This window comes from Pyxicephalus adspersus, chromosome 1, assembly GCF_032062135.1.
Source record: "Pyxicephalus adspersus chromosome 1, UCB_Pads_2.0, whole genome shotgun sequence".
Lineage (NCBI taxonomy): Eukaryota > Metazoa > Chordata > Amphibia > Anura > Pyxicephalidae > Pyxicephalus > Pyxicephalus adspersus.
Genome location: NC_092858.1, coordinates 93295066 through 93356013, shown reverse-complemented (window position 1 = coordinate 93356013; position 60948 = coordinate 93295066). Strand labels below are relative to the sequence as shown.

Below are 60948 nucleotides of genomic sequence, written 5' to 3'. Positions count from 1 at the left end.
CTATGCATCAATTCTAATTGGTCACTCAACAAAACATAAGGAAGTCTTACAAAAGCTTTGCTATCATGAACACCAATGGTCCATGATTTAAAAATGGTTGACTTCCTACTTGGACAGCAGTAGTACACAAGCAGTAGATACACAAAGTTTCATCTGCTTGTGGCAAAGTAGAGCAAAGCGGGATCACTGGAAAAAAGCGACAAGGGAAAACATGAAAAAAAAGGCAGCGAACACCATTAATGAGCCAATGGTTGACAAAGCAAAAATCTTTCCCCCTCCACTACTCATAAAGTTGGGATTAATGAAGCAATTTTTTAGAGCTCTGAATAAGGACAGTGATTGCTTCAAATACATTTGAAGATTCTTCGCTGGATTGAGTACTGAAAAATTAAAAGCAGGAATCTTTGATGGTCCCAGATTCCGAAAATGATAAATTTCACAAGTCACATGACTGATACTGAAGCTTCTGTCTGACACAGCTATGTCATGGTTGTCAATAACTTCTTGGGTAACAATAAAGCACAAAATTATGAAAAACTGGTACAAAACTTGCTCTTAAACTTTAAAAAATTGGGTGCTACTATGAGCATAAAACACATTATTTCAAAAACTAGAGCCAATCTAGCAAAAGCATTACCATATTTGGAATCTGTGCATCAAACATAACCCAAAATGACTTTAATCTGTTTGGCAAGAAAATGTTTATTGACCAGTGCAATCAAAGGAATTTACTAAACTCTAACCAAATTTACTTGAAAAAAAATAATCAGAGGCTCTAACCATTAGTTAGCAAATTATCAAATAAACTATCTTCTATGTAAAATGTATAAAGACATTAAAAATTGTGACATACACAAGGCACTTTATTGTCCTAAAAAAAAAATTTGCATAAATTCTCTAAAACTATTTCATTCATTTAATTTTCAGACTTTCAAAAAAGCAAAGTACCTTACCTGGTTAAAAATGTTGGAGTGTATACTTAAAAAAATGCTATTTAATGCTAGAAATATTTGTGTTGCTTGGACAAATATACAATACAAGCTTCATTCAGGTTGTAGAGTCCAGGGCCTCACTGTAAACTTTTTTTAGGGTTATGGTATGAAATGTATGTAATGTAACATTAGACTGGCAAACTGGCAGCTAGAATTTTTAACCAGGTAAGGTACTTTGCTTTTTTGAAAGTCTGAAAATTAAATGAATGAAATAGTTTTAGAGAACATAAAAACAGGTTGAACGCGTCTGAATAAGATCCTAATGCATTAGGAAACTTGGTAATGTTAAGCTTTGAGTTCCTCCACTTGCAGCCACAGCCCACCTTCAGCTCGTAAGATCAGTTCAGGCTTCCGGTGCACTGTTTTAGTGGGATCCAAGAACACTTTAAAATGTAAAAGTGTAAGAGCCAGAACCACTTTTATCTCAGCCATGGCAAAGTTTTGTCTTATACAGTTCCTGTAAGAAAAAAACAACAGTATGTATATACTGATTACATCAAAATAGCAAAATATAATTTTTTCATTATTGTTTTTTATTGATACACAATTTATCTCATCCATTACCTAACTGAAGCAGTTTTAAAACATACAACATAAAAATAGCTAAATGGATGTTGATTTAGGAAGTTTCAAATAATAAATATTCAGTTTAATTTTTGATACTTTATTTCTTTTAAACTCATAATGTAACAAATAGGACCAATATATAGTACCTACGTTATAAATGTATAATGACTCGGTGATATTACATTTCAGACTGGTATCCTTGACACATTTATAGTCATTAAAAATACACTGACATAAAACATAGGTACCACATACCTTCAGCAATTCCTAAAGGGGCTCTGGGTCCCCTTATTCTTTTCTCTGGAAAGCTTCACACAGCCTCAAAATGTTAAAGGCTAGCACGCTACATTCCTTTTTATTTGTTCATTGCTTTTATAGTCAATATAGCTTTCTGGTCAGTGGAAACCTGTGGGAGGTGGCAGTCCTCATTACTATTAAGGATATTTTGAAGCTTTACAAATACTGGCCTAGGGCATGCATGTTGTCAGTTTGAAATGTTTATTTTTTTAAGGTGAAACATACAGTAAATTGTCAGGTAATCGAATAGGACTCTTTGCAAATTTACTTGTGTGTTTCCCTGTGGCCCTTGATGTTACTTTTGCCACTTTTGGTATATTTAAAAATAAGCAGTGATGCTTATTTCCCATTTCATTTGTGAGTTCTAAGTTGAGTTGTGAGTTTTAAGATTTTACACAGGGTCATGTCTCCTTTACATAATATCCCACAACATTATATACACTTGTAAACATACAAACTTAGAAAAGTACTAGTAAACAGAATTATAAACCTCTATATTTGATTTCATACACACCATCACAAATATAGCACATCTTTACCTGGGTCCAGCAGAAAAGGGTACAAAGGCATGTGAGGACCTCTCCTGTGATTGTTGTGGATCAAAACGATATGGATCATAGACCTAAGGAAATAAGGATCAGCGCTGTGATTGTATCATGGTTTTGTGTTAGTTTAACATTTAGGACAAAATTTGATTGGTACCTCAGGATTCGGCCAAACAGCCAGATTGTGATGGGTTCCAAATATACTTATGAGACAGATGTTTCCTAAAGAAGCCAAAAATATATTTTAGGTTTCAGTTTAAAATTGAAATCTTAGAAACTATGAGGGTTTGTGTTGACTACAAAATGCAGTACACAATGATGTGTTTTCAGATTGCATCATTTTAAGAAACTTCAGAGAAACTTCATGGGTCCTTCTAACCTCTTTCTAAACTGCATTGAGCAGTTTTTGCATTCACATTGACTTGACGTGTTGAGAAAAGCAGTTTCGTAGCAAACAAATGCATGTGTACAAAGGCTATTACACAGTTGTTTAAGGCTTTATAGTAAATCCAGCATACCATTTGTGTTTGTGTAGGTACTTTATATGATTCATACTGTCCAACAAGAAAGAGAAGGTTACCCCATGTATGTTTGTCTACATTTAAAGAGCTATCAGAATTTACAGTATATAGTTATAGAAAAGTTTAGCCAAGGTACATGTTGAGCTATTCATCTTCTTTTCAAGTCTATGGACCATAGTCAAGTAGAGGAAGCTTATATAAAATGATAAAGTACCTTTAGGAGTGATTTCTCCATCAGGAAGAGTGATGTCCTCAGTACACCTTCTGGACACTACTGTTACAGGTGGATGTAGTCCTAGGCTTTCCTTGATGCACATGGAGGTAGATGGAAGCTGAGACAGGTCATCCCTAGAAAAATAAAGTTTAAAATAAGAGATTGTTTTCTAAATATAAAGTTCTGGCTTTCCTTTTCAGGTAGCAGTTCGTTCTAAAACATATCGACCCCCCCCCTTAATATTTCATGACTTGGAGAAGCTACCTATACTTTTAGCTTCTTCATGAAGCTAAAATAAATCAGGGCTTATGAACTTTAGACTTGGCAGAGATATGTTATAATGCTGAGCTATTACTTTTAGAATTAAAAAGATTACCATCCAGTCTATCTAGGAATATCATAGGGAAAAATTACTTGATTTGCATTTAACAATTATTTACATCATGTCACAATCAGTGGGTTACTACTACTGAATCATTGGCAGTGGGAACATTACAGGTGACCAAAATTCTCAATGCAAGTAATCAAGTAATGCAAAGCAGCAGCTGCCAAATGCTCATCATTATACAAGGAATAAAAACATTAGTTAACATCAGTGCAGAAAGATCACAAGATTCTACTATATTATGTATGATACAATTTTGGTAATTGTATTTTTTGAATCATATTTGTTTTTTATTAGATAATATTAGTGCATCTGGTTAATAATATCTGTATTTTTCCAATAAAATCTCAAAATTGACTATATATTATGCAAGGTGATACTGGGTTGAGTAAATAGATACCTGATATTTGTGTGTATGTGTACATAGGGGTGGTGGACCTTGGTAATGTAACAGGATAGTAAACTTTCACAAAAGGTGAACTAAAGTCTCACTATGACAAATTTATCATCAGACATTTTTACGCAGTGTATATATAAAATATATCTTTTATACCACTAAAGTGTACCACTAAAGCCCAACCTATGGCAAAGAAAATTCTATACTGCAAATACAATTGTTAGAATGTGATACCATAAAAGGACCTACACATTAAACTTAATTTAACCTGTAAAAGGTCATGTGCTCTGGCATGCATCCATCTCTTCTATGGAGCACCACCAGCTACACATTGAGCCTTAATTATGATATTATCTGTTTAGTTATATCCGCCTGGAGGTCAATTACAAAAGTCAGATATGTGAACTCCGAAACAGAAGATATTACAAAAAGAGCTTTTTGCAACTTCTGAATCGAATGGCAAGATTTCCTAAATTTTGTTTCTCACCTTTGACAGTAAGAGGATGTCAATGAAATCTGTGTTCTTGCTTGGACTTAATCCAGTACTCTGCCCCCTTTTCTTGTAGCGCCTTCTTCCTCTGCTGTACCACATCTGCAGTAAAATTGTGCACTATTTTGCAGGCTTTTCTGAATTTTCTTCCATTGGAGGAGAATTGGTAAATAAAGTCAAAATAGTGGGGAGGACAATGTTCATGCTTTACTACTAAGGAGCTAAACTCATAAATTGCAGCAATATAATCACTTGGTTTCCTGGAATGAGACATAAGGAAATGCTTATTACAGATAAAGTATAACTCTGGTACTACATTGAGTGCTTAAATCCAAGAGTGCATCTAAATCTAAGAACAAAAATGTAATACATTTATGACCTGGTGGGCTGCAAAGTGGTGGCTGCATTCGTTTTCATTTTTCAAGCATTTTTCCCTTGGTCAATAACATGCCAATAACATGCCTATCGACATATTGACAACACCCAATCACCATATGATCTATGGAGAAGAAGGTTGGCCCCTAGAACAGAACTCTAGTGAACTTCTTTTACACTTTTTTTGTAATCCACAGGGATTTTATAATTGTAACTGATGAGAATGCTTAACAAGCAGAACGTACAGGAAATTATAAACTCACAAGATTTGGATCAACATATATTTTATATACTTAATATACTAAACAGAATTTAAAAGCTGTCAAATAAGAGAGGTTCTCTATTGTTAGCAATCCCCTGCAAATATTGTTAAAAGTAATAATAATAAAATAAAAGTTAATGTTACTCTTTGCAGTCACTGTCATAGCTGAATGTGCACTTTAGAAGTGAATCCAACTTCATCAAGCTGATGTGTTCAAACATATCCAGGGACAGGGAGCCTCCTTTAAACAGTCTGCGCCATTTAGCCTGTAGAAAAGAGTCAATGCATTGTATGAAACTACAGTTTGGGTATTATAATATTGAATCAGTTTGGATATGGAAATAGAATTACAACAAAACCAAATCAATCTTTAGTTCAGGTGCATTATCAAAGTAAAGAACAAATGTAGCCTCCTTCTTCTACTTTTGTGTTGTAGGCACTTTCAATCCTTATGAAAGGTGCACATTGATAGAAAGCACACCAATGATGCAAGCAGGATTTTTTCATATATATCAAATACATAAGTATAAAACTACACTGGGGTATTATAATATTGAATCAGATGGGTTATGCTTGTCCAGTTCAACACATAAACTCAAATCTTTTCCCAGGTGAGAGTCTATCAGGGACTTGTATCTCCACTCTTCCAAAATGTTTTTCTTTCTATTACTGGTACATTATATATAATAATATAGGCTAAGGTTGGAGAACACAACCCCAATAAACATATACATATACTTAACACTCCAAAGTAACCAGCAACAGATGCCAATAGTATGGTGTTAGAATAAAAAGATAAATTATAAGGTCAGGCAACTGTAAAGATTAGTTTTCCAAAATAAATAAAAGTTTTAGAAGTAGTGTGTATACAGCACAATATTTAAACAAGTTGTGCAATATTAAGAGCCATATGCAGTGGAATGAAGATAACGTGTTTAAACTTCAAAAGTTAAACATTTATACATGCTAATAAAAACATTATGAATAACAAACATACATGTGTGTGCTTTAATAAAAACACTATAAACAACAAACAAACAAAAAAAACAAACAGCAACATCACCAATATGCATTGGCTTCAGCAGCATAAATAACAACATTTGGGACCTGACTCAGTAAAGTTAAACTGTCTAACCTAGAAGAATAAAATTTATTATAATGGGGACAGGTTTGTTTCCTGGCAATCAGGCTTCTAAAACTATAGAATAGAGATAAGGTAATATTTCTAAAGTGGCAATCAGAAGTTCATTTTTTTTCAAGTACCTGTTTACTAATAAAATGGGGAATGCCAATGATACCCATTGTGGCCTTGGATATTCTTCATCTTTGGATCAATGATTAGGTTATCTAGTAGCACCACACAATAAAACAACTTAAGTAAATCAAGACCTTTATATATGCTGTACAATGCTATATCTGTGTAAACATTTCATGCCTATAAAAAAACATATAACACATAAAACTTCACCAGACAAACAAAGTCCAAATATAACATAGGCAGAAAAAGCAGACCACTAGGAAACGTAAAGACATGAGATGGAAGCAGCAAATAAAATAATAAAACTAAATATGAACCAATTCTCACAAGACAACATCTTGTTACACACCCAAGTACAAGGTGTAATTTTGCATTCTGCTGTACATAGTGAAAAAACACCCAGACTTGCTGTCACCATCAAAAGGTGATACGCAATTTCTTCTTAATATACCAGAATTACTGGGATCAAGCATAGAAACTTGTCAAATATACAGTCTGCATGCTTTAGGTATTGATTAGACAATAATAACCAAATCTAAATGACTGTAGTTTTTCTCAAATCTGAAATGATTGATAAAGGTATAGTATTAAAGAGGCTTTATGAGAAGTAATTATTGTGTAAACTTAAAGAAAAAGAAAACATTTGATTTTTATTATTTTTTTCACAGTCATTTTATATATTTAAATGTACAGAGACCTCCCTTCAGTAAATTTTGTGTAAAGTATAAAAAGTTCCTACTCTGCATACTTGTTTTGGGTCAGTGACAGTATTAATGCCAATAGACCACATTTTTTTGAACTACAGTTTTCCTTTTTTTAATTTTTTTTTTAAATTGATCTCTAGCAAAGTTAAATATTACATTATTTATTATAACTAAAGATTGGACGATCTGTTTGTCCTAATGCCAGTCAATTAAAGGACAATGTGGAGGGAGGTATGTAACAAAGTAGGGCATGTCCTAATTTGATCCTAATGTATCTATCCTTGCCTTATTTTTTTTTGGACAGCTGAGGCGAGTGTATAAAAGTAAGAGTGAAGCTAAAACAGCAAGTAGGTGTTGCATGATGCCAGGCAAGCATACCTACAATTTGCACAAATTGCCAGTTAGGACCATAAACATAATTGAATGTCATATTTTTCATACGTCTTGCAATATATCCTACCAGCTTTAGCATTTACCAGGTATGCACACAAGCTGGAGAACATATACTGAAGAAGATGAGAGAATAGTCTACCTGGAACCGGCAAGACTGACTTAATGCTAGTGGGGTGGAAAAGCCTGATAATAGGATAATAAAGACTAAACCAACAGGAACAGCCATAGACGTACTTCTTCACCAGTTCATTTGCCACCAATAATCCTTCTTCTGTATCCTTGATCTAGAGTGGTGGGAATTTACAGTCAGATTGATAGCAGTCATGCATGCACATTTAAAGTATATGTAAACCCATTTATCAAAATCTAATTAGAGCTTTGACTTGGTAAAGTCATTTTCCATTTTTGTTAGATTTGTTGCTTTTGATAAAATAATATACAAGTCCACAGATCCAGAAATCCCAATATAGCCACTAGTTAATATGTTGTTCATTGTAGCCAATACAATTCAATCTGTAATTTTTCTGGAATAGATGTTTCCAGTCAGTGGCTCCTAAATGTCTTTAATGTGGAATCATTAATAAAAATAGTACCCACATCACCTAACAAAACTTTTTTGATTTTTTTAATTCTGGCCATTACTTTTAATGTGTCTGACTCTTTTTCTTCTCTATTTCACTGTAGATTTGTAAGTGGAAAATTCAGAACAACATTTGTTTTTATTCAATTTTCAGCTAAAAACTAACTGAGTTACTTTTAGTTTAAATATCAGTCCTCCTAAGTTTTGGATGAGAATGTATCTAGCCAGGCAAGTTGAAGGTTTTTTTTTAATTTGTTATATTCTTCAGTATTTAGAAACACATTGAAAAAACATTATGTGTAAAAAAAAGTTTACAGAAACAGCTGTAGATGCATTAATAAGCAGTGCAAGGCTAACAGTAAATCTAGGTGAGCCTAGATTATTACCTGGATGTACAACCTGTATTTTCGTTGTAGTCACTTTATGCAACTTGATGGCCACCAATTCCTATTATTTGATAAGGAAAAGCTATTTAACATAATTGTAATACAGAGCTGTGCAACCTGAGGAACAGGACATCATAGGCTTACAAAATCATATGTCAAGGTCCTCATACCTTCTAGTCATGAACCTGCAAGAGTCAATTTACGTATTGAACTTGTGTCATTTGCAAAGTAAATTTTCACTTAGCTTTGTTAATGAGCTGCATCTTGTAACACAACTGACATGTTTTTTTTAATATTTAAGGCTCTGGATGGAAACGTGTGATAAGTAACCAAGTCTATGGTGGACAATCACTTTTTGAAAAATGGCTTGTTTATACTTGGGAATCTCCGATGATGTATGCATTACTCTGTAAGAAAGACAATGCATGCCATTTTATTTCAGAAATATACAAGATTGTTTGTCTCTTCTGAGCAGGTAGTTTCTGAATCACTGACCACTCATTGGTTCTATTGATGAGTCTTCATTTGTAGTGTGGTTGGGTGTCCCTGACCCTGAATAAAATATATAGAGTTGTTCTGTCTTGTCCTTTCTTTAGCGGATAGGTTCTCGTTTTCGGTCCTTAGTTTCAGGAGCTCACTAATGGAAATCACCATATTTGTATCTGAACAAGAATCTTATTATTTGTAACACCCATAGTGCAATGCAAGGAAAAGCTTGTGGATGGGACAACACCCTAAATGCCATAGTGAGAGAAGTTTAGGAACAGCACAGTTACAGACCTTCATGGTACTGAAATAGACACGTGCAAAAAAGCATAAAGGTGCATTAAGGATGGAATAAAATAAAAAGGGTACAGTGGTATAGTAACTCTATATGTACTTACGAATTGGCAACATCATGTTTCTTTAGTCATTCTGTCCTCATCAACCACAAAAACCTATTAGGTTAACCTTGACGTTGGATACAAGTGTGGAGTTTTTTCACCATTCCATGTTTAATGATCTCCAAATCACACTCACAGTCTCATTTAGCAAAGGTTATGTTTGGAAGGTGAAACCAAATGCTGGAGGAGTGGGTTGCTAAGGCTATGTCAAGGCAGCTAAAAGTACCTTCAAAAACATAATGGTGCCAGCCTAAGTACATAAACATGAGTACTGTACACACTTTAATCTGTGAATAAAAGAGAACAATGAGAAATCGCAGTCATGTCTGCAGCTTTGCAATAGATTTTGGAATAGAACCATTCTTCTACTGCATGCTGTTCCCCAACTGGCCATCAAAGTAAAGACTTAGCCATTGCAGTGAATTTGAGGTCAGTGCCTGGTGCTAAGGTAAGTAGTTAGCGGTGTTATAATTGGCTAAAGTTTCTCAGGGCTGTACTACAAATGTTGAGCCCTTCGTATGACCATTATCCAGTGCAAGCAGTATTCCCACCATTCATAAAAAGGTTTTCAGCTGTTATCTTTGCAATTGCTTTGAAGCTTGATACTTGCAACCATCTATGTAAGGATATACTTCTACTAATGCAAAGGGTAAACTAAAGTTTACACTGTCTGTGTTTCTTTTTTGATTATTGATATTCATTTTATGAAAAATATTATTATAGTATTATGAATACTAAATATTTTCTCAGGGTAGTGGTAAAAAATGATCTGCTCTGGGTATTTACTAGTTCTACTTTTCTCATGTGAATTTGGGATATATTTTTAGAAAGGTTACAATGCTGTTACATACTTTTGTTTTTAGAGTGCTTACCTTTCCTAAGTGTCCCAAAAACCAATTTCGCTTTGGAGGCAGTCGCTGAACATTTTTGATATATGTGTTTACAAACAGCACCACTTTGAGAAACGTCTGAAGGACAACAATGACAGAGAGGAGAAGCAAAGCAGTGACCGCATAGATTCTGAATGTTGTGTGCTCCAGGTTAAGTGCATCCAGCAGATGATCTACTATGGGCAACATCCTGAGGGAAAGGGAGATACATTTTAGTAATATTGCAAAGATCCACCACCAATATACTAATCTGCTTTAATTCCCTGTGCAAGTCATAAGGTATTACATTTAAAGCCTAAAATACATTCTCTTAAATATCTTTCCCTTTAGTATGCATTATTCCCAGCTTTCTTTTTGGACTATAGAACCCTGTTATAATTTGAAAAAGAGTAGAGGTGTTTCATAGTCCCAGGTGACAACACTGCTTCTTAGATAGTTAGGTATTTATTACCAGTAAAGACTGGTAACCTGTTCTTAGGTTTTTATATTCATCAGGGGTAAAAATGATCCCAGCAAATGTCAGAACCAGCAATAAGAACCCTTCCCCCCAACAAAGTTGACTGCCTTTTGTTGCACCTCAAGATTGTTTATGAATATGTAAATAGATATGTATATGTATATAGAGGTGTATATATATATATATATATATATATATATATATATGTATGTGTGTGTATATAAAATGTATGTGTATAGGTGCAGCAATGTTGTTGTTGTCAGAATGTCTCTGACAAAAGCACACAGGTCTATTTTCTTGAGTTTGTATCTGAACCATATTCCTTTGTTTGGGATTTACTCAAAGGGGGAGGTGTGTTTACTGGAAGTTACTCAAGGGGGGGAGGATAGGTGTACTTATTATTAATATTTTCCCATGATTTGAGAAGGTCCCCTCACTTTATTCACACCTGATATTGATAATTTTTTTGTTTCATCAAGAGGATTTCCCTTACATTACTCATACCTGTAATCAGAGTTACCCCATAAGAAAATTTTATTATTTACCATTGTCACTGCGTACACTAAGCATGCGCGTACCCAATAATCACATGCTCAGAGACAGGGTTCAGAATGTAGTGCTGTTGTTCTCTCTCCCTCTCCCTCCATAATGGCAACAAAAGTGACCTACATATAAACCTTGGTATATTGCTAAAATTATTTCTGAAGCTTTAGAGTTCTGGGAATATTTAGTGAAATAGGGGTCAGCTGTATATCTGTGCATTACAATGTGTATGTTATATGTGTATCCATTCTACCCTGAGGAATGAGGTTTTTGTGCCTGTTTGCTGCAGCACCTATACCCAGTTGGCTGTTGAAATCCTAGATTGCTCTGTGGAGTGCAATATAATAATTTCCTAGCAACAACCAAAACTGAGTATTTGCAACCTGATGGCCCCCTGCTTTCAAACACAACAAAAGCACCTTGTGTCAATGTTGTCTTGCAGTTACTTCAGGTAGCAATCCATAAACCCCAACTTTAGGAGAGAGGGAACAAGGAATGTAGCTCAAGAGAATACGGCAATAGGCCATCCCGGACGCTTCCCCATTTTTGGTACCAAAAAAATGATTGGTTAAACCGAGAAATGCTGTAGAATAGCTTTTCCACATAAAACATAAAATAGTTTAAAATGTAAAAATAACACTTTTATTAGTTAAATAATACATTTTTTATGTTGTAAGTTATGTTGAGTTGCATATTTCCATTCAAGAAGGGGGGCAACTGAAAAGGAAAGAGGGACAGAGAAACCTGAATCTAAAAGAGTTAAAGTCCCTCCAAATGGACAGTTGGAAGAGATGCCAATTAGCATCTGGCAGTGCCCAGACTTCATTTTAGGAGTAATGCTGGCAGTTACATGACAATAAAGGACTCAAAAGCCAGACCCTTAGGCTGTGTACACATGTGCAATTATTGTCGTTGGAAACAAACGATCCACAAAAGATCATTTGATAATTGTTAACAAAAAAAGTGCACAACGACTGGTCAGCGACGCAGATGAACAAGGAATCTCGCTGGAAACGAACGACTGTTCCGATGGATCTGATTGGGAGACGATCATTCGTAATCTATTGTGTGGATGGTTGTTCAGTGATCATGGCTTGTTCTGTGATACAATTTTTTCTCTACATGTCACTTGCATCGTTCGAACAATAGTTCAAACTAATGTTCCTAGTGTGTATATTATTGGTGGATTATATTTGAACAATCGTTACAGCATGTACAGAATTGTGCAGAATACGATTGTTCAAAATAATCGGGAATAATCATGATTTCTTTGTTTTCAAACGATAATTATTGCACGTGTGTACCTAACCTTGGTATGCAAACGAAAAAAATCTTGTGGAACAATCAAAGATAAGAGAAAGCTAAACCTTTTAATTACTGATAAAAAAGACAGCTTTATTGCAGATCACTGCATAAACAGAAAAAATACAGAGGAAATATACATGTATGCACCCTGAAAAGAGGGGTCACTATTGTATCTTCAAATAACATGTTACAATATGCTGGCTCATTGATTTTTCCTAAATTAGGCGGGGGTGGGCTTTAAATTGACACAAATCAGATTTTAAAGGATTGTTTGCCTAATAGCACTAGTGTACTTTAAAGAAGAATATATCCAGAAACGTACCACCCATCATTTCTGTAAATACTGCGTTTATGTGTATATCTATGAGGCATGGATGGTGGTAGGTTGCATTAATCTTTCTTTACATTTTGTAATGTAGAAAGCAATGGGAGAAGCAAGCATCATACCAGGTCTGGTAACCATTCATTTTGAAATCAAGGCAGTGGTATTCACCCATCTGAATGATGACAGCCCTAGAGGAGCTGTGACATGTATTACAGATACAGAACATGTCACAGCTCCTCTAGGGCTGCTGGAGCAATCAGGGGAGCGGAGCTGTCAGCATAGTAAAGCTCCGCTGACTGCTCTGCTCCCTGATTGGCTGAGGAAAGGAAAATCCTGATGATGCTTGAGCTGTCATCAGGGTTTCCTATTTCTCAGCCAATCACAGAGCACTAGGGATGAATGGGCACAAGTCTCCCCATTCATGTCTAGTGCTGAATGGCTGAGAAACGTAAAACCTCAGCCAATGGCAGAGCACCAGGGGTGAATGGAGAGGCTTGTCCTCATTTACCCCTAGTGCCCTGCGATCCCTCACTGTCAGGAGGATTCCCAGGGCTGTGCTCATTGCAACCCTGGACATCATCCTGTCATTGGGATAACCTGTAACAAAAAAAAAAAGGTTAGGTTACACGAACACCCACACATTTAATAAAATAATTTAACAATAAAGCCTCGTCCAATTTTTTTACCTATATTTTAACCCTTTCAGGGAATGAGTAGGGGGTTTTATGTACTCCTGTACTCATTGCCTGAAAGGGTTAAAAGTAAAACTTTTATAAACGCTTATGTAAAATCGCAACAAATTGCAGCAATTTGCGGTAAAAAGTGTCATAGGCGTTTATAAAAGTTTTTTAGCGTTTTAAGTTAAGCTTTAAAACGCTTGTAATAGTGCATAAAAACGCATATAAATGTGGTAGGAACGTTTATATGCTTTTTAAAACTGTTCATGTAGACCCAGCCAAAAAATCATTTCAGCACAGTAGATTATGTAACTGTATTAAATGATGTATTGTATCATTTATAACATATATACTACCTACTATATACCAAAAACATTACAAAGTATAATACTTCTGATCAGTCGCTTCTAATGCAAAATTACACATATCTGACCTCAGGGAGGGCATAAAGTCTTACCTGTCATGCAAAAACAACCAGGAGATCACATAAACTACTCTATATAAACTCATAAACTAGGATTCTAAGAGAAGTGACCTTACATACAAATAGCAACACTTCCTAGTATACTGCACCTATAGCTGAGCATGCTCCCCTCCAACCAATAACATGCTGCTATGGCTTGGTAGCCACCTAGTGCTGAGTTACTAAAATTACATTCTTCTACAGTGATTTTATGGGAAACAAACACAAATCATTGCAAAGATAACAAGATACTACTACTACTACTAATAATAATAAGGGTATTTTCACCCTCTACCTTCAATAACATTGAGTGCTGCATGTTTTTATGTTTTGTGTGTTTTATTGCATTACTAGGATCGGTGGCACCACTTTTCTTGTCTTGTATGCTAAGTGTAATTCTCATTATCCAACTTTTTCCTGTATATAAGTAACTTTATATTATGAAAACAAACAGAATATAATACAACTTAACACATCACAATATAAAGAATACTCTGTATAGAACAATTCTGAGATAAATTTAAATCAAAGTCCCATCATTCTTCACTGAAATAAAGAAAAATCAAAGCAAAGCCCAAATGCTTTTTTGGAATGCTTTCCTGGAAACAAAATTCAGACATACACATCATTCCACATTTCTGTATTTTTCTGGATTTCCTGATCTCTAATGATTTCATACATCTTAGCTCAGAAATAATAAATCTATCACCTTCACAGGAACAAACAATTCATTGCTCATGGCCAGTCGGGTCCTTTGTGCCAGTACAGTAAAATTACTCTAAAGATTGTGAAGCAGAATCGGAATCTCCATGCCTACTACCGGTTTCCATGTCTGATTCTACCATTTCTGTTATCTTGGTAGGTGGATCATTATCAGGACTCACATTATCTTGCTATTCTTTTTAGTTCTTGATCTAGCTTTAACACAGCCAGCTCAGAGGAATCAGTGTTGGATCTCACCAACGGATTATACCTGTTGGAGGCAATGGCTACCCTTACTTCCTCGGCATCTTTTACTTTCTTCATTGGTTTCTCTACTAACATCCATTTCCCCTCAGGCTTGCGGGTGGATTTATCTTTTGTCTTACCTCTCTTAGTTTGTGTGACTTCACCCTGCCCAGAAGCCGATGGTACAGCAGTGGCACAACTACCATATGGTTATGCCACCTGGGAAGAATGCTCTCCAGGTTGCTGGACCTCACGTTCCAGCTCTGATCAGGTTTCCTGCACCTTTTGCTGAAGATTCACTACTGTCAGGATGGTCCCTGACATTAAAGTCTACTCCTCTAAGACATTTGTAGCACTAAGCAGGGTCATTAATATATTATGATAAGCCTGAGAACATTATCTGTGGAAATGGCCATGCTCACCACACAGGTTACACCTAACATTTACACAGTCTGATCCTGTATGGCCAAATTCACCACACACATTGCACTTTTTACTGTACAAATGTTGGCCAGGTGACCAGACTTGCCACATTTAAAGCACAACCTGGGCTTAATGGAATAGAAACAGTTGCTCCTCTCCTGACCAATAAAGTAGGAATTTGTCAGGTGATGGTCACATTGTTATACTGCCTTAGCTTCACCAGAATTCTCCAACCTCCTGTCTAGGTACCATCTGCATCTTTATTTTTTTTTTACTAAATAACGATGCCATCTGAGCCAGATTATGATGTCATGATGGTGAAGAGACTCATTCTAGAATACAATTCTTAACATTACTGTGTCTGGCTTTGAGATTGGGATAAAGCTAAACTTGTCCCAGGCTTCTGTATCCCTAAACTTGTTGAAATTAGCCCAGAGTTTATCCAAATTTGTCATTAGTTTAAAGCTGGCACCATAACCCTGATTGTCTGGGAGGTTTATGAGAGCCAGAATATCAACAGGTACAAAGTCCGTCTGGTTACACAGCAACTCCTGGACCACATACCTATTGGGTAATTCATCTTTGGGGCCATTATTCCTAAATCTAACCGCATTCCTCCTCTTTAACACTTGCCTCATATAGATATCACATAGGGGGGCCCTGTGACTCCAAGCATTCTGAGGGGGTACCTGGCTAGAACCACTACTGGACTCATGGATGTTTGTGGCTGACTCACTAGAGGGGGAAATCACTTGTAAGAGCTGGCACAATCTACTCACAAAAATACTCATGATTATCTGAGAAATGCAACGTACCCTCTCATCAGACAAATTACCATCAACATTACCCTTCCCTGCATTATTAGCAATAAGATACACCTGACTACCCTGACAATTGATATCTAGATTTTCATGTGAGTCCATTTGCTGGGCTGCACCGCTGTCTATTGCTTCCAGCTGGGCAGACTTGTCACCTATTACCTATAAGCAGGTGTATCTGATGCAGTATGAAAGTTCTCTTTGCTGCCCTCTGCTAGCTGTGGTAATAGAACAGATTCACCCTTCTGCTGATGAATTTTCCCGGTTACTCTTCCATCCTCAGACACGCCTTTTCACTGATAAGAAAATAGTGGCTGCTACAAAACAGACTTTCTTAAAGATGGCAATTTTGAGTTGGTATTTTCTAGGGTCCTCAGTCCCTTCAAAGCAATCTTTCTCTTTTCAAGTCTCTCCTATAGGCCCTCAACTGAGCTGAACTTTCAGATCACAGAAGCAAGTTCCATAGCCAATGAGTTCAGCTTTTGATTTGCAGATTTTGATTTATATATTCCTTCTATCTTTTAGTTTGACTAAAACAGGTTTCGTGCCAGGTTCAGCTCATGCTGGCAGTCTGTTGCTTTATGCCCTGTCACCTTTGCAGGGTGTTTGACTGTTGCTGGATCCTCAGATTGACTGGAAGCCACGTTAGCCCCTTTCTCTGGGCCGCTGCACTGCACTGCTGCCTTCCCATTCACAAATGATGGACGGATCTGACGTGATTTGTGGGCCGTAGTCGCCGACCCCATCTCAGTCTGGAGGTTTGACTTTCTGGGCTGATGGAGTCACAGTTGCCGTTTTTTTGGTATTTTCAGTGCTGCTTTTACTTAATTCTCTCCTTATTTATGTAATTCTATTACCTTATTTTGTATGCATGGTCTCTGCCTCATATCACTTCTCTTGTTCTGTATGCTGGCTGTAATTATCAGTATTTGACCTTATTCTATATATATGGATTCTGCACAGTACAGTGAGCCTCACCTATACAGTGCAAATGTTTCAATCAGAAACGAATTTTGCTGGTCAATGATGGATGATTTTTTCATCTGGTTGGACGAATGATCAAATGTTGCTTTATTTTTACAGTATTGGAATACAAAAGAGCAATCAGTATTAAAAATAAAAAACAGTTGAACAGGTTAAGGAAACCATTTGCTGTCCAGGTTCCCTAACATTAGTAACATTAGTTTTTAGATTTGTTGGTTGGGGTAATGAAATGTTCCCTTATTTTCATGGATGATTGCTAAGGTAGTAAAAATTTCTACAAAATCAAAGTTCAAAGGACTGTTTCAGTTGCTCATCACATATCGCCTGATTTATCATAGGTATCTATCGGCTGATGAAGTTTACTTACTTTACTGCTCTTTGACAAAGTTTGTGATGTTGTTTTGAAGGTATGAAAAATTTCAGATGTTTAGTTGTATCAGAAAAATCATCAACAAATGTTTGATCAGCACAATAAAGTCTACATGTATTAGAATCATATCATCTGGTACCTATGATAGTATCAGGATTAAAATGATTCTGGTAGTTAGAAAATATTTATACACCAGTCTATTTATAAGGACCCTTAAATAATTAAATTAAATAATTAAATAATTAAATTAAATATGTGATAAAAGTACACTTTTAGCAGTTTTATTGTATTAGGTGACAATCACTTTCTATTAGCTGTTACATTCCATACTAACTGTAGCCTTTAGGCCCAACTCAGGCACAGTATAATAGGTTCTGACAGGTCTGTATTACCAGGAACCAGAGCACACAGTGGTGAAGGGCTGTTTTTTGACATTCTATTCAAGCCTTGGCAGTGAATGTTGGCTTCCATTCAGTATTGGGTTTTAAAGAAAGCTTTGGATACACACTGATATAATAGCGTTATATGTCAAAGGATTTTCTACGTAAAGGGGATCCCTGATTAAAGCCTTTGCATTTAGCAAAAAAAAAAAAAGAACACAGCATCACAATTCTTGGAAGATATCTGGAGTTCTGTTGTTTTTAGTCTTCCCTAGTTACTGTAATAACAGTAACTAGGAAAGATTGAACAATAAAATTACCAAAATTGTTAACATAGACATAAGGACAGACTAAACACACATGTGTAGTCTGCATATTAAAAATTCTATTTAGGTGAGAATGGGTGGTAAATAGTTTTGTTTAAACTGTGATATCAAGGTAGAGATCATTGTGCAATTGATACAATTTTGAGTATTAACAAAAAATCTGAGGTTCTAATCATCTTCTATGTAAAATGTATAATCTGGAACTTAGTTTCACTGTTAAATACATTGAAAATGGTGAAATACACAAGGCACGTTATTGTTCTACAAATCATTTTGCATAGATTCTTTAATTCTAAAAGTATCTCATTAATTTAATTTTTAAAAACTTTCAAAGAAAGCAAAGTACATTACATGGTTAAAAAAATTGTAGGGTATATTAAAAAAATGCTATTTAATGCTAGAAATACTTGTGTTACTTTTTCAAATATACAATAGAAGCTTCATATAGATTGCCGAATCCAGGGCCCCACTGTAAACTTTAATAGGGTTATGGTATGAAATATATGTAATGTGACATTAGATTGGCAAACTGGCAGCTAAAAGTCCCTAAACATAAAAACAGGTTGAGCACATCTGAATAATATTCTAATGCATTAGGAAATGTGGTAATGTTAAACTTTGAGTTCCTCCACTTGCAGCCACAGCCCACCTTCAGCTCGTAAGATCAGTTCAGGCTTCCGGCGCACTGTCTTAGTGGGATCCAGGCTCACTTTAAAGTGTAAAAGTGTAAGAGCCAGAACCACTTTCATCTCAGCCATGGCAAAGTTTTGTCCTATACAGTTCCTGTAAGTTAAAAAAAAGTGTTATACTGATTACAGAAAAAAAAAAAATATTTTTTTTGTTTCTTCCACAAACATGATTTATGGCATCTAATAACCGAGCTGAAGGATTTATTATCAGTTTTAAAAATGGTTTCTGTTGATATGGCAAGCTTTCAAATAAAAATATTTACAATTTTTTATACAGTTCATATTTTATATTAACATATAAACATATACTAATGACTACCCTTCACACATTTACAGTCATTAAAAAATATATTGACATGAAAAGTAGGCACAGCATACCTAAAGTAATCATTAAAGGGGCTTTGGGCTCCCTCAAGGCCCTTGTTCCCTTTTTCTAGAAAAAGTCGCAATAGTCAAATCCTTGGCTAGCATGCCCCTCCTGCACCTTTCTATTGGCTCATTGCTATTATGGTCAAGCTTGCTGGTCAGTAGAAACTTGTGGGAGGTGGCAGGCCAGCCTTCAGTACTACAAGAATGTTTTAAAGCTATGCAAATACTGCCTTTGTTGTTTGAAATGTTTACCCTTTAGTTCAAATATCCAGGAAAAAAAATTTATATACATATATATATAGATATGTTTTTAAATGATATCTTACAACATCATAAACACTTGACTTGTAAACACACTCACAATTTTAAACTACTTTATTTGATTTCATACACACATTTGTCACATTATTGCATGCTAAGCTGTGACCACCATCACAAATCTAGCACATCTTTACCTGGGTCCAGCAGAAAAGGGTACAAAGGCATGTGAGGACCTCTCCTGTGATTGTTGAGGATCAAAACGATATGGATCATAAACCTAAGGAAACAAGAGATAGCGCTGTGATTTCATCATGGTTTTGTTTGTTGGATTAAACTATAGGACAAAATTTAAATTGGTACCTCAGGATTCGGCCAAACAGCAGGATTGTGATGAGTTCCATATATACTTATGAGACAAATGTTTCCTAAGGAAGAAAAAAAATTATTTGAAATTTTAGGATCAATGAGGGTTTGTGTTGATTGATAAATGCAGCACACATTCATATGCATCATTTTAGATCTGAGAGACCTTATGAGTTCTCCTAAACTTTTTCTAAACTGCATTGAGTTTCTTTTGCATTCACATTGACTTGGGGAAGTTTTGTAGCAAACAAATGCATGTGTACAAAGGCTATTACACAGTTGTTGTGAAGATATTATAGTAATTAAAACATAACATTTTTGTTTTGTGTTGGTACTTTATATAATTCATACTGTCCAATAAGAAAGGGAAGGTTCCCCCATGTATGTTTGTCCATAATAAACTTGCTTATTAGATTCATAGTATATAGTTATAGAAATGTGTAACCTTTTTTAATATTAAGCTATTCATCTGTAATGTTGAGCGTATGGGTCTGATTTTTTAAAGCTCCCCAAGGCTGGAGTATACGGAAGTGAACCTGGGTGATACAGCAAACCTAGAATGGATTTGGTAGAAAATGTTTTTAATCAAGGAGCAGATCCATTCCAGGTTTGTTTGATCAACCGGCTTCACTGATGAAAGTGTATCCTCCCCAGCCTTGCAGAGCTTTAATAAATCAGGTCCAATGCTCCAAACTTATGTAGAGTAACTCGAAAGTTTAAATAAGATGAGAAAGTACCTTTAGGAATTATTTTCCCGTCTGGAAGAGCAATGTCCTCAGTGCACCGTCTAGACACTGCTGTTACAGGAGGATGTAGTCTAAGGCTTTCCTTGATGCACATGGTGGTAAATGGAAGCTGAGACAGGTCATCCCTGGAAAAATCAGGAAAAAAAGTATATTATTTGTTAAATAGTCCTTGTTTTTGCTTTTTAGACAGCACATCATGTCTTATACATTTCAAAGCACACCCATATATATATATACATATAGGTGTATCTATGGAAATAGAAAATATTTTTTTCATTACTTGGAAAAACTAACAAAACTTCAAGTGTCTTTATGAAATAATTTATTTTCAAATATAACAACCTGAAGAAAGCATCTTGCATTCCACCAGTTAAACTAGATCAGGGGCTTATTATTTTCAAATTTGGCACAGATATGCTAAAGTTCTTGCTACTGAGCTTTTACCTTTCAAGTCAAAAGATTAACTCCTATACTTCCCAGGAATGTCAAAGGAAAAGATCTCTTTTCCAGGAGGGTGAGGGGACTCGGGGAGAAAAAAGATAAGGGGTTAGGTGGAGTAGAATCTCAGGTAGTTGTAAAAGGGAGATTGGTTGGTGAAGTTGGAAAGGGGGGCTAAGATTTGAGTTTAGAAAGGAAAGAAGGGTAATGCTGTTCCAGGAGCTGAAGGAGGTAGACGTTGACCGCCCACTGACCCTTGAGAGGCTGGGATGGTTGTGGTTGCCTGAGCAGGTAGGGGTTCTCAAAGTATTATTTGGAACATCATTTCAGTGGTTGAAGGGACCCATCTGAGGTATGGCATCTCTGAAGAGAAATGGTAAAGGGAGTGCATGCTTAAGATAATATTCCCGAGTTGGTTGGTTGCGGCTTGGTGCAGCAAGGTGATTTGGTGGCAGACCCCAAGTTTTTATTTTGGTGGTGGTCAGGGCTTTCAAAGACCTGTAACACCAGTGCCTGATGTTGATAATAATGTGAATAAAAGAGAGTGAATGTTAAAATAAAACGGCACTGTGGCTATTTAAACCCATTGGAGGTGTGGAGTATTTATTGATCGGACAATGTGGATTATATTGGGAAGGAGAAAAGGCTGAAGGGTGGGTTGGCATGGCCCTTGAGGTGGTTTAGTAGTAGAGATAGTGAACTCTGAGCTCTCCTAAGTCTAGTCTTTTTAATTCTCTGGTCTCAGTGATACTACTCCAATACTATACTATTCAGGACTGACAATTCACTTTGGGAATTGGCATTAATGGTGGTTAAAACTAATTGCCCACATTCTCTGAAGGGCTTTAATTTTTTTTCCCTACAGTACAAATGTGTAGTTGACTGGTAAAAAGAAACCCCATTACATGCCACGATGAAAATAAGGAATTGGTTGAATGAGACTTTGACTCTACCTAGCAACTATATCAAATGGGATTTCTTTAAAAAACAGGTGTAATAGGGATTTGCAAACCTATGATTAAGTGGTAATTTTTTTAAATTGATCAAACTGATTAGTAAGCAAAGATGACATTGATATACAAGAGCTGACCTTGTTCTTTAATGTGCATGTATAGTAAAATATGTTTTTCTTTTAATTTTGCAAAGAGTAGGGAGAGGATAAAAATCCATATTAGAATATTGTTTGAGGTATGTAATTTGCTGAGATTTCCCTTTTCACAAACTTAAAGATTTTTCCACCATAGACAATTGTCATCAGAACATTTTTATCTATTAGATTTCTGGCCAACTTTTATTCTCATAATAATTCAATATTGTAGAATTTTGCTTTATTTTCTGTCTCGGTGTGAACAGTCCCCTTGACAATTAGAAAGGGGCCAATCTCTAGTGACTAGGAAATTGACAGCTGGTCTAAATTATCCCTACTCTGTCCAAGACTAAAAAAAAGTTTCCATGCACTTTATTCCCTAGAAAAAAAAATGAGATAGGATTAAGAAAAAACAGCTGATAAAAAAGGTTTTAAAAAGTCTTCTGTGAGTACTGTGACTCCTCTGCAGCCATAGGCAAAGATGTCAAAGGGGACTCTTCCTTCTCTAAGCTCAGACGGATGTGGTGCAGGGTGTGGAAATACAAGCCTTGGTAGCCTTGTTTTGTTCCACAGAAATTCAGCACAGGAATTTTCACAAACATGAACACAATAGATGAGAACAGGTAGGGCTGATACAGTAAGCATGTTTGCAATTTCAGTTTAGTAAACGTGAAGTTACTAGGACTTCTAGCAATAAATTTATTTATTATATATATTAATTTTTATTAATAAAAATATTATAAAAAATAAATGTATTTTATTTATTCATTCTTTTTGTAACATTACCTAAATGCAGTTCCTGAATCATTAGCAGTGAGAACATGAGAGGTAACCAAAATTCATCAAAAAAAGGAATGCAAAACAGCAGTTGCTAAATGCTCATCATTATACAAGGAATAAGACTAAAGTTACGGAATAATAGTTAACAATAGTTTCCTGATGACTAGAACCTTCTTGAGTTATTTTCATAAAAAGGGGAAGGCCACTAACAATAATGTATTTAGAAATTTTTAATACAAACTCTTACAAAATGTGGATATACTTTTAGTAGACTGTAAAAATAGTCAAGTTTACCTATTCTAAACAGGGTAGATTTCATCAGGAGAAATGGAACCTGCCCTTTTCTAATTTTCTTTATTAACTTATAATAATTTAATAGAATCTGACCCAAACCATTACAGTTTTCCTTTCATGAACTATTTGTGGTGAGGCAAAGTACTTACCATTCCAAATGGTGTGTATCTTTCCCTTTAATCAACTCTCGGATCTCTTCTCTACATTTGTCCTGATATTCGGGGTGACGAGCCAAGTTATATAGGATCCACGAAAGTCCACTGGCTGTGGTATCATGTCCTAATTTATAAAACAATTGTAATTAGCACTAATAAAACTTTTAACAAAATATAATTTTAAGAAATCCATTTTCTGAATTAGTATGGTGTGAGTTTTTTCAAAGATTGGTATATACAGTAGTTTTGTTTCATAATAAAATAGGATTGTATTTGCTAGGTAATAAATTACCAGGGCATTGTTAGCTAAACAAATAAACTAGGAGGCCAACAGTAATTTATTTCAGCTGTTCATAGCAATCCTATATTACTGGATTTTTTCCAACACACATGGCATTAACATGAATAACATGTCAGCTTCTATAAGGTGTTCGGTTACTACTCTCAATACCTTCTACTTATTGGCTTTGCTCATTGTCCCTGGCGTTCAGCTTCACTTGGTTCCTGTCTGTATTTATTAAGACAAATGTAAACCAATCTTCCCTTGCAGGAGTAAGTGTCAACAAAAAGAACAGTCTATGAAGAAAAGTGTACAGCCTCCTGGCAAGTATAAACAAATGAAAAGACAGACTGATCCACTGCCAGTCTAACTTACAGCCACTTCTGTATAGCACCAAATGTGCTAAATAGGCCTCTGGGCCACAGGAAATGATGGGACCCAAATGTTTTTTTCCTTTACCTTCAAACATAAAGGTGTCAGCCTCAGCCCTCATCTCTTCATCAGACAGCTGTCTTCCATTTTCATCCTATGATTTAAATAAACAGAGAAAAAAATTACATGTTTAATGAGCGTTATAAAGACATGCTAAAGTGGCCTTACTACAACTGTATCTGTTATAATGAGAAGAACCTTAAATATTTAAGAGTTCCCATACACAGACCAGTTAAGGGAAGACTACCCCGAACTACACAGCGCTTGATGTTCATGAACAAACTAGAACCCCAGGCAAATGCTTCATATTCTACTCTACTAGTGTTATCACAGTGCAGTTGATTTACTAAAAAAGTTTAGACTGTTCACTTAGCAAAGTGAAATATTACTTTGTAATGCATTTCCACTTAGCTTAGTAAATGATGTTAGGCTCTGCTGGCACAATACATCATGACTTGCTGCAGACCAGACATAGGAGTGCCCATGCTGACCCTTTTCCACCATGGTGAAAATGAAGAAGGTGGCCTTGTTTGATGAATCACATTTTCATTTAGATTATGTGCATAGCCAAGTGTTTGCATCATTTTCCTGGGGAAGAGAAGGCAGAACACTATGCTATGGAAAGAAGGCAGACTACAAGAGGCAATGGTGCCAAATACCACTGGTCACTTTCACAGGTCCTGTGGAATATATGTCTTACCGAGTTGTAGCTGTTTGATGCCACAAGAGGACAACATTAGGAAGGTGGGTTACAATTCAATATTATTAGTATAGAGGAGACTAAATTTTCTTGGCAAATAAATGACTTATTAACATTTCAGTGAACATGTTTATTACATTATACTAGCTGAACTCTTCCCTGATTAAGCTTTGGTGCTGATTAGGAGACACCATACACAAAATCTATATATATGTGGATAACAGAATAATTCTTTAAAAAATTCTTGCAGTTGTTTATATTTGTAATGGGGTGATGTGGCTATTTTGGATACAAACAGCAAAAAAGTCATTTACTGGGAGTTGTAGGAGCAGGGGTGCATCATTGTGTTAGTTCCTGTACATTTCTACAAACTTTTTTCCCTGACATAGTCTTTGACTAGGTAAAAACACGATCTTGGCTTAATGGTTGGCCAGCAAAAGAGAAGAATCTCTGTGATGAGGTCAGGTATTGGCTCACATTTCTCTCATGTCAGCATGTTTCTTGTCAGCACATGTTCATGCACCAAAACCTAATTGGCTTATAGTGCAGCTCTTTCCTTTCTCAGCCTGAGGGCTCCTGTTCAGGGGATTATACGTTGAAGGACCTATGCATTGGGCTACTTTCTTATATACTACTAAAGTCCCACCTATAGCAAAAACATTCTATACTGTGAATACAAATATGGGGGTGTAGTACTAGAGAGACCTTTACAAAAAACCTAATTAAAAACTAATTTAAACTGTGACCTGTTAAAGGTGCACTGACATTTGTCTGTCTGTTCTATGGAGCACCACCAGCTACACATTGAGCCCTACTTATGACATTATCTGTTTAGTAATATCTGCCTGGAGCTCAATTACAAAAGCCAGATATGTGAGCTCTGAAACAGGAGATATTACATAAAAAGTATTTTGCAACTTCTGAATCAGATAGCAACATTTCCTAAATGTTCTTACACACCTTTGACAGTAAGAGGATGTCAATGAAATCTGTGGTCTTCCCTTGCTTGGACTTTATCCAGTTCTCTGCCCCCTTTTCTTGTAGCGCTTTCTTCCTCTGCTGAACCACATCTGCAGTAAAATCGTGCACTATTTTGCAGGCTTTTCTGAATTTTCTTCCATTGGAGGATAATCGGTAAATGAAGTCAAAATGGTGGGGAAGACAATGTTCACGTTTCACCACTAAGGAGCTAAGCTCATAAATTGCAGCAATATAATCACTTGGTTTCCTGTAATGAGACATAAGGATTTTACCTTGGGAAAGGTGCCTAAATCTAAAAGTGCATCTAAATCTAAGAACAAAAATGTAATACATTTAGGACCGGATGGGCTGCAAAGTGGTGGCTGCATTTGTTTTCATTTTCAAGCTTTTTTCCCCTGGTAATCATGTCAATAACACACTTACTGACATACTGATAACACCATATGATCTATGGAAAAGATGCTTAGCCCCTCGGACAGAACTGCAGAACACCTTTTATTCTGCATTGCACAGAGTTTTTCTAAGATATTTGCTAGTTACATTGTAACAAGCAGAATGTATAGGAAGTTATCAACAATATTTTTGATGGATCAACAGATATGACAAAACACAATCAACGGTATATTTAGAACATAGCAAATAAGAGAGAAATTATCTTTAAATCTTGTTAGTATTTCTAATGAAATTAAAGAATTACTCTTGGCAGTCACTGTCATAGCTGAATGTGCACTTCAGAAGTGAATCCAACGTCATCAAGCTGATGTGTTCAAACATATCCAGCGACATGGAGCCTCCCTTATACAGTCTGCGCCATTTAGCCTGTAGAAAAGAGTCAATGCATTGTATGAAACTACACTTTGGGTAATATAATATTGAATCAGTCTGGATATGGAAATAGAATCACAACAAAACATTATCAACTTAAAGAAGATTAACAATAATGATTACAACTTGTCCTATTACAATAAGTATCCATATTATGTGGCATAATTAATGCTGTCCACCAATCACATTATCAGCCTTACATGAAGTCCCTGGATCAGTCATACTGGAAGCAATCACACAGGTACCCATGACATGTATAAGATACTCCCAGGACTATGCTTACCCAAGGTTGAGAACCACTGACCTAGCATTTAGAAAACTATGTTGCTGCAAATATCAAAAAATTGAACTTACATGCATGATATCAGTACTTTCATTGAAGATCTTCACATAATTTTTCAGGATATCAAAATGAAATCCAGGGGTCAGGAGACGACGATGCTGACCCCATTTTTCTCCACGACTGAGTAGTAGGCCATCTCCTGAAGGATAAAAGAACTAATTTATTTAATCCTTATGACATTCTCTGTACCTGTTGTTCCTGCAGTTTTGATTTTTGGCACCGCCTATCTGTACAATTACAAACATTCTCTCTTTTTAAGGAATTAAAATTCCAGGTTTAAAAAAATTAAATATATTGGAATAACCATATACAGAAAAACAACTCACCTAGCCAGGGTCTCAGAAAACCATAGAACAATTCATCCTTAGGAGCAATGAGAGCTGCAAAATAGAAATAATGGACTGCTGAAAATGCTCATTTCATATCAATAACTTTAAAAAGTAATTCATGATATATAGTGCGTGCTGAGTAATAGGAGAAATGTGGGGGGAAGGATCACTGGTTATTGATAGCAAGCAATTAGTACATCTGAAAGCTTCAATGATGATGATAGTTTGCTGCATGAAGAAGGAGCTAAATAATGGTGGGGGAAACAATCCAGCACATTAAGTGTAAATCAGACAATTCTTCTCATGGGAGAAGAGGTGTAAAAGCTTGGAAGGTCTAGTGTAGTAGACATCAGATGCCAAAAATTTAATGTTAGAACAAAAAGATAAAAAATAGATTGTCAGGCAACTATAAAGATATTTTTTTCCAAAATAAAGAAAAGCTTTGGCAGTAGTATGTATAGCACAATATTATTTGAGTTGTGTTTTATTATAGCTGTCCTATATAGAGTAACATGCAGTCCTATAGAGTGCAGTGGAATGAAGATATTGTTTGGTGTTTAAAGTTCAAAAGTCAAAGGCATTTATACATGTTAATAAACACAATATGAATAACTAACATACATCACCATAAAAACAACAATAACTTCCTTCGGCAGCATAAAGAACCACATTTGGGACCTGATTTACTAAAGTTAAACTGTCTCAACTAGAAGAATAAAAGGAACAGCAGAATTTTGCCCATTTGAGTGTACGCTTGTGCAAAAGATTTCATCGATATAAAGGATATGTAAAAAGATATAAAGGACTATATGTAAATGTTTCAAGTCAGATAGATAGGAGTTGTTCTTAACATATTTTCATACACAAAGGTGCAGTGAACTCTTGGGGTTCACAAATCTTGAAATTTGAAAACTACTGTGGACATATACAAATAGTTGCTATGATAATAACCAACTCCCAGCCAGGTGATTACTCTGCATACTGCACTCTAAATAATATTCACCAATCGAACTAATAATATACCTTGAATATTGATAATCACTAATTATAGTGGCCTATTTATAAAAGGAACAGAAAAATCTTCTCCATTTTAGAAGCCCAATCACCACTTTAATACCACCATATTTATAACATGGGAACAGGTTTATTTCCTGGCAATCAGACTTCTAAAACTAGAGAATAGAGATAAGGTAATACTTCTAAAGTGGCAATCATAAGCTCTATTTACTTGAAGTATCTGTTTGCCATTTTCCTGCAAGCTGCTGTAAAAGTGGCAAACAAAATGAGGAAGGCCCCTGATCCCCATTATGGCCTAGGGCAGTGGTCCCCAACCATTTGGATGGACCAGTAAATTTACAGACTCTGGCCTGCACATGCGTGGGGAGCAGTGTGTCACTGAAAGAGGAAGAAACTACCCCCACAGTGATGTCATGAGACACAACCCGCCCACTACCGAGCCTGCAATGCATACGGGAGACATGGTCCGCGGCTCTGGCCGATGTGCCCCCCTAAGTGGGATCCTTCTCCTGACCCCGCTGGGGGGTGCACTGGCCAGAGGGTGGACCACCAACATGTTATCGCAGACCATAGGTTGGGGATTGCTGCTGAAGCCCTTCACTGAGTGAGTCTCTGTGCTCTCGCGGCCCAGCTGTCAGGTGGTTGGAGACCCCCTGCCTAGGGTGTTCTCCATCTTTAAAGTAGTGAAACAACTGGACTGAGGAATTTTTTCAATTTCTTTTATCCTTTTCATATCTGAGATCCCATTGGAGAGATTTTACCTAATTTCAAGAACCGTGAATATAGATGCCACAGTTGAGAATGGGCAGCAATAAAAACAGTGTTGGATGTTTTAAATCTTACTAATACGAAAATGTGTAGGACAGAGTTCTTATTATTGCCTGTCTTGACTTTAAGACATATTCTTTGAGGACTGCATGTGTAGGGTTATTATATGTACCTTTTTTGAACATGATTAGGTTATCCAGTAGCATCACACAATAAAACAACTTTAGTAAATCAGGCCCTTCGCATAGACTTTATACATCTGTATCTGTCTAAACATTCCATGTCCATAAAGAATCATAAAATAAAACACATATAAGAACACCAGACAAACAAGACAAACATGAACTCCGAAAAAATCATAACATAGACAGAAATAGCAGATAATTAGGAAACATAGAAGCATGTCCAGGAAAAAGCAAATATAATGGTAAAACTGATTATGAACCAATTTCCACCAATCAAATACTGAATTGTTTTCACTGATTTGCTATTTTTTCAAAGGTGGCTAGAGATGGTGGCCACAATATTGTGTCTTGTTACACACTTAATACCTATGTTTAATCTTGAGTTCTGTTTTTTTCTAATGCACCCGAATTACTGAGATTAAGCTAACAAATATTTATTCTGCATGCACAATGCATGCTTTAGGTATGGATCAGATAATGATCATCAAATCTAAATGACCTTAGTTTTTTCATATCTAATAGAGGTGAAGGTATGTTATTAAATGGGGCATTATCAGAAGCAATCATGGTCTTTATTATAAACTACTTTTACTTTTTGCAGCTGCAGTGAAAGTAAAAAAGTAAGAGTGAAGCTAAAACAACAAGTAGGTGTTGCATGATGCAAGGCAAGCATTCCTACAATATGCACTATTTGGCATTTAGGACCATAAACATAACTGAATGTCATATATCCTACCAGCATCAGCATCTAATAGGTATCTGCAAAAGCTGGAGCACATGACAAGCTGGAGAACATAAACTGAAGAAGATGAGAGAATAGTCTACCTGGAACCTGCAGGACTGACTTAATGCTAGTGGGGTGGAAAAGCCTGATAATAGGATAATAAAGACTAAACCACCAGGAACAGCCATAGACGTACTTCTTCACCAGTTCATTTGCCACCAGTAATCCTTCTTCTGTACCCTTGATCTAGAGTGGTGGGAAGTTACAATCAGATTGATAGTAGTCATGCATGCACATTTAAAGTATATGTAAACCCATTTATCAAAATCTAATAAAAGATTTGACATAATAGTCATTTTCAATTTTTTTAGATTTGCAGCTTTTAATAAAATAATATCTGTAATAAAGATGTTTGTGCTGGCACTTTTAGTTGTATGCTGACAGCAGTGTTTCCCTGTCTTCTTTCATTACTACCTGCAAACAGACATCGTACAGGCATGTGCAACGTCATCAAGACATTGGGCCTGATTTATTGAAGCTCTCCAAGGCTGGAAGGGATACACTTCATCACTGAAGCTGGGTGATTGAACCTGGAATGGATTTGGTCCAGTATTGAAAACATAAAGCAAATGACTTTTAGGAAATACAATCCAGGTTTGCTGGATCACCCAGCTTCACTGATGAAAGTGTATCCTCTCCAGCTTCCGAGAGCTTTAATAATTCAGGCCCATAATTGGAGGGCATGCAAGAAGAAAGAAAGTGGCTGCAACAAGGCTGCAGAAATCAGTAATGCTGATTTGCAATATAGTATAAAAACAGTATTTATTGGAATTTAAAAAAATGAAATTCTTTTTGACAACCAGATCTTTAGTAAACAAAAAATCATCACGTAGGGTTTACATGTACTTAAGGAAGTCCACAGATCCAGAAACTTGAGCCCCAATATAACCACTAGTGGATATATTGTGCATTATAGCTAATAAGATTCAATTTGTAATTTTCCTGGAATAGCTGTTGCAAGCCAGTGGCTTCTAAATGTCTTTAATCTGGAATCATTATTTAAAATACTACACACATCTCCTAACAAAAAGTGCTGATTTTTTTTATCCTGGCAATGATTCTTCAACACCATTTACTTTTAAATGTGGCTGACTCAGGTTGTTGTGCTCTTCTTATCATACGTTTGTTCTTTTATTATTAAAAAAACACTATCCCGCTGTATATTTGTAAGCAGACAATCCAGAACAACTTTTGGCTTTGATTCCATTTTCAGCTCAAAACTATATGAGGTAGTTCTAGTACAAAATGTTTAGTATACAATTGTACATATTGGATCACATTCAGGCTATGTTTAGTTTAATATCAGCACCGCTCAATACCCATGGGCACCATGGATTGCTATTAGTTTATAGAAGATGACTACAGCTTTTTTTTAGGCATTAGCAAGCACTTGTTTGCTTGCAATTGGAAGCAGTGCAATTTATTTCTGAGGTTGTATGATGGATTTATGTCATGGAAGTGCTTGAGCACCTTTTATACACTGAATCTGACTGTATACTAATGCAACCACAAGCAACAATCTGTAGAAAAAAGAGTAAAAACAAACCGATTGCCATGGTTCTGATACCCACTGCATTTCCGTGCATTAACAAATGCTCAATATCACTTGGTATGTTGAGCATTAACGTGCACTGCATTAAGGCAGTCCATCCTTTTATATAAGCTGCTAAGACACAACAAATTGGTTCTGCACAAATGTCTCCAACACAGAACTGCAACACACGGCCTTGGTGGTACATTGGATTCATGTTGAAGTGCCATTTAAAACGAATATTACTAAAATACTACAATTTTCATGGGTCCTGAAACTCAGAGATTTATTTATACAGAAGCAGAAGGTTTACACCCTGAGACAAGAACTAATGAAAATATAAAAACACAACCATGCAAAAACCATAAATGCCCCATACATGTTAGGTAAAAAAAAACGTAACATACCATTCTGACTGTAAATATACCAAACATTTTAAAAGGACAAACTGTAGACAAGACAAATAAATCTATGTATATGTTTTTATTTGTTATTTGTAGTAGTTATAAATGCATCTGAGCTTTAGTCTGTCAAATACAGTTTAAGTGGGGAATATTCTCTAATATTATTTTATATCCTTTATATATATTTACTTTTTCACTAATTAGTATAGTATCTTTTTACTATTTAGTATTATAGAATTTGGTGGAGAAATACCAGAATATTCTAGGATTTAAAATACTATTTCTAGTTGTAGATGGGGATGCCATGTTTCTTTGGGACTCTTTGATACAATACCTGAAGCTGCTACTACGGGTTTAACGGTGTCTGGATGAAGAAGAGAGATTAAAGGCAAGGCGGGTCCCATCCATGTCTTCATGGTGTAAGTAAATTGTTTGACTATCTTGCTGACTTCAGTCATACCCTCTTCACTAGGCATAAACTGCAAACAATGATATGGCACAAAGCAAGATTACAGTATAGCAGAGAGAAAAGATTGGTTAGCATGAAAGCAATTTATCTGCATTAATAAGCAGTGCAAGGCTAACAGTAAATCTATGTGAGCCTAGATTATTCCCTGGATGTACAACCTGTATTTCATTGTAGTCACTGTATGCAACTTAATGGCCACCAATTCATATTCTTTGATAAAAAAAAGCTATTTAACATATTTGTAGTACAGAGCTGTGCAACCTGAAGAATAGGACATCATAGGGTTACAAAATCATATGTGAAGGTCCTCATACCTTCAGGTCATGAACCTGCAGGAGTTAATTTACTCTTAGGACATCATTTGCAAAGTAATTTTTTATTTACCAAGGCTATGGTGGACAATGGGTTTTTAAAAAGGACTTATTTATGGCTTGGTAATATTCAATGAAATATGCATTACTCTGTAAGGAAGGCAATGCATGGCATTTTAATTTAGAAATATACAAGATTGTTTGTCTTCTGATCAGCTAGTTTCTGAATCACTGACCACTCATTGGTTCCGTTGATGAATCTTTATTTTTAGTGTGGTTGGGTGTCCCCAACCATGAATAATTATAATGTAAGAATAATATATAGAGTTGTTCTTCTTTCCTCAGTGGCTAGGTGCTTGTTTTGGCTTCTCTTAGCCTATGGAGCTCGCCAATGCAAATCACTATATTTGTATCTGAGCAAGATTCTTGTCATTTGTAACAGCCATAGTGCAATGCAGGGAAAAGCTTGTGGAGGGGACAACACCCCTGAATAATATGGCGAGAGAAGCTTAGAAAAAGCACAGTTACAGATCTAAATTAAGGTACTGAAGTACACAAATGCAAAAAAGCATAATAATGCAATCTTAAAATAAAAAAAAAATATGGTGATAAAATTACTCTATATGTACTAATAAATTGGCAACATCATGTTTCTTAAGTCATCCTGTTCTCATCAACCACAAAAACCTATTAAGCCAAACTTGACGTTGACTACAAATGTGGAGTTTAACCACCACTCCATGTTTAATCATCTTCTAATCACAGTAACAGTCTCACTTAGCAAAGATTATGTTTGGAAGGTGAAACTCAATGCTGACATTCTAGAGTGGGTTGCTGAGGCTATGTCAAGGCAGGTATAAGTACCTTCAGAAACATACCGGTGCCAGTAAAAGTACATAAACCTGAGTACTGTACACGCGTTAATCTGTGCATATTAAAGAATTATGAGAAATGGAAGCCACGTCTAAAGCTTTGCACATAATTTTCTGCATTATATTAGATTGCACAGCATTGTACAGTAACTGGTGTTGCTCTCCATTGTAATGCTGACTCCATAAGTTACAAAATAAATGAATTACAACAATACTTTATTTGTGACTCCCAACAATTATATGTATTATACAGCTTCATTGCACTGCATTGTGAAATAACCAACCTCAAAGTTTACACAACTGACCACTTATTTTGTGTCTACTTTTATGTTCCCTATTTTACCCTTTTATATTGTAAATAAATGTAAGAAAAAGGAAGCAGAACTCTCAGCAAGTATCCGTTGTAATTCTGATGAATTCTAGCAGCTGCAATCTCAAGATCAGAAATCAAATTGTACTTATTATTAAACCTTGTTACCCCTGTCCTAAAAGTTCATTTTCTTAAGGGTACTGAAATGTACAGATAAAAGAGTCACTTTCAAAACTTTTTAGTGTTATTTGTACATACACTTGGGTCTGTGTCCAAAGGTCTCCATTTAAAGTCATGCTCCACCAAGTGTCATTTCTGTGTGATGTTGTAGGAAGAAACATACTGAAAGGCCAAGATGTCCCACTTACCAAATCTATGGGGTACATTAAACCCTTGTGCTCATTATCATGTGCCTTGATGTATGATGCATGACACTTTTCTAGAGAGCGCAATGAACTCCAAGCCTAAAAGAATCTAGAAGGGCAACATCAGTCCTAGCAGTTACCCCAGAGTGGGAGTCATTTGGGTGCTGCCTATATAGTACTGAATCAGATTGTGGTATCAAAAGGACACTCTTTAAATTTTCTAAACAAAGAGAGCTTCTGGTGTCACCAGGTAGCAAGATATTTTCTGTTATCCAGCTTGCAAGGTGTAGGAACTTGTAATGCAAATCAGTAAAATGTTAAGGTAATTCAAGTTTTTTGATTGCATACATATATTGTTGTACTGCCCTGAGTTTTTATTTAAATAGACACATTTAGATAACATAATGGCCCTGATTTACTAAAGCTCTCCAGGACTGGAGAGAATACACTTTCTTCAGTGAAGCTGGGCAATCTAAAAAACCTGGAATGGATTTCTTAAAATCATTTGCTATTTGCTAGCAAATATTTTGAATCCTGGACCATATCCATTCCAGGTTTGCTGGATCACCCAGCTTCACTGATCAAAGTGTATTCTCCCCAGCCTTAGAGAACATTAATAAATCAGGACCATTGTCTCTATAGCAGCATCTCTTAACAGGGTTCATTGGATTGCTAGCATTCCTTCAGATGCTAGGAACTCCTTCAGCAATGAACAGTGGGACACTGATATTCCTGGTAGTGCCCATATAGATGTTTTTCCACTCTCTCAAGCAAGTAAACACTGACACCATTGCACTTTTAGCTGTCTGAAAAAGATTTCCCCCACTGCATGCTTTTCTCTAACTGACTAGCAAAGTAACTATTTACTGCATTAACCACTAGTGATGAATGAAGGTGCCTGGGTTCCATTATATATGGGCTCCTAAACATTCTTTAAACTTTATTAAGCCATTGCAGTGAACTAGAGATCAACGGCTGCTACTAAGATATGCAGTAGGCAGTGCTATAGATGGCTAAAGGGTTCTCAGGGCTGTACCCCAGGTGTTGACCCCTTTGTACAAACATGATCCAGTGCAAGCAGTGTTCCCACCATTCAGAGGTTGTCAAGGTAAACAATGAGCTTGAAGCAAACCTTGGCTATTGCTTTGAAGCTTGATGCTAGCAACCACCTATGTAAGGTTAGATTGCTTACTGGCAACTAATGCAAAGTGTACACTAATGTTTACACTGTCTGTATTTCTTTTGTGATTATTGATATTCATTTTATGTTTACTACTAAATATTTTCTCAGGGTAGTGGTAAAAATGATCTGCTCTGGGTATTTACTGGGTCTACTTTTCTCATGTGAATTGGGGATACATTTTTAGCAAGGTTACAATGCTGTTACATAGTTTTGTTTTTAGAGTGCTTACCATTCCTAAGTGTCCCATAAACCAATTTCGCTTAGGAGGCTCCGGGAAGCAGCGCAGTCGCTGAACATTTTTGATATATGCGTTTACAAACAGCACGACTTTGAGAAACGTCTGAAGGACAACAATGACAAAGAGGAGAAGCAAAGCAGTGACCGCATAGATTCTGAATGTTGTGTGCTCCAGGTTAAGTGCATCCAGCAGATGATCTACTATGGGCAACATCCTGAGGGAAAGAGAGAGAAACTTTAGTTTTATTGCAAAGATCCACCACCAATATACTAATCTGCTTTAATTCCCTGAGCAAATCATAGTGCTTCTTTCAAGGTATTGTATATAAAGCCTAAAAATAACTTCCCTTTAGATCCTTCTCTATAGATGTTCTTGTGCCTGTTCACTGCAGCACCACTGTGGATGTACCAATGTCCTGCATTGAAACCATTTAAGTTTTTTAAATGAAAAGAATAAACTTGTACTTATATCCCTTGTATTTACATTCCACTGCTCCCCTGGTTTCAGGCACTACAAGAACACCCTAAAGTGAAAGTGTCTTGCAGTTGCTTCTGGTAGCAATCCATACACCCCAGCTTTAGGAAATACGGAAGAGGGACACTTTGTAATTTAAGAGAATATGGGACATGGCTGCCACTTCTGCATTTTTTGTACGGTAAAAAAAAATGCTTTAGCATAGATTTTCTAAATAACAAAAATAAATAATTTTTGGAAAATGTTTAATGCAAAAAAACACTTTTCAATAATTAAATAATACACTTTTTAGAGGTATATATATATATATACTCAAAAAAGAGGGGCAACTGAGAATGAAAAAGTGACAGAGAGACTGGGATCTAAAAATGGTTAAGTCACTCCAAATAGGAGACAGGAGAGGTGCCAATCAGAATCAGGCACTGGCCAGCCTTCATTTTAAGGGTAAAGTTGGAGGTTGTTTGACTATCAAGGAGACAAAAGCTTACAATGCAAAAGAAAAAATCTTGTGGAACAATCAAGGATAAGAGAAACCTTAACCTTTTAACTACAGATAATAAAGAAAGTGTTATTGCATACTGCAGAACAAACAGAACATACATAGGAAATATACATGTACACGCCTTGAAATAAGGGATCACTATTGCATCTTCAAATACCATGATACAATAGTGATGTTTTATTGATTTTTATTAGACGAGTGCTTTAAATTGACTGATACATTTCCTCTAGATTGTCTGCAGTGAGTCTCGGGGTTAAATTTCATTACAAAAAGCGGTAACTCTGAGCCACACTCAGGGTGGAACTGAGAGCTTACCTGGCCCTCACGAGCCCGCAGAGACTTCCAGCAATGATGACCCGACATCTGCGTCCACTTGGTGAATCCCGGCCGGCATCTGTGTCCTATTGGCAATGCCCGGCATCTGAGTCCCCTGGCTTCGCATCCCAGCATGTGAACATTGGAGACGTGAGGCCAGGGGATGCAGATGTGACGTTTGTGTAGTTGGCGTGCGTGCGTTGGGATCAGGACCGGCAGGATATTTAAAAAAAGCCAATAAATGTCCATTCACAGATACAAGGTGCACTGTATTTTGATGGGAGGGTGCATTAACCTCCCTGGTAGTATTTCCGAGTTTGGCTCGGGGTTATTTTTCAGTTTCAAAAGCGGTAACCCGGTGGAAATGTAAGGGAGTTTTTAAGTCTTACCTGGTCTCCGCATGACTGCTCCGTCCTCCAGTGATGCACATGGCATCCTCCAGCGATGCCCGGCATCTTCTTCCTCTGGTGATGCCGGCTAGGCTATGCGAGCTTGCAGCTTTGTGCGACTGGGAGGCACAACCAGGGTCAAATTTAAAATAATAAGTATTTTTATGTACCACATTGACTTTTGAGAATGCTTTTTATTCAGACAGCCAGGGAGGTTACCACATAAAAGCCACCACTCTTACCATTGAAGCCACAATGTACAATGGAGCTTTACTGTTTACTGGGGATAAACTAAATCTGTTTCTTCACATGTACAATCATGGAGACGGGGGACACCAGCATCGGTAATTTTTTAATGCTAAAACTATTTTGCCTTTGCTCCTTTCATTTATATTGCTGGAGTAGTTAGGAATTGTAAGTCAGAATGGGCAGCAGCACAATGATTAGGTCATTGATAAGCATCAACCTGAGCTATGTATGATGTACCCTCACTTTCCCACCATAAATGAGAACAAATTACAGAAATACATATACTGCATATTCCTAAATATTTTCTTTACTGTAACGCACTGGTGTGAGCACTGAATTGCACACCAACGCACTTTACACTTTGCACTTTATAAAACATTGTCAGCAGGAAGGAAATTATAAGGAATTACTCAGATAACAAGAAAAACCTGACATGCTCCCTGTCCTGTACAAAACTAGGGTTGAGTACTTTAAACTTTATCTCTATAACAGAAATAAAACATAACATATTACCATTCTTCAAATGTATGTAAGTTTGGAAAAAAAAATAAGTTTAGCACAGTAGACTGTGGATGTAACTGTATTAAATGATGTATTGTATCATTTATAACACTGTAATACTACCTACTATATAACAAAAACATTACAAAGTATAATACTTCAGATCAGTCGCTTCTAATTCAAAATTACACATATCTGACCTCAGGGAGGACATAAAGTCTTACCTGTCATGCAAAACAACCAGGAGATCACATAAACTACTCAGGATTCTAAGAGAAGTGACCTTACATACAAATAGCAACACTTCCTAGTATACTGCACCCATAGCTGAGCATGCTCCCCTCCAACCAATAACATGCTGCTATGGCTTGGTAGCCACCTAGTGCTGAGTTACTAAAATTACATTCTTCTACAGTGATTTTATGGGAAACAAAAACAAATCATTGCAAGCATAGCAAAATAATAATAATAATAATAATAATATTATTATCAATATTAACAATGAATGCTTTTTTTCAATCTCCGCCCTCTACCTTCATCCAAAAACAAAACAAAAAATACAGTGTTACAATTAGGCATGTAATGTTTTCAGCTAAATATGGACTTTTATAATACGGACTTTTATGTGTAATTCTCATGATCTAGCCTTATTCTGTATGTATGAACTCTGCACAGTATCACTTCTATTGTTCTGTATCCAGGGTGTAATTCTCAGTATCTGACCTTATTCTATATGTAGGAATTTAGCACTTCCTTTGTTCTGTACATATTCAGTATGCATGGATGCTTCATCTTGCAGTGAATCAGCAGTGCAAAAGATCAATCCTGAAGTTAAGTTTTACACAAATAAACTATGCCCAGCTTTCCTTGCAGAATTACATTATTAGCATCTCTGTGCTTTTCACATACAGGCAAACCTATTATTGGTAAGAGAGTATATGAGGAAGAAAGAGATGTTGGAATTTTCAATTGCACACCAATACATTCCTAAATTACAGTCCTATTTACTTACACAACCCCACATTATATACCAATATCCTATCTACAAATAATAAATCTCATATATTAATAATACAAGCAGTTATAACACACAATATACACACGATGTACCTGCAAAAGGTAAAACACCCCCTAAATCCACATTTCACCTGGCATACATCCATATTGCATTGCACACTATACACAATAAAACCCTTAGATTTTATACACTACAGTTTCACATCGTCTACCATTCCACACATTCCATGTCCACATAACGTGTCTTGTACCTGCTACAATATACACTGTGTATCCTACACCACACATACTTCACCCCTACATTACACACCATATCATACAAACTGCACACCTTGATTCCATCCCACATTATTAATTATGAAAACACAAAAATTCTATATTTGTTTTTATTGTACAATTCATAAATCACTGTACAGTTGATAGTATTTGAGGTTTTATTTTTTTCCTTTTTTTTTAAATCATCACTATATGGAGAAACTGTGTGCAATGTAATATGGATGACCAGAATAGTGAGGGGAAGAATGGGCTACATTTTATATGCAATTTCATAAGTCCTGCATTTAAAATAAAAGCAAATCAATTTCACAATGTCTCACATTTAAGTAGGAGGTTAGCTCCAAAGTTTATGTTAAATGCTGTTGCGATAGCTGTAAATATAATACTATAATGATGAAGTCAGAGAGACTATACATAACTAAATATAAAAGATTAGAAAGAAAAGAAACTTATATTTTTACTATAATTATCATGTATTTTTATAGTGCAATCATATTTCTGCATCTAGGTATGTCACTAATTGCCTCTCAGAGAGCTCATAATTAGGGATGAGCGAGAAGGCCTCTGACATTTCCTCGAACTTCCGGTGGGTTTGCGAAATTTCGGCAAAACAATTTCGCGAATTCCAATAAATTCAATGGGCCGACTTTAAAACATTATTAGCAAAGCCCCTATACATGTTGGAACCACCGAATTTGCTAGGTAAGTGTAGGAGAACAATGGCAACAAGGAAAACATACAAAAGTTCTAAAAGAACTTCAGAAAATGGCTGGCAAAGTGACAGCAGGCAAAAAGGATAAATAGGAAATATGAAAAGGCCTCCAAAAGGCAGCATTAGGACATTAAACATTAGAATATTGAGAAAGGGTGAACTCAACCCACTAGCAACAGTCTCTGCCATCAAAACAGCAGGACAACGCGTTGCTATTTAATGTACGCACCCCTATTGACATTACATAGCTGCATAACATCTTTATAAACCATGTTTATTAATAATAATAATTGCTAGCTGGCATCATGACCTGGATGACATGTGTTGGGAATGCCACCCATAAAGTTGTGGACAAGTAGTGCGGTGATATAAGGCAAGAATGGAGGACCAGAGACGGAGCGTGGGTCAGCGAGGGCAGTAGCAATGTGTGGCCGCTGGTCAGCTATTGCCAGGCCGCATTGGTAAGAGTCTTGGAGAGCTGGGTGTGGTGCATCGTCAATGCCACCTAGAAGTGTGTAATACAATTTTTGTGAATGGAGTACTGACAGGCGGCAGCAGAAACAGCCGGAGGAGTAGGCGGTGGGCCCTGAGACAAAGCCTAGACCATATTGGTAACTGACATCTAGAGCTGGCTGTAGTGCATCATCAATGTCACCCAGAAGTGTTTAATACAATTTTAGTGAATAGAGTACTGACAGGCGGCGGCAGCAACAGCATGAGGAGGAGGCGGTGTGCCCTGAGATGGAGTGGGGACCTCATTGGTAACTGGCATCTTGACCTGGGTGTAGTGCATCGTCAATGCCACCTAGAAATGTGTAATAGAATTTTTTTGAATGGGGTACTGGCAGGCAGCAGCAGCAACAGCAGGAGGAGGTGGTGGGTCCTGAGACATAGCATGGACGGCATTGCTAACTGGCATCTAGAGCTGGGTGTAGTGCATCGTCAATGCCACCCCGAAGTGTGTAATGCAAATATCTGAAATATGTGATTAAACATAGAAGGGCCAGACCAAGATGTTTTGAGCGCCAGCACTGTTGCTGTGGTCTGTGGTGCCAGAAGCGTTAGGAAGTTAGAAGATATCGCTAGTTTGCATCATGAAGTGGATGACATGAATGCCAACCCTCAATCTTATAATACTTAGCTGAAAAATTAGGCAAAGCCAATGGCACCTATTAGTGTGGCAGTACTGGGGGTTTTCATCTGCAGTTTGTTGGCCTTCCGGAAGCAGCAAAAATGTAAAGTATATTGCTAGCTGGCACAATGACAAGCATGACATTGGAGATGAATGCCACCTCTGGACGTTGCCATAACCAGCGAAAAAATTCAACGAGGCAGGCTCAGCTGACAGAGTGTTTGGTGATAGGCAGCCACAGTCTCAGCACAGAAGCAGTGTGGGTTCACAGAGGCATCTTGGTTGGCCAGTGAGTCCTTGTGTCATTTAATCAGTGACATCTGCAGTGGGGTTATGATAGTTGTTAGTAACCCACCTTTTGTTCATTTTCAAAAAGGTGTGATTGACATTTTGAGGTGACAGTAGTGATTGGTTGTCTGTTACCACTCCACCAGCTGCACTGAAGGGTCTTTCGGACAGAACACTGAATGTCGGGCATGAAGGAAGCTTGATGGCATACTGTGCCAACTGCGGGCAGATTTCAAGCCTGTTGCCCCAAAAATGAATGGAGTCACTACCGTCAGGATAGGCATCCTCCTCATAACTCCTCATAAGCCAGAAAAGAGCCAACGTAATCGCGCACCATGCGCTTCATCCGTTCTTGATGGTTATGCCCCTGCACTTCACTTGTTTGAGGTGGCCGCATCAGGTTTTGCCAGGCATCCAGAAAATTCCCCCTCCTTGGCCTACACTTTTGGATGTGTGCAGCCTGCTGCCACCACTGCTGATGCTGCTGTTGCTGCCACTGCTGCAGGCGGATCCGGTGGAGGCGGTGTCCGCCTGAGCTCCCTGTGTGGAATGTGGTGCGCGGAACCCCTTATAAAGCCGGTCACATAGTATTCTGCTCAGGCGGGTCACTTTTTCCTGCGCCAGGTTGGGTAGAAGCTGTGACATTTTGTCTTTGTAGCGCTGATCCAGAAGGCTAGCCAGCCAGTAATCATCCCAGTTTTTGATGCTGCAAATGTGGGGGTCACTCCGTAGGCATCGCAACATGTGGCCACACATATGAAAGAGGGGTTCCCTGGGCTCATCCTCCTGTCCTTCAGTAGGCACCAAAACATCTTCCCCCTCATCAGCCACCTCCTCCTCTTCAAGCTGCAGCAGTTCCTGTTGTTCCGTCGCCCGCACAATGCCTGGGGTGTGACAGCACAAATGCGGGTTGGACGGGCCCCAACATGGTCTCTCTCGCTCATTATCATCATCATAATCATTTTCCTCCTCCTGAAAATCCTGATGCTGGCTAGTGTCCCTTCTTGCTCCTCCTGATACTGGCTGTGCGCTATGGAGTGTAATGTCACCCTCAACCTCCTCCTCCATTTCTTCCCCTCCTCTCCCATCGGCACTTTCCATCAGGCCACACAGGCTAATATCAAGCAGAAAGATGATGGGTATGACATTGTTCCAGCCTGACTCGCAACGTTTGTGGCCTGCTCAAAGCGGGCCAGTACCTTGCACAGCATCTCTATCTGCAGCCACTGGTCACTGGTAAAATAGTTCAGTTGTGTGGCTGTACCAAGGGCCCCGCTGCCTTCATGCACCACGCTGACTAAATAATGGCGGATGGCTAGCTTTTGCTCACACAGACACTGGAGCATGTGCAGGTTGGAGTTCCATCTAGTTACAGTGTCACAAATGAGTCTATGCGGTGGCAGCCTTTGTTGGCGCTGGATTGTGCTAAGCGCCGCAGAGGCAGAAGGGGATCGAAGTACATGGCTGCAGATGGAGCGAGCCTGTCTCAGTAGGTCCTGAAGTCCGTGCGGAGGAACTCCTGCACCACCAGGTTCAGTACGTGCGCAAAGCAGGGCACATGTGTTATGAGGTCCATGCGCAGGGCGGCCACAAGGTTGGCCCTGGTTTCGCACACTACGTTGCCTGTTGTGAGCCGGGAGGGCGTCAGCCAAGCCTCAACCTCTCTGTGCAAAGCGGACAGGAGTTCTCTGGTGGTGTGACTTTTCTCCCCCAAGGACAACAGTTTCAGCACTGCCTGGCAACGCGTGTGCTTGAGGGAGCCATAATGGTGTGCCCGCTTAACCACAGTGTCCTCCGCTGCTGGCCTTTCAGGAGGAGTGTCAAAAAGAAAGGGGTTGGCGGGGGAAGGAATGAAGAAGGAGGAGGAGGAGGGAGAGGACTGGGGTGGCCCATGCTTTCCCACCACACTCCTCTGCGGGGGTACCAGGTGCTGAAATGCCTCTTGCAAACTACCGCCCACTGAGCTATACAAGGTCACCCAGTGAGCGGTAAAGGACAGGTAGCATCCCACCATGCCTGGTTGTCCAGCTGTCCATGGTGACGTGGATTTGGCTAGACACCGAGAATGCCAATGCCCAGGAGAGGTTACCTATTACATGTGCATGTAAATTGGGTACAGCTGTGCGGGAGAAGTAATGCCTGCTTGGTATATTCCACCGTCGCTCGGCACAGGCCATCAGGTCACGGAAGGGAGCAGAGTCCACAATGCTGTACGGCAGTGATGGCTTGCACAGAACTCTGATATAGTGGGCTGAAGAGACTGGGAGCTAGGGGAGCTGAAGGGGTCACTGCAGTACCTATCTTGCAGCGACAAACGTTGTTTGACGCCACAAAACCTGCGGGCAGAAGCTGATACTTCATTGCTGCTAGAAGTCTGGCTGGCACCAACCTCCTTAGATGTAGTAGCAATGACAGTTGGAGGTGGAGAAGGAGTCAATGTAGGTGGAAGAAGAGAGGATGACGTGGTTGCACCTCCTTCAAGAGAACGCAAGTACTTTCCCCACTTTGGTTTGTGGTTCTTGCGAATGTGTGAAAGCAGAGATGTTGTACCCAAATGTGATCTGGGCTGTCCTGTGCGGATGTGCCTGTGGCACAGAATGCAGATTGCTACGCACCCGTCATTGTCTTTCAGCGTGAAAAAGGACCACACTGGAGAGGTGTGTGCAACCACTGCTTTTTCTCTTTGCCTGCCTCTGCGCCTGCTCCAGCTCCACCACCCCAACAGTCACATTGACTCTCACTGTTCCCCTGCTTGTGCCCACTCCTCTGTCTCACATCAATCACATGAGGCAGATTGGTGGCCTCTTCCATCCCCAGTCTGTTGATGGTGCTGCTGTCTTTCCTCTACGTCTGTTTTAGAACTGCTGCTAGCCCTTACACACACCGGTGGTTAACAGGTGACATCACGATCATCATTATCCTCATTTTCATACATGCCAACGTCTGCAAATGCAACCACCGGTCCAGAACCCTCGCCCAGCAAGTGCTGACCACACTCTCCACGGGTCTCAAAGTCAGATCCTCAGGCTGTTCGTCAAACAACAAAGGAGAGTCATTGGGAGTTACAGGCACATTAGCCACGCTAACTCTGTCTTTGCTCCTGTCAGGGTTGTGCTGGTTGCTGCTGCAGAATAAGTGCCTGCTGCACTTGAGGCCCCTGAGACCCAGTCCACAATACTCTCCACATGACGCGGCTGTAAAAAATGTATTCCGCCCTCTCAATACATTTACCTGCGTACTGGTGCTCCGCACACATCTCAGACCTGTTTGACCACTTGTGCTGCTGCTTCCAAAAGTTTGCTGCTGCTGTCCTACAGTGGCGGACTGCCGGGGAGTATGCCCCCTGTCAGATGCAGCAGGTCGCCCAACGCCACGCCTCTCCTATGTCTACCACTCATCTTTTACTTATTCGGGCAAAAATGCACTTGTACCAAACGGTTTCTTTGGTAAATAGGAACAGGTATCAAACACTGAAATCTCTGTATTTTTTTAATATTAAGACAGAATTTTTTTTTGTACCAAACGGTCTTCTTTGGTAAATAGCAAGAGGTATCAAACACTGAAATATCTGTATTTTTTTATAGTAGGGCAGAATTTTTTTTTACCAAATGTTCTTCTTTGGTAAATAGCAAGAGGTATCAAACCCTGAAATATATATGTATTTTTTATATAGTAGGACAGAATTTTTTCTGTAGCAAACTGACTTTTTTGCTAAATCACAAGAGGTATCAAAGACTGAAATATCTGTTTTTTAGAGTAGGACAGAAATTTTTATGTACCAAACGGGCTTCTTTGGTAAATAGGAACAGGTAGCATCAAAAACTGCTAAATTTGTATATATACCGTGTTTCCCCGAAAATAAGACACTGTCTTATATCTTTTTGGGCTTCCAAAAACACACTAGGTCTTATTTTCAGGGTAGGTCTTATATACTTTTTTTAATGAAAAAAAAATACTTACCATATTCCCAAATTCCCCTTACAAATTCCCCTTCTGATCACTCTGTGCTTTTTTTCCACTGTTCGGCAGTTAGGACATGGAACAGCAGGTGGCGCTGTGCCGGTTTCTTTCGCTCTGCTTTACAAACAGGAAAAGACACGATGCTGGCAGAGGAGAGAAGAGAGACACGCTGCAGCCAGAGACACACGCAGGATCGCGTATCAGGTGAGTATATTATTTTAATTTTTTTTTTTAACACATTTTTAAGGGCTCACTAGAACTAGCCTGGTTACATGCACTTCAGCTTCTGACAGGCGAAGTGCATGTAATATCACTCCGCCTGTGACAGGAGCCGGAACTACAAGGAAAGCATCGGCTTGTGCGGCTGTGTGTTAGCCCGCTGTGTGTACGCCCGCTGTCTCCCGCTCGGTGAGTACTGTTTTAATTTATGTTTGCTTTTATTTTTTTATTTTTTTTTTATTTTTCTACTAGGTCTTATTTTCGGGGTAGGTCTTATATTAGGGCAGGTTGGGGGAAAAGTGCTAGGTCTTATTTTCGGGGTAGGTCTTACTTTCGGGGAAACACGGTAGTATATATGTGTATATCAACTAAAATCAACCAGACAATATCTTCAACCAGACAGCGGGCTAACACAATACCTTTAAAACTAAAAAAACTTTTATTAATAAACACCATCAACACTTTTACCAAAACATCAAAAAACTTCTCTTCCTCCTAGTGTTGGTGAGCTAAGTCCAAGTTAGTTAGTAATGTGTTCTTCAAACAGAGCATACACGTGTTGCTTTGTTCTAAACACAAAATAAATAATTGAGCAAATGTAATTCAACAGTGAACAAGTGTGACTTGGCAACATAATACAATTATTACGCAGCAGTTGAATGTCGCCATCTAGTGGCAGAGTTCTAGAATACAGATAAAAATAAAAGTGACAACAATTTTACCGTAGTATACTGTTACATACTGCTCTAACCACTTTCATTCTTTTCTTTATCTATCTATCTATCTATCTATCTATCTATCTATCTATCTATCTATCTATCTATCTATCTATCTAAATGGCAACAGGTCCAGTTTTGGAGGGTGTGGAGTTTCCTGTCACTTTTTGTTTTGGTGACATTTGTGACATAAACTGACTGTTACTTACTCTCCTAATTCCTATGGTTGTGGAAAGGATGTATGTATTTTTTCACACTACTTTTGACTTCATTTTTATTAAACAAATACAGATAGTATGTAATATGTGGTGCTGTTGCTCATTTGAGGTTTTATTTCTCTAATTTATAAATCTGTCAATGACTAGATGATTTTTTTCATTATGTCCTGATACATATTACCTTTTAATGGCGGCTGGGGTGTAGTGGCCATGGATAGCCCGTATCTTGCAGTTTCATGGCATGAATTTCGGATCGCATTTTCAATACAGGGACTGCAGTACACTGTTTGGCCACTGATGTTTTGATGGCGCTGTTTTGGAGAAACAGCTGTCAGGTCTGCTTGCTACACCAAATACACGCTGAGACATTCTTGCTGCCTGCTCCACGGAACTGTGCCAGATGTCTGCGGGTGCTCCGAGAGGAAGGCTGGCCTGGGTGTGGAGGTAAAAAAATTCCAGAATTTTTGAAAATCAGGCACTCCCCAGGTCCGGAGGTTGTCGGGTTTTTGATTGTCAACCTGTACTGCATATATATGTATAAAGGGGAAAAAATCATTAAATTCTATTAGTGTAATAATTTGTGAAGCACACACAATGGAAACATTTTTTTTTCTACAATTAAGAAATTACACTATATTACCAAGCTTACATTTTTATAATACATATATATAAATATACATACATATAAATACATAGCCCTGCTCCGGACTGTGCCAGCCTTCCATAACTTCAAACTTTGGTAGGTCCAGTCACATATTTGTATTGATTACCAGAAGGGAGCTTTCCAATTTCTGTTTTAGCAAGGTGTGAGTGAGCACAGAGTGTGTGAGTTCTAATTCACAATTCTTTCAATAAGATTTGAAAACCAACTGCTACTCCAACCTAACAGGGTGTTGGGAGAATAATGCACCAAGGATGGACACCAAAATAAGGGAACTGTAAACTATCTAAAGCAGACCTAAACTCAAAATGTTTACTTTACATAAAAGGATAGACAATCCTTTTATATAAAGTAAAAAATATTTTTTAAACAATTTTATTGCAGTTATCAGTAAGAACAATGTACAAATACATGTCACAAATTAGTGAAAAGAAAAAACAAAAATTGAATACAATCAATTGGAGGTGTACAGGGAATTAACAATATAAATATTGAAAACTGTGTTAAACTGTGCCCTTTTCTTGTTCTATACCTAGTAAGCTAAACAAATACATATCCACTAAGGTTTGTAAAAAAAAAGAAAACAATAGAAATAGTTCTATCAGTTCTATGGGGGTTCCATCAGTTCTATCACCTTCTAGATCTCTGTATGAATACCAAGATGTACAGCAGAAACAATTATATAACTGAGTCTTCATTTGGATGATGATAAAACTTTTCCATGTTTGAAAGATTTTCCATGTTTCAATGGTTTTCGTGGCTTTTTGTAAAGAGGCCTGATTATTTTTTAGGGGCAACACACTTTTTTAAAAAAAAAAAGGGTATAGCACCTCTCATTTCTGTCTAGATTGTTGTGGCGATGCGCAGTGAGATTTGCACTCTTTTTTCCCCATCTTCGTCACCTGATCTTGTGCCTACGCAGTGCTAGATTGGTGACATACGAACAAGAACCCGGAAGATGGCGGTGCCTAGTGCTTTCTTTGCGCCCGCTAAAGAAGGTTACCGGGACGTTGCAGGACCCTATCGAAGAAACCTTCTGATGGATCAGAGGATCTGCAGGATTAAAGGTAAGTGTACTTTTTTATTTTTAGTTTAGTTCTGCTTTAGGTATACAGTAGGAGAGGGAAATTTTAACCTTCTATGAAGTTCATTTGGTTACCTGTTTTGGTATTCAACAGGTATTGCACATTCTGATATCAAAGAATGGTACAGGTTTGTATTAAAAAACATCTTGCACACCCTTGATCCCGCGGTTTGGCCTTGTTTGGGTCATTTAGAGACAATACCAAGGGCTATTTATAAAGCAGTGAATCCGAATTTTCTTTTTGAATATTCCCTGGTGGGAATCAATTACTGTCATTGAAACACATGATTCTCATAGGGGAATGTTTGAGGGAATATTTGATTGCCTGTCGCTAAACAGAGCCTCAACAGTGTTTTAGACACAAATCTTGTGACCGTAATTAGTTTAGATGTATAGATTGCAGTATGACTGTTGTTGGTGTTTGTTTGTTTGTTGAGAAAAAAAATGTTCCACAGAAACCACAATTTATGCCACTATCAATGGTTGTGTGGTTTGAAACTGTTTTATCGAATTTACACAATTTACCTCTCTAAATGTTATGTGTCATTTGTTACTGCATTTTATTGTGTAAAGGTTGTAAAATTGTTCCTTTAAATAAAAACAACTAGTTTGTGATTTATACCTCCTTGTCCCTTTTGCATTACACATGAGGGATACCTCTATAGCTTTTAAAAAACTTTAATTCTGAATAGTAAATCAGCTACTTTTTTACTTTTAGATTTTTAGGCAGGACGTTTTTCTTGTTCTTTAGTTAAATTATATCAAAGTAAGAATATTTACAAAATATATTAGAACTCTTTCCATCTTTAATGGGTATTATCAGGGATGATCCATGTAAAGAAGTCATATTGGACATTTATCTGATTAACTTTATCAGTAGATATTGCTTGACATGTATGCATGCATCATAACAAACTTTCTTTATGTTTGTTATATTGTATTCAGTAGTAGATTGTAGTTGTAGGTTTTGTATTTTTGCAACAGTTTAATCTCATTTGTGTTTGGGGATAACTGGAGAACTCCCTAAGGCAATGTGTACACCTTTGTTGCTGTTTAAGATCGGTCTCATGATAAACTCAGTACTTAACTTCTTAGCTGGTTTGAGAGGTTGAAGAATCTGCAATTTGGGACTAGAAAATCATCCTTCACAATACTTCCTATTCCAATTCTAAGCTTACCAGCAGATCTGACTGCCATGAAATCTTTTCTTTAAAATATATTTTTATATGAATGTACACTGCTTGTTGTGCACTTTTTTTATATTGATTGCCACTTTTATAACACTAAATTTATAAAAGGGTCATCGGATTTTGTATAGAGGCAATCAGTACCTTGATTGTTGCCCGGTATTTACACTAAAATGATGATCAAAAGCAATCGCCACTGATCTCTACTTTTTCCCATTATGATTGCCTCAATTTGACAGTCAATCACCATAGGCCATCTAAAAATGCTGGTAAATATCAGCTGATTGCTTCTTTTATAAATGGTACAAGCAAAACTTTTCCAAGAATCTTTCAGATAACACTTTTTTTAAACTTACCCCTATGTATTTTTTGACCTAACAATCTCTTTTTGTGTATATGCAGGATGACCATATACGGCTTGATATATGCAAGCAATTCTAAACATTTGAACATCCCCTATGACGGTCAAATCATATAGGTGTTTGCATGATAGTGGTAAAAAGCAGTTATGTGTAGCAAAAACTAGATTTCCAACATGTAATACTGCACTGTTCACCAATTTGATCATAATTGGACGTCATGTGTCCATTCTACTACCTGTTGTTCTCAGTGAAAGAAATGTGTTGGTTTGTTTTCATTTCATTGCTTTTTTATGCTTTTGTGCTACTTTTTCCATTTTCATTTGTTTCAAAGCTGGTAACAGAGAAGTCATTTCGATTTTTTGTACCTTAGGACAACCAATGTCCCTTCTGCAAAAAAAATAAAAAATAAACATACTTTCCTGATCCAATTTTTTTTAAATACACTCACCTGAATCCGTTTTGTTGCAGGTGCTTCCATCTTCTATTCATTTGTGTGTCTCGATCTTCAGCCATCTTGATTTGGTGGAATGGGATGACTTAACTTCCAGGGCATTTTATGCTGATCTGCACAGTTCAGATATTTTTTTTTTTTAAGAAGACAGAAGCTAGGCAGATAAGTATGATTTATTACAGAAGGTTCATCTCCTATCTCTTTCTACAATAAAGATTTTCCCTGATTTTCAAATCATATAGTTCCTCTTTAACAACAAGTGTTTCCTAACAACTACCATAATGGGTCCCCACCTACCCCAGGCCCAATTGCTGCTGTGGGGCTCCAATGGTTATTGGTATTCTGCCGTAAATATGAATTTATCTCAGTCACCATTCCAAAAAATCCCAATGCACCTATGCACAGAAAGTTTTAAATTTGAAACATGTAAGAACAATATATACTAAGTGGTTATAGTGATGGGTTGGTCTACTGGAAGAACTTGTAGTGTTTGTCACACAAAAGTGGCAATGTTGCACATATACTATATTTGTGTATTTCCTTATCTGCTTTGGGCAGATGATATCTAGCTGAATGTACTCATTATCAAATAATAGGCACTTGTGTCTAAATTGTGTCAAAGTGTCTGTATTCACAAATAATACGCCATTCAAAGAAATCCTAAGCTATTGAAAGAATATGATGGGTTGTCAGATGTGCAACTATGACCTAATCAGCTTCAGGCACCTATGTTTGGCAGGATTTCCATAGATTTAAATGCTCTACATGGCCAGGCGTGGGAAAGTATATGCCAACAATCACATTCAGGCCTGTCCAATTTATCATGGTTCAGGAGTAGCAGTTGAATGGTGGTTTTCTAACCTTTCTGACCACATAGTCTCCAAAGAATACTCAGTTACTGGATGCTTTAGACATCAAATCTTCTCACTGTCGAGCCAAAACAGGCCAGTCATACCATGTCCATGCACATATCATCCACAGAGGTAAGAGGAGTGGGCAAGTTACCTGGGAAAATGGAAAGAGACAATTGCCAATGTACAGTTCAAATGTGATTTGTGAAGCCACCTTGTAGAATAGACTCAATTATTCTTTTTAAACTAAAGCTAGAAGGAAAGATGTGAAGAAAATAGGTGATGAAAACAAGGCAAATGTTTGTCACTTTTCTTTTTTTTCTTGAAGAAACAAAACTCTATGGGTTGATTTTTAACAAGAGAAAAAGTCCCATTTTGTTTTTTTTTCACAGCTTTTTTTTGTTGTGCTCTGCTTAGTCCATAACTGTTTCCATCATTAAATGCCAATAAATCCCATCAAGCCAAGTGTCAAAGTTTATTCTAAGCAGTATAAACATAGCTAATAGGTGGTCTTAACAAGTCATTGATTGGAGTTTAGGTGAAAGAAAACAGATGTAGATACACTGTGTCACTTGTGAGGGTCTTTTGTTACAATGATTTGTTACCAGCATGATCTCTGACAGGTAGAGCTACAGTAAAAGGGTATCAGCTTACCAAAGTTTCCTAACAGTTGAAATGACGGGCGTGTGAAACAGACACATATAGGAGGTTATAAGACATACAAATAAACAACAAACCCAGACGTAATGAATACTAATATATCTACAAGGAAAGCATAACCTTTAAAATGAGGTATCACTTTACATGACATTTTCTATTTGTATTATTGTACAAATTAATTCACATGATTTTTTGTCATCTATACTGTTTTTTTTTGTTTTTAACCTTTTTACTAATACCTGTATAAAAGCATACATATATAAAATAAAGCATTATCCAACGAACCAAAGCACCAAGGCCATTTAGACCATTCCAACACTTTTTTATAATATGTTTACCTTAGTTCATCAAGCTGAGATAAAACACCAAAATATAAAATAATTTGATTATATATCAGTGTCCCATGGCTACTAATTTGTTGGTTATATGTTTATTCTTTGATTGGTTGTCTCAACACTAACTCAAGTGACTAATTACTTGTCTTCATTTAGTCCTTGACTCTTGGGTTATGGCCCTCCCAGTGATGATGCTGGTTTTTAGATCACACTTCGCTTCTGTCTGCTTGTATCAATGTGGGCACCTTGATGTTTGAAAATCTATGTTGCATTGGAGAATGTCGAATGCTGGAGAGGCAATAAACCATGAAAAAATCTATTGTTACTGTGCATAATAGTGAATTTCAATTCTTCAAATTCTTATAGATTTTTCCTCCCTACCAGTAATGTAATCTTCCTGTGAAGTGTAACATATGAACTTTTTTTTATGTATGTGAAATACGTGAATGTTGCAAAGCAGTTCAAGCTTGTATATGGATATGACTTGCTCTACTGGTAATAATAAGACTTATATACAAGGTTACATATATGTTGAAATGTGCTGGTATGCTATATTATGTATGCTTTTAAGAAAAACCTTTTTTAAGGATTTTTTAATAAAATGGAATTGAAATATAGTATTATGCATGGTAATTGATCAATTATTTACTAACTCATAGAAGATTTTTACACCTTTTGCATTATGTTGTGCTCCACCTTCTGCCTGATCCAGAATGCACCACAAGGCTAGTTTAGGCAACTCAACTAGAAAAATACTCTTTTTAATAGGATTGATGTTGAAGCTGAGCTAGTGGCTGTCCTTCATAATGAAACATGTGTTTCCTTATCCTTTATTAAATATGTTTTAAATGGCATTTGAATCAAAACTGGTAAGTCAGCTAAAGAAAGAAAGAACTATGACGAGGTGCAGAACCATTATCTTCAAGTAGAGATCTAGATTATCACCTCCCTGGTACATTTTATAATCCAGCACAATTGAAGCATACAAACTATCAGTCATTGTAAGATATGACAGCTGTCACAGTACAGTAATGACACTGTTTTTGCACACCTATGACCAGTCACTGTTGTACATCATAAGTCTTCCATTGAACCCTATTGATCTTGGAGTAGCAGCGGCATATATAAATAGTTGCTTTTTTTCAGTTTTCTTAATGTATATATGAACAAATGGCCAGTTCCAGTGTGATGTAGCTGTAGCCAAAAAATCAAAACAGGGGTAGTTAAAATGTTTGCAAACTATTTTACAAATATACATTTTCCGCTTTTCTCAGCATCAAGCAATAAATTGTATTTTTTAAATCATGATTTACCCTAAAACTTCTTCGGTTCTGGAAACTTTGTAGACAAATAAGCCAAATAAGGCTCTAGGTAAGATGGCAACTCTGGGCTCCCTCTTCCATCATCATTTTCAGCATTAATAATATGGATGTCCTATACTTCTAATAAAAATAAAACCAAGGCAAAGAAAGCAACTGTTTGATCTGGCTTACTTTAAATCATGCAGTTTTTCTAACTCTCCCCAAATAGCTAAGGGGTTAAAAGCTCTATTCCACTTGACAACATGACTCCCGGCTAGGCCAGCAGATGCAGCCCAGCAGGTAAGTATCCACTGACACTAGGGGCTCTTTTATAAAACAGGAAATCTGTCTTTCCCCCAAACATTCACTGGTGGGAATTAATATTTGACAAAGAAACATTTTGACCTGGAAGATTCCTATGAAGAAATGTTTGATTCTCTGTTTCATAAATAAAGCCCTAGGAGTATTTCTCTAATGACCACCACTGCAATGACACTTTTCCACTTACCATTTTTGCAATGACAAATTTCTCCATTAACTAATATTGTAATGGTGCATATTTCCACTGCCTACTACTTTAAGAGATAATTTCTGCACTGACTGCCAATATAAAGACACAGATATCCTGTCTCATGCACTAAAACTTACTTATTACCAAACCAATATACTATGAACTATACACAGTGCTTGGCCTAGCTTTGGTTATACATTACTTTCCTTGCTGATGTCTGTACTGTACATTTATACCCCCTGAACTTATTTTGGAAATATGAGTTTTCATTCCATTCAATAAATTTGCACACTGTAGTGCCTCAATTAAACTCTACACAACTGCAAGTTCTTTGGAAGGCAGCCTAGGTCTGAATAGGCCATCACCCTACCACACCAACCCAAGGCAGCTTTCTGATGTCAGTATCTCTTATGCAAGGTTCCTGCACAGTACCAGCCAGACGATCAACAATGTAATAGGCACTGCGGCTGCCAAATGTTGGTACCCCTGGACACCTACCTTGATCTAGTGTATGCCTAGCATGCCTTGTGGGTGATCCAGCTCCATGTTAACACAATAAATTGATATCCAGAACATAATATACATTAGATTTCAAAATGTAAAAGTTATGCTGGTACCTTTTATTAAAGCATTAAATCATACTATAAGATGAGTGATCATAGAACGGGGTGTGATTGATCTCACAACTATCCTTTTTTCACTTTGTTTTCAGGGTAGGTCTTCCAAGAAATGACAAAGACATATCACTGTGATAGAAGTAATAAAGTTCTATGTCAACTCTCAATGGGTGGATCCCATGTCAACATGCCAAAAAAATTATCCTAACAAGCCTTACTGAGCATTTGTAATATGTGCTTCTGGGGGAAGTAAAGAGGCAGAGACAGATTTAAAATTAGAAATGTAATTTTATATTCTGACATGCATGAATGGGGTCTGTTAAACAGACCCTTGGGATTTATTTATTTTTTATATAAGACTCCTGCTGAAAGAAGTAATAAATACTAGAATACTGTCATCCGATCCAGCCACAACATTTGCATGTCTATGGCAACTAGTAAACAGCTTGACGCTACCTATCTTAAGTTAAAGCAGCAGGTAAATATTTTGTAAAATAAGGTGGTGCTGAATGTGTCCATTTGTAGAGATATGGGGGATGATTTAGTAAAAAAGTTCAGGCTGTTCACGGAGGGTTTAGTAGGGTTTAATCTCGACTAAAATAAAAGTTGAGGCTTGGAACCCAGGCTTCCTAGGGTAGGGTAAGGCACCAACAGGAGAAGCACCCATCTTGTATTTTGCCAAGATTTCAAAAGTTCTGTGGAAAAATGCAGTTTCCGTGGAAATTGATAATCAGTAATTCTGCTAACCCCTAGAAAAGAGCATGCAGCCACATGGGAAAGGAGAGCTCTGTGAATCCACAGCAACAGGATAAATCTTGTGTTTTATCATGACCCAGTGTAAATAGACAAAGTGAAGTCCCTCCCTGGTCCCTGCACAATATTTCCTCTGTCACCTTGTTTTCCCAACCTTTCCTTCCACCAGAATGCCCTTGCTGTTATTACCATGTTCCTCCTTCTCTTCTTTCTTCTCTCCTCCGTCTCTTCTCTCCTTCACTTCCAAAGGTGCCATTTTCTTTCCTAACTCTTCCTCTTATACCACCATGACCTCGCTCCCCATCACCCCACCCCTTCTACTAGAGCCCATACGTTTATGGGAGTTTGATGCTGAAGATGCGTTTTGACTGAATAGCAATATGGAATTTTGAATACTATAGCCTGGATGAGATGCAATATTTAATGAAGAAAATTTGTTTTTACAAATTTTATTCTCCAAAACCATGGCAAATGCATTATTTCCCTTTTTTGCAGCTATGTAGGAGGGTTTATGAAAAGGAGCAGCAATTGTGTTTAGGTTCATTTGCAAGCTTAGATGACAAATGCATTCCAGTGTATATCAAGCAATAGGGAACCCATATTGATTTAATTTAATCTTTATATTTTTAAGTAGTAGCTGGAAGCAAATAAATCAAAATATTCTCTATAGTTAATTTATAGACAATTTTGACAATGCAGAAGTTGTGTGAATATAGGAGTATTGCCGTTTTTATTTTACAGTGAGGGAAAGAAGTATTTGATCCCCTGCTGATTTTGTACATTTGCCCTCTGACAAAGAAATGACCAGTCTATAATTGTAATGGTAGGTTTATTGTAGCTGTGAGAGACAGAATAACTACAAAAAGCCAGCCAAAAGTCAGAGCTTGATCTGCATTGTAATGAGTGAAATAAGTATTTGATCCCCTATCAACCAGCAAGATTTCAGGGTCTCAGGTGTCTTCCCTGTATGCAGGTAACAAGCTGAGATTAGGGGCACCCCCTGTAAGGAAGCACTCCTAATCCAAGCTTGTTACAGTACCTATATAAAAGACACCTGTCCACAGAAGCAATCAATCAGATTCCAAACTAGCCACCATGACCAAGACCAAAGAGCTGTTCAAGGATGTCAGGGACAAGATTGTAGACCTACACAGGGCTCAGCTGGGCTACAAGACTATCGCCAACCAGCTTGGTGAGAAGGTGACAACAGTTGGTGCGATAATTTGCAAATGGAAGAAACACAAAATAACTGTCAATCTCCCTTGGTCTGGGGCTCCATGCGAGATCTCCCCTCGTGGAGTTGCAATGATCATGAGAACGGTGACAAAGCAGCCCAGAACTACACAGGGGAACTTGTCAAGGATCTCAGGGCAGCTGAGACCATAGTCACTAAGAAAACAATTGGTAACACACTGCGCCATGAAGGCCTGAAATCTTGCAAAGCCTGCAAGGTCCTCCTGCTCAAGATAGCACATGTGCAGGCCTGTCTGCAGTTTGCCAATGAACATCTGAATGATCGAGAGGAGAACTGGGTGAAAGCGTTGTGGTCAGATGAGACCAAGATTGAGCTCTTTGACATCAACTCAACTTGTCGTGTTTGGAGGAGGAGGAATGCTGCCCATGACCCCAAGAACACCATCCCCACCGTCAAACATGGAGGTGGACACATTATGCTTTGGGGGGGGGGTTTCTGCTAAGGGGACAGGACACATTCACCGCATCGAAGGGACAATGGACGGGGCCATGTACCGTCAAATCTTGGGTGAGCACCTCCTTCCCTCAGCCAGGGCATTGAAAATGGGTCATGGATGGGTATGCCAGCATGACAATGGCCCAAAACACACGACCAACGAAGGAGTGGCTCAAGAGGAAGCACATGTAGGTCCTGGAGTGGCCCAGCCAGTCTCCATACTGGTTGATAGGGGATCAAATACTTTTTTCACTCATTACAAAGCACATCAAGCTCTGACTTTTGAGCACTGGGTTTCTAAGGGTTCTTTTGTTGTTATTCTGTTACTCACACCTACAATAAACCTTCCATTACAATTATAGACTAAGACTGGTCATTTCTTTGTCAGAGGGCAAGCGTACAAAATCAGCAGGGGATAAAATATTTCTTTCCCTCACTGTATGTACCGGTATTTAATTGATGTTAATCTGCATGGTATTGATTAGTAACAAAAACATGAAATAGTTGTCTTTCAAAGTATTTAAAGTACTATATGAAATTATTTTTATAAAATGTAATAAACTCCATTAAACTGTTGGAATATTTTTCCATTAGCTTGTACAGGATGTACAGTTGTTCCTGAACTGCTAAAAAAATCAATTAAAATTAAGGTATTAATGTACCTGTTTTGTTCTCATGGGAAAAGAATGCTAGCTGTATTTTATTCTATCCTAAAATACTCTTTGGAGTTCTACAGCTAAGCTGGCTTTGATTTTCTTATTTACCCAAAACATTGCAGTGGATTTTATTTTTTGAAGATAAACAGTAAACCATTGCTAGGAGTGTTTGTACAGATTTACAAATGGGATTTTAACACATCTTTATTTAACATAAGTCTGTAGGGCACATTGATACCATCAGTGCCCCCTTCTTACTGTATTAGGGGAATTACAGTCAAGGACTAACCTGACAAGTTTGGTAAGCTGACAGAGATAAGAGAGGATAACGCATGAGAGTGCATTTGAACAGGAAACTATTCTCATCATTCTTTTTTGTGTGAGCAAATTATTGTTTTGTTTGTTGCAGAGTTGAGGCATTGAGGTATATGTCAGCTGAAATGCACTGCTGCCAACAAATATGTTCCAAATAATTACTATGTAATGGATGACTTTTCCACCCTTAGTTTGTGATCAGTTTGACTGACCAAATATTAAGCTTTACAAAGTGTTCTCTGGGGTGATAGCTATGCATGCGAGCAAAGAAAAACACTTACCAACCTTGCATCCATCTACTGCCAAGGCTATACCTAAAACTCCACCACCACCACCAGACGTAAATCTTACCCTAAATTAGAATAATCATATACCTACAGACTTGCTATAGACTACATACTTGCTATATGCCTACTTTCTAAATGCTAATCAGAGACTTGCTGAGATTCCATTACTGGCTCCATTACCTAAATAAAAGAGACAACAGACAATGTGATTTTTACAGCACCACAATCACACTACCTGTGGATAGAACTTAAAGAATTCTCTCTAGACCCACTATGACAATACACATTTGCACTATCCAGAAGCAATATGCCGAATCCTCAGTCCCCTCAGGAGTTCTCATGCCATTACAGTTACCTGGCGCCCCTTTTGCATGTGCCATTTGGCCAATATCTGCTTGCAGTGGCCATTTAAAAAAAACAAATGATTCCTTCACCATGAAATCTATGGAGCAGAGTCTGGTGATATAGCCCTTTAACCAGATTATGGTGCCTATAGACCAGAGCTAAGTTTTGCCATTAGGCAAAGTAGACAGGCGCCTAAGGTGGTAGAGCCTTCCATTATAGTATCACGTGTTTTCTACCAACATGAGAAATACAGTCAATGTTTTTAACATTGTTGCAATATTCTGGGCCAGGTTAAGACCAGCTAAACAAGAAATGTATTTGTAGCAGGCGAATGTTGCCAAGAGCACCAAAGGTTGTATACCCACAGGCTGCAGTGATGTATATGTTATGAAAACCAATTCAATTGCCCCAAGGCACCTGATTTTGTTTTTGGGATCTTGTGTTGGTCAGAATATAAGATATATCTGAAGCAATCTTTTTAGAAAAAAAAACAAGAGGTAATTGGACATTTTCTATCATGTCATTTTGGAGATGCCTGGGGAGAAACTGTTTGTGAGTACCCCTAGGATAGTGAGTTGTCACGCATCTGGGAACATACCATCTCAAACATTGCTTTAAAAACTCTTTAGCATGTGAAGATATTCATTGCCTTTCATTTTGGGTTCCAGGAAGAGAATGCTGTATTCCTTTTTCAGACATTGGATTTATCATGTTAATTCATATTCATATATTCATATTAATTTTCTGTACATGCAATTTTCACCTCCCTTGTTTAACAACTAAAAGCAGATCTGCACAAACATATGTCACTGTTGACCTCCTACCTGCTGTAAAATATATTTAAAATAGCTAAATATTAGAAGATATTGCACAAAATGTTAAAGATCCTAATTAATATTTATTAAGTATCATTATTAATAATTGCTGACCACAAGATTTGTTCTTTCCATGTACCATTGGAATCAACCCTATTAATGCCATAAAACACATGTTTTAAATAGGTGAAAAATTGGACCAGTGTCACTTTTGCACAAATTATTAATGTGTATCTAAATCCAAAATCAAAACTGTAATATATTGCAGCTTATCAGTCTTTAAACGTGGTAACTGCATTAGTTTTTAAGCCTTTTTTTACTTTGAGCCTTTAGTATATATAAACTTTGAGTTCTACTGTATCAGGACAACAGATCCAGATTTCCGTTGGCTGTAATGCAGTAGTATAAATGATTTTTCAGAGGCTGCATTTAAATTACTTTGCATTTTGTTGTGTTTTGCTGAGATGTAGAAAATCCTATTAACACCACATGGATTGCTGACAAAAGAGGTCACACACGGACACTGCTTTTAAATACATGCATCTTAGCAGTGCTGCAAACGAATACAAAAGCCTCTCTAAACAAAACTTTACATGTACATAATAAATAATATATATTACCTTTAATATATTACTGCTTAACTCTTGCCCAGAATGCATATAGTCATATATAGACAGAATCTAACATATACATATATATATATATATATATATATATATATATATATATATATATAATAAAAACAGACTCATAGGGTCCAATGTTAACCATTTTTCCAAGATGGTCAAGTAAAACTAGATGGAACATGCCCTTAGTCGTGTCCTTATTCAGTTCTGTGATAAGGGGATTTTGTACATCTTTGTATTAGCTTTAGATTTACCAGATGGTGTTAGTTTATGTTGCTTTTATTAATGTTTCTCTATAACAACCTTTAATCCTGTCTATTTATTCCCTAATGTAATATTAGCTCCCTGCATAAAGAAATAATTGTTTTGAGCCAGAGGTCTTGTTCTAAATCTCAAATGAAAACTACTGAAACTAATATACCATGATGTAATACAAAACCCTTACTGATTATTAGTGATTTAACAAGAACTAAAAAGGGTTCTAATATGGTCAGTGCATGCCTTGTTGAGTTTTTATATTTGCTTTCAAAGCATATTTCAGTAGAGGTGTTTTTTGTCATGTCAATATTGTTTAGGGGATGAAAACGTTATGGTTGGTTCAACAAATTTGACATATATCCAATTCCTTAGCATTATTTAGCACTGTAAATTTATCCATACTAATTTATCTATAGAAGCTTTCTGTTTCAAATAGGACTTCAGTTAAAGCTTGTCTCTGCAACCCCCCCCCCCCCCCCAACACACGCACACGCATACTGCAAGTGTTAAATTCTCATTTTTATCTTACTTTACTTCTGCAGGTTTC

The 60948-nt window shown here is 37.4% G+C and overlaps 2 protein-coding genes across 4 annotated transcripts; both read right to left on the bottom strand.

Moving 5' to 3' along the window:
• Positions 1 to 355: 355 nt before the first annotated feature.
• On the bottom strand, positions 356 to 14087 carry LOC140336275 (cytochrome P450 4F2-like). Of its 2 annotated transcripts, XM_072419272.1 has the most exons (7): positions 13905 to 14076; positions 10123 to 10330; positions 4406 to 5311; positions 3137 to 3270; positions 2559 to 2623; positions 2396 to 2478; positions 356 to 1449 (listed from the first exon to the last, which is right to left on the bottom strand). In XM_072419272.1, exons 4-7 carry the CDS (start codon positions 3237 to 3239, stop codon positions 1278 to 1280), a joined length of 423 nt encoding a protein of 140 aa, XP_072275373.1. In that variant the 5' UTR covers positions 3240 to 3270; positions 4406 to 5311; positions 10123 to 10330; positions 13905 to 14076; the 3' UTR covers positions 356 to 1277. The 2 variants fall into 2 exon arrangements, with proteins under 2 accessions (XP_072275373.1, XP_072275365.1); XM_072419264.1 differs by lacking the exons at positions 356 to 1449; positions 2396 to 2478; positions 2559 to 2623 and having other exon boundaries at positions 3145 to 3270; positions 4406 to 4668; positions 5190 to 5311; positions 13905 to 14087.
• A 4354-nt stretch (positions 14088 to 18441) lies between these two features.
• On the bottom strand, positions 18442 to 38437 carry LOC140336257 (ultra-long-chain fatty acid omega-hydroxylase-like). Of its 2 annotated transcripts, none has more exons than XM_072419252.1 (13): positions 38323 to 38437; positions 35660 to 35882; positions 32255 to 32399; positions 27229 to 27282; positions 26914 to 27041; positions 26432 to 26553; positions 25714 to 25981; positions 24081 to 24147; positions 23336 to 23465; positions 20579 to 20712; positions 19839 to 19903; positions 19673 to 19755; positions 18442 to 18942 (listed from the first exon to the last, which is right to left on the bottom strand). In XM_072419252.1, exons 2-13 carry the CDS (start codon positions 35879 to 35881, stop codon positions 18771 to 18773), a joined length of 1590 nt encoding a protein of 529 aa, XP_072275353.1. In that variant the 5' UTR covers position 35882; positions 38323 to 38437; the 3' UTR covers positions 18442 to 18770. The 2 variants fall into 2 exon arrangements, with proteins under 2 accessions (XP_072275353.1, XP_072275351.1); XM_072419250.1 differs by lacking the exon at positions 32255 to 32399 and adding an exon at positions 30027 to 30171.
• Positions 38438 to 60948: the final 22511 nt, after the last annotated feature.

Bases quoted from the DNA above. Each gene is read 5' to 3' on its own strand.
- LOC140336275 (XM_072419264.1), bottom strand. From the start codon at position 13,957: ATGAGTTTATATAGAGTAGTTTATGTGATCTCCTGGTTGTTTTTGCAT. The intron at 5,312-10,122 runs GTAAGCACTCTA...TCTTTTCTACAG, and splicing joins TTTTGGGACACTTAGGAAAG to GCTAAATGGCGCAGACTGTT. The intron at 4,669-5,189 runs GTAACATTAACT...GTCTCATTCCAG, and splicing joins TATGACAGTGACTGCAAAGA to GAAACCAAGTGATTATATTG.
- LOC140336257 (XM_072419252.1), bottom strand. From the start codon at position 35,881: ATGTTGCCCATAGTAGATCATCTGCTGGATGCACTTAACCTGGAGCAC. The intron at 24,148-25,713 runs GTGTGTAAGAAC...TTTAAATCATAG, and splicing joins ACATCCTCTTACTGTCAAAG to GATGAAAATGGAAGACAGCT. The intron at 19,756-19,838 runs GTACCAATTTAA...TTGTTTCCTTAG, and splicing joins CTGTTTGGCCGAATCCTGAG to GTTTATGATCCATATCGTTT.